Genomic DNA, 72,089 nt, shown 5'->3' with positions numbered 1-72,089 from the left:
TAAAATGAGTTGATGACTCAGTAAGACACTCATCCTAACGTAAACATACTTAACATAAGGTTTTCATAAAATATTTCAAGGTGAGAATTAAAATCATGATTTTTCATTAATATGTTGATGACTTGCATGACGTGAAAATGTTTATGGTATATTGACTAATCTGAATTATTTGACTTATCTGAATTAACTGACTTGTCTGACTGACCAACAAACTTAACCATGTGTGCAAGGTTGTGCACCGGTCTCACATCCTGTGGCCACAAGGGGAACCGTTGATCTGATCTGATAAAATACTATGGTGGACCATGCTTGAGTCTGTGGCTTACACATCCACCCTCTCTGAAATGGTACCATGCATCTGAATGGCCATCTAATTAATCTAATTTTTATCTTACACTTGATCTTATAAAAACTTGCGTGTCTTATAGAACATGAGATGCATAATACCTACATAACTATAATGTGCGGAATAAAACATGATCATGAATTTTGATGAATGACGTGCTTACAAATATCATGACATGCGTGGTACATAAACACTAACTTCTAAAGAACTGGCTTTAGTAATAATATATATATATAAACTAGCTAACGTATGTCAATCCTAATTTATAATCAAACTACTTACCTTGTAGTGTTGCTTTCTAAAATTTTTGACACAAAATCGATCATGGTATGATGGAAAGATGACGGTGGTTGTGATTAGGAGGGAGGAAGAGACAATAGTGGCCTAGCCATGTTTCATTGTGGGGGAGATGAGGCTACGACATGCTGAAGGTAAAAAGAGCTAGAAACAAAAAGTCCAGGCTTGAAGAGGTAGATGCACGTATAGTGCATGGGACTCTATTTATTGGATGGTATGGGTTGGGTTTATGAATTTTAAGGTGAAGAGGATTCTAAAATTGTAATCCTAGTATTTTTTAAATTAAAAACATGAGAACTGCTAGAGACATAAAGGGATCCCACAAAGGGATCCTATACACTGATGTGGCACGCTACCATTGTGCCTCATGTCCTTTTTTCCTAGCCCCTCATTCCCCCACTTTCCCACCCTCTCTCCTCTTTCCCCTTCAGCTGTGCACCTCACCCAACTTTGTCTCCCAACCACAGTAGCACCACCGCAGCTCATCGCCAGCCACCACCAGAGGCCGTTCCCTCTCACCAGTGACCTCCCAACCTGACCCAGCCCCCACAGTGCAGCCCTTCTCTCTCTCCCTTCTCCCCGAGCACCGCCTCCCTCTCTCGAAAACCTCCTTATCGGTGCTCCACGCCGGTGGTGCCGCTTGGACCGCCGGCATCTTCTATCCACCATGAGGTGGTCCCCGACCACCATGGCCGGCGCAGGGAGCAGGCACAAGGAGAGGGCAGGGGGCGGGAACAGGGGGAAGGGGAGAGAAAGGAAAAGAAAAAAAAATAGGGGGAGACGTGGCACACTAGTGTGCCATATCAGTGTGTGGGATTCCTTTATGGAATCCCTTTGTGTCTATAGTGTTTTCCTAAAAACATACTCTAGTAGTTCATTTAATGTAGGATTAGGAATGACTGAGATTGTATAGGGAACTTCAATCAGTGATATTTTAAATTGAAATAAACTTCTACTGACCGATCTTTAAATTCTAAAATGAGTCTAACTCGTTCAATAAATATTAAATAGGATTTAACCTAGTTATTGAGCCTAATTAAAACTCTTAATCAACCTTAATAATTTATAACTCGTGGGCTTATCCAATATGGCTCATTAAATACAATTTAGGCCCAATAAATTTATCAATATTCCGACCTTAGAATTATTGGGCTGGGTCATTGCAATATTTAACATCATTGACAACCTATCCAACACTTAGGGGTGGAAGTTTAAACCGAAAAAAATCGGCCCAGACTGAACTAGTTGGTCCGATTTTGGACCGGTTCGGTCCAGGACTGGTTCCATAATTCCACAAATTCGATAGAACCGGTCCGGTTCCGGTTCTAGGATTTCCAGGACCGGACCGGTTCAATGTTTATATATATATAATTAATTTTTAATATCATATAAAATAGTTTTTATATATATAATATATATAATTTTATATTAAATAATTTTATATTATAATTTATAACATAAAATTATAATACTAAACATGAAAATTTGTTTGATCATATGTTATTAATATAAAATATAAGTTAATTACATTTTTAGGCCTAATAAATTCTCAACATAGTCCTTTGAATCATTTTGATAAATACATAATACATTTGTAATACTAATATACATTAGTATATTAATTACATTTTACTTTAATTAATTGGTATACATTAGTATACTAATGTAAATTAATTAGCCTTAAAGAAATTTGCCCAGAGAGAGTTACCTTGCAAAAGATTCCAAGCTAACCTCATATGCAAAGATGTCTGAGTGTCCCTGAGATGCCTGAACCCGAGCCCTCCTTTAGTCACAGGTCTACAAATATGTTTCCACGCCACCCATTTCTTTTTATCTTTCCCATTTAATTCACCCCAAAAAAAAGAGCTCATCATCTGATGGATCTTATTGATGACTGCTTGAGGCACCTGTAAAACAGCAAAAAGGTGAAAGGCCATACTAGAAATGACGTGACGTAGTAAAACCAGTTTCCCTCTAGAAGATAGGAGCCGCATTTTCCAACCACTAAGTTTTTGTCTCACTTTATTCATCATGCCTTCAAGGTCTAAAATTTTTAGACGTCCCAGAATAATGGGAGCTCCAAGATATTAAAAAGGGAAGTGCCCCTCCACAAAACTTGTACTACAGAGAAGAAGGCGCTTAAGAGAAGAGGAAATTTTATTCGAACAATACAAGGTGGACTTTTGTTTATTAATGGCCTGACCCGACCATCTTTCATATTGATCTAAAATACTTTGGAACACCTAGACCGCTCTTTGACTTCCATTAGAGAAAATAACCACATCATCAGCATACATTAAATGAGAAATGATAGGCGTACCTTGGGCCTGATGAAAATGCCCAAATCTATTCTCAGCCACACTCCAGTGGATCAACATGGAAAGGATCTCCTGCTGAATAATAAACAAGTAGGGAGATAGAGGATCACCTTGTCGAAGGCCATGGCCTCCCGGAAAAAACCTTTCATTGTCCCATTCATCATAACAGAATACCAGGGGCTAGAAATACAGAAAAAAAAAAAAATCAGATTGCAAAATTGGGGCGAGAACCCAAAACTCTGCATGACCCTTATCAGGAAATTTCAATCCACACGATCATATGCTTTTGCCATGTCTACTTTCAACATGATGTTACCTCTGTGGTTTCTTTTGTTGATAGAGTGAACCATTTCCTGCGTTAGACTAATGTTCTCATAGATACTTCGACCCGGGATAAAGGCTCCTTGTTCCAAGGAAACCAATCGTGGCAAGAGACTAGTCAAGCGATTCACAATTATTTTAGAACAAAGTTTATAAAAAAACTGAGCAAAGACTAATGGGGCAGAACTTGTCAAAACCTGTTGGAGAATCCACCTTTGGAATTAGAACCAAATAAGAAGCTGTAAAAGATTTTGGTAGAGACTTTGAAGCAAAGAACTCGGACACTGCATTCCACCCATCAATTTTAACCACCTCCTAGCAACTTTTATAAAAACTAAAGCCAAACCATCAGGACCAGGAGCACTATTAACAAAAATTGAAGACAAAGCATCAAATACCTCTTCTAAGGAGGGTGCGTGAACAAGGGAGGCATTCTCCTCCATAGAAATAACCAGGTCAATAAGCCCCTCAAAATTTGGATTCTCAACCGACAGCTCACCCTGAAGAAAGGATGAGAAATCATCAACTGCACCTTGGTGTATGGACTCTGGGGACGCATAAACCACCTCATTCGAACGCATCTCAAGTACCCTCTTTCACCTTTTAGTTGCTAAGCAAGCATGAAAAAATTTGGAATTTCGATCCCCATCCACCTTCCATTTTAGCTTGGCCATTTGAGCCAATCTGATTTCTTCCCGACACCTCCAAATTGCTAGATCAGAAATGGTCCCCTGAAGCTCTCGATCAATATCTTCTTCCCAATGTAATTCAAGCTTTAATTCAACCTCCTCAACCCTATTCTCAAGGGCCGCAATATGATGCACCGTATGCCCAAAAACCCTTTTATTCCAAACATGCAAAGCAACCAGTCTGTTTTAGCTTCATAATCAGATTTTGGATGGCTGAACCACAGGATCGAGATGCCCAAGCTTGCCGAACACAGTCCAGAAAATTATGATGTTCCACCCACATCTGTTGGAACTGGAAAAGGGATAGACCATAGGAGAAAAGGTCTTGCTTGAACTCAATACACATAGGAGCATGATCCGTTGTAGATCGTGGCAAGTAGGAATAAATAGCATTAGGAAAAACCAAGAGGATGGATACATCAAGCAACACACAGTCCAACTGTGCCCAAGAGTGAGCAAGTCCATGCTGACCATTACACCAAGAGAAGGCACTTCCCTTTGAAGCCATTTCAATCAAACCCCCCTGTTGAATCCAGTTCTTAAAATCCTCTATAGCTCCAAGTGGTCGTGGCCTACCCCTACGTCTCTCTAAATCATTCCGAATTATATTGAAGTCCCCAACAAAAATACACGGGTCTAACCCCACATACTAGGCACTGAGTTCATCCCACAATATGCGCCGATCAGCCCTTATGCATTTAGCGTAAATCACAGTTAATAAAAATTTCTCAACACCTTCACCCACTCTAAGAGAAATGTATTGTTCTCCCATACGAATCAGATTCACTGTCATTGAGCCATCCCAAAAAATCCAAATTTTTCCCCCCTCAACATCATTTGATAAGAAATTATCAAAATGTAGAGACTGTGCCAATCGCCTAGCAACTTCCAAATTTTGGAAAGGCTCCAAAAGGGCAACTATTTTTGGTTTCAACTTTCAAATCAACTTTTTTAATCTATCTTTAAAAGTCCCAACTCCCCTAATGTTCCATACAAAAATAGGTTCAATCATTGAGGAAGGTTAGGGACTCAAGCAAGGACTCGAGAAGAGCTTCTCATTTTAACAAAACTCTTTTCTTGTACTTTCTTTTACCTTCTTTGGCCTCAGATTCAGTCATATACTCTTTGTCCTGCGAAAATACTTCAAGATGTAATTCTATCTTTGGCTCGGAGACAACACCCTCCAAACTCAAGCTTTCCTCAACATGTTCTGCAACCTATTCCTCGGCATCTACATCATCCTCCTGATTCACACTCTGTTTCATCAAGACAGCAAACTTAGGCTCTTTTTCGGAGCCCATTTTCCCTGGTTCACATTCTGTTTCATCATCCACAGGCAATGTCACGGCATATTTTGTAACACATATTTCATCATCATTTTCCTTCTCAACCTCATTTTCTATAATTACCTATTCCATAAGCAACGGATCAGTCACAACTGCGCACGGAACCATCACAACTGCACTCGGCACCAAGATCCCCATTCACAACTGCACCCGAAGTCTCCCCCTTAGGCTCACCACCCCTCTGGTCGCCATTCTCTGTCTCACCACGCTTCTGGTCCCCATACTCTGGTTCAGGCAAAGGATCAATCACATCACTCGAAACTGTGACATGAACCTCAGCAGATTCCCCATTTGCACCCGTGTCCTTCAACTCTTTCCTCCCTACTCGAGACTTACCCAACTTCTCACTTTTCTCAGCACGACATGTGAGTTTGTTCTGTCCTTGCATCCAGCACTGACAACAGTAGGCAGGGAGAGTCTCATAGACTATTTCTTGTTTCCTACTCAAAGGTAGGCCCGGAGCACCAATCCAGAAATGAGATAGAGGATCTTTTGCCACATCAACCTCCACACACAACCTCGCACCATCCGTTCTCGTAGCACAATGAGTTGGATTATCCCGCCGAATAAAAGTACCGATAGGAGACATGAGAATACTCAAGAACGCTTCACTGTAAAAGTTTGGTGGAAGTCCTGGGAGGGAAATCCATACTTGGACACGAGAGGGCACGTCATCCTCAGTAAATTCTGGTGTCCAACGGAAAACTCGATAGAAACTCCCATTGATCTTGCAAACGTCCCTCGACAGAGCTTTTGTGAAATCTGCCTCGTTGGGCATACGTACAAACACATTCCTTGGCCTACACAAGGAAGAGACAACCGGGGTGGATGAGAGGCCCCACCAATTGTGTATGAATGCACGGACTGCATCCAAAGAAGGATGTTGTTTCAGAAACTTGAGGATCACCGAGAAGCATAAGAGCTCTGCATACTTGATGATTTCTTCACGTGAGAATTGAAAATATACTTCACCAACTAGAACCTTCGGAAGACGAGATGGCAGCACCATCTCTGGGATGGGCTGAGGGACAGCAGCCACCAGATCGGCAAAGGAAGTCCGACTAGTGGCTCCATCTACGGTTGCCATGCAGCCAGCCATGGGAGACTACATAGGAAACAACAGAAACCCTAATCCTCAAGTAGAGAGAAAAATGGCAAAAATGGAAAGCGTTTATTTTTTAGAGAGAGTATTCCTTGTTGACTCAAGAGAGAGTATTCCTTGTTGATGCATGGAAGAGACAACCAGGGTGGATGAGAGACCCCACCGATTGTGTATGAATGCACAGACTACATCCAAAGAAGGACGTTGTTTTAGAAACTTGAGGATCACCAAGAAGCAGAAGGGCTCTGCAGACTTGATGATTTCTTCATGTGAGAATTGAAAATATACTTCACCGTCTAGAACCTTCAGAAGACGAGACAGCAGCACCATCTTTGGGGTGGGCAGAGGGACAACAGCCACCAGATCGGCAAAGGAAGTCAAACCGATTGCTCCATCTACAACCGCCATGCAGCCAGCCGTGGGAAACTACGCAGGAAACAACAGAAACCCTAATCCTCACGTAGAGAGAAAAAGGGAAAAAAAGGAAAGCGTTTATCTTTTAGAGAGAGTATTTTGGAGAATGGTTGCTCGTTGTGTTCCTTTGATTTTGAATAATTCTAAATGGAGAATTAGAGATGGTGATATTTTTTTCTGGTATGAAAAATGGAGGGACAATGGTCCTTTGTGCAATGATAGGCCTATTGTGGGTCACCCTTTGCTGAAAATCAAAGAGTGTCGGTTGTCAGACAGTTGGGATGTGACTCTCCTTGAGAATTTGATCGGTTTAGAGAATGTGGGATGATATTCTAGCCTCTTTATCTGGGCTAAACTCGGGGAAGGATGTTCTTGTCTGGACTCCCTCAGAGACAGGTATGTTTTCTACTAAATCTTTATGGCATTGTATTCGAGTTAGAGAATCATCGATGGATTGGCACTCTTGGATTTGGCATAAAAAGCTTCCCCTAAAAATGTCCATTCATTTCTGGAAGGCTTGGCATAGGGCTTTGAGTGTAGATGACAGATTGCACCGTGTTGGCATCCATATTGTTTCCAAATGTGATTGTTGTATTGCATGTCATTATGAAGACATTAACCATGTTCTCATTGAGGGAGATTTTCCAAAACAGATATGGTCCTTTTTCGGTAACCTCTTTGGACTTCCGGCTGGTAGCAATTGGAAGCTGCATGTCTCCTCTTGGTTTGGCGTGCTCAGTCTAGTTCTCAGGTGGGTATTATTATTGGTTTGCTCCCTGTCATTATTACTTGGAGAATTTGGAGAAGGCGATGTCTAGCTCAAATGGAGGGTAAATTGGAAGCTCTTGATGTGGTCATCAAATCCATTTGTATTTGGATTGGTACTCTTTGCCAGTCAGTTGAAAATTCTTATAGTTTGTCCCGATATGATGCCATGGTCCTTGAGGCCTTACAGATACAACCGGTTCCATTAAAGGAAAGGCGATGCAAAATAGTCAAGTGGCATAAACAGCCTTCAGGGTGGTTTAAATTGAATACAGATGGTAGTAGTCTTGGGAACCCGGGGTCTAGTAGTATTGGTGGAGTTATTCACAATGATCAGGGACGGCTTGTGCAGGCTTTCGCCTCTCCTATTGGTTTTGGCTCTAATAATAAAACGGAGTTACTTGCGCTTCTTACTGGTTTGCGGCTTTGCAAATCTCTTCATATTCTGAATGTGATTGTAGAGGTTGACTCTTTGGTGATTATTTCTTGGTGGAATAGGGGGAGGTGTGGGATTTGGTACCTAGAGGATTATTGGGAAGAGATTGTTAGTTTGACTCAAGTCATTTCTTGTCGGTTTCAACATGTGTTACGCAAAGGGAATAAGATGGCGGATTTGTTGGCAAAGGATGGTGCCAATGGCGTCGATTTGGTCTATACAAATAATTCTATTTTGCCTCGGGCCCTTAGAGGTTTGTTACGTTTGGACTTTCTGGTATTCCTTCATTAAGATGTCATTGAGTTTTACTATTGGTAATTTTTTGTGGTCTTTTTATATAGGCTTGTTTAGTTGTGTTTTCTTTATAGGCTTATTTTTGTTTGTTTATTTTACTTTATGTTTTGTTGGTTGGTATTGTACTTGAATGTAACCACGGTATTCCTCCACCACAAGTGAGAGCTTATTAATAAACTTGGGACGGGACCACTATGTGGGTGGCTACCGGCTCTTTCTAAAAAAAAAAATACTAATTTATATTAATACTAATACTATCTTAAATCACTATAGTATTAGTGATACTAATACTATATTATACCACGATAACTTATTAATATTAAATCACTTTTATATAGTAATATTAATACTAGTACTATATTAATATTAATACTATACTAGTACTATACTAGTACTTAGTGATTTAATATTAATACTAGTACTATATTAAATCACTTTTTATACAATAGATTTTTTTATAACAGTTTTTTTTATGAAATTGGCACTTGATTAAAATCGAAAAACTGGAACGAACCGGACCGGAACCGGTAAAACCAGAAGTACCGGTTTAGGAGGGTAACCGGTGCAGAATCTGTTCTTGAAAATGCAAAACTGATGTAACCGGTTTGGTTCTAAAAATTGTACAAAATCGAACCGAACCGGACCAGTTGCACCCTTACCAACACTTGTCCAGATTTCAGAGTAGCTATTTATGTCATTTATTAGAGCTTGAGCATCCCCTTCAAAAATGGAAGAAGAAAACCCCATTTCCTGACATTCTTTCATTGCCCTTCACAATGTCATACTGGATTTGCTATAAACCTCTTTATTTGCACATAAATATAATAACAAATCCCCATTGGAATCTCTTATTACCACTCCAATTTTCATTATCTTTGTCTCCTTATCTATAAAAGCATCCCAATTCACTTTGACAAAGTTTTCATTCGGCTTCCTCCATCTTGTCTCTCTGCCTTCCATTTCCACATTAGTGTTTTGCCCTTTCTTCTTTAATAGTTGAGCTTCATGATATTCTTCTAAATCAAACTTTGATGCTTGAATCACTTCTTGGGGCCTGCAAATTTATTTTCAAAGATTAGTCCATTCCTTCTTAGACACAACTTTCTCATTGTCATTACTGCCCACTCCAAGTCATCTTGACTCGAATTAGTAACAAGCTTTTCCCACAACTGAAAAAAAAAAAAAAAAAAAAAAACTAATCTCCTCTATCATCCACTTTGTAAGAGGACTTATATCAGCTCCTCATACATCACTAGCAGTTGGACAGACCCATATCACATGGGTCGTAGTTTCCTCCTCATGCATACATATAGGACACATAGGATTATCAATAACTTTTTTCGTATGTAAATTTTTCTACTAGCTTTCTAAAGAAAAGTTTTAACCACACTGGGAACATTTAAAGCCCGTAGTGATTTCCAACCTCTTCTCTTCAAATCAACATAGGAGATTTCCCCCTTTTTAATTTTGTTCCTATATTGCTCCACATGGTAGGCATACTACTCACAATAAAGATGCTATTTCTTGAATATTCCCATATCAACTTCATCTTTCGAAAAGTTCTCTACAATTAAATCTTCCTTCCAGCATTTTGAAGTCTTATTAATTAATTCAGCAACTCTAGTTCATAAGATAGATGTTGTGTTGGGAGGTTGAGAAAAAATAATTGATTGGTTTCTCCCCAGGTCTTGATTTTCTTTCCATTTCCCACCCTCCACTTTAGTCCTGCTTTAAACAAATCTAGAGAATTATGTATGCTTTTCCAAAGCAAGGATGGCCCCATACCAATATTTTATTCTAAAAAATCTCCTCTTCTAAAATACTTCTCCTTCATTATTCTTGCAGCTAATGAGTTTTGATTATGAACAAGCCTCCAGCACTGTTTAGCTAGGAATGATTTGTCGAAACGCTCCATATCTCGAAGCCTCATCCCACCTTGCTCTTTTGAAGCCCATTCTATTCCAGCTTCTCTATTGAATCATTCTATCATAGAAGTAATTTCCTTGCATAGTCTTTTGAAACCCATTTTGTTCCAACTTCTCTATTGATTTGTTTATAACCCCACCAAGATCTTTGCATCATAGAAGTAATTTCCTTGTAAAGTCTTTTTGGTATTTGAAAACACTCATTGAGTAAGTTGGAACAAGTTGTAAGATAGTCTAAATTAGAACCTCCTTTCCAACTTGTGACAGAAAAAGATTCTTCTAGTTATGCAAATTCTTCCAAATCCTTTCTTTTATGCATCTGAAAGTCTTATACTTTGATTTACCTACAATAGCAGGCAAACCTAAATACTTCTCATAACACTCTTATGCAATTGAACGAACAGCTTGGAGAATATGAGTCTTGTTTGCTGCACTCGAATTTGTACTAAAAACTAATGACATTTTCTACTTGTTCAATATTTGTCCAGAAGATTTTTCATATAAATCAAGCACATGTTGTGTTCTATTCCATTCAACCACTTTTGATTTGCAGAAAATAATACAGTCATCTGGCAGCTGCTACACCCCTTAAATCCCAAATTTCTCTCTACTGATCTACTGAATTGATTAGTGAGGTCAAACCCTCAGCACATAATATGAATAAATAAGGGGATAGTGGATCCCCTTTTCTCAAGCCTCTTGATGGTATAATCTTTTTTCCTGGCTTCCCATTTACAAGTACTGTATATGATATAGATCTCACAGACTCCATAATTAATTTTATCTGTCTCTCTCTAAACCCAAGCTTCCTCAAGACAACATCAAGATAAGGCCACTCTACTCTATCATAAGATTTTGACATGTTTAACTTCATTGCCATACTTCCCTCTTTTCCTTTGAGTCTTGTCTTCATAGTGTGTAATATCTCATAAGCTATCATTATGTTATCTGTAATCAATCTGACTGGGATAAAAGCTCTTTGGTTGCTTGATATAACTGTTGGTTGCACCTGTTTAAGTCTATTTGCTAGAATCTTTGAAATGATTTTATACATTACATTACATAGGCTTATAGGTCTATAATGAGTAGCAATTTTGGGCATATTAATCTTAGGAATTAATGCACTATAAGTAAAATTTAAAGCCTCACACATTTTCTAATGCTAAAAAAATTCTTCACTACACTACATACCTCATCCCCCACCGTGTCCCAATAAGTTTGATAAAATTCAGCTCCAAAGCCATCAGGTCCAGGAGATTTTAAAGGGGCCATATTCTTTATAGCAGCCTCAAGTTCTACCTTTGTGTCAAGACCCCTTAAACATTATGCGATATCTTCCTGTGAAGTCTGGTCAGTTGTGAACAAATCTTCAAAGTAACTGTTAAATAAACTTTCAATATCATCAGACTCTTCCCAAACTCTTTCTTGTGAATCTGTAATACTTTCGATCTGGTTCTTTCTTTCTTCTGTGTAGCACATGTATGAAAAAACTTAGTATTTTTATCACCCAATTGACACCAAGCTCTCTTGGCTCTTTGTTCCCTCTTGACATTTTCTTGTTCAAGAAGAACACCCAACTCAGTTTTATTTCTCTTTATTTCATCAACATGTTCTGGATCTTCTTATGCTTGAAGCCCTGCCAACCTCTCTGGTTTTTCTCTAATCAACTCTACACTAACTCTGAATTTCTCATTACTCCATTTGCTTAGTCTACCTTAACAGTTCACACTACTTTAACAAATTCAGAACTTTTTCTGAGTTTTGTACCTCAGCACCTTCTCTCCGCAAGGACTCAATAATTCTACCACAGTCTTCCTCTAATTCCCATTTAGCTTCATATCTGAAGATTCTCTGTTGGGCTCTTAAGTCCAATTGAGAATTATTTAAAGATAATAGAATTGGTTTATGGTCTGATGTTCTTGAAACAAGACATTCAACCCATGCTTCTTGATCAACCTTTGACCATGTAAGGTTAGCAATAACACTATGTAATCTTTCCTTAACAAATGTTTCATGCCTATGCAAATTACTCCAAGAAAACTGATCACCCTTCCAACCTAAATCATGTAACTAATTATCTTCCAGCACATCTCTAAATGCCCTCATCTGTGATTCTGGCCTTTGTCTCCCCCTACTTTCTCATCTTGATATAACACCTCGTTAAAATCACCTATTACACACCAAGCACACTGATTTGTAGGTTTAATGGTTGTCAATAGATCCCACGATTCTGCTCTTTTGAAGGATCAAGATTGCCATAAAATCCTGAAAATAGCCATTTGAATTTAAGATCCTCATTATTTATCCAACCACTAATATGGTACTGTGTATAGTTGACTATTTCCACCTCCACTTCATACTTCTATAACATTACTATTCCCCCACTCCTTCCAACAGGTTCTACAACAAAACAACTATCAAACCCCAAACTATTTTTCAAAAATTCAAATCTTCCTTGAGTTTTGTCTCCATTAAAACGAAAATTTTGGACTTTTTACCCTCACCATTAGGTAAAGGTTCTGAACTTTTGAGGGTATACAAGCCATCAGTTCCCACTTAGGAGTGTCATTGTGATTGGCAGGGCTGACTAGCAACCACCGCCAACTCCCTTTGTTCTTTAGAGGAGTTTTTATCATCTTCACATCTAGTCTTCTTTGAATTGTGCTCAAAATTCTCAAATTCATGTCTTTGTTTATTAACAGATGAAAAAAGATCAGAATTCTTACCTTTATCCCTTGCTCTCATTTTCTGGCTTTTGCCAACCACATTTAATTCCCTTGCTGCTTTGTTGGGGATTGAATTCTCCACATTCAAATATTGTTTGTTACAAATGGGCTTGATGGCCAACCCGTTTGCATGCACATGATCATTATGAAAGCCCATATCTACCTGGTTCATCAACCCAACACTTCCCTCAATACTTGGGAAGTTGTTTCTTTTCATAATTTTTGTAGCTTCCTTATTATTATCCACAAAATTCTCTCTGGTAACCCCTGATCCCATTCGATGTTTATTATTAGTACCCTTGTCCATCTCAATCACTTCCTTTTCATTTGGTCGCCCATTATCCTTTTCAGAGTTTAAAATTCCTTTATTTGCACCGAAATTTTTCCTGGTTCCTGAACCCGTATCACTCAATGCATCACCATTCTCCATCATTCCTAAAATGAGGTCTAGGTTTCTCCCCCCATCCTGGGATCGAATGAGGCGAATTATATCACCATCACCTAAATCTCCAAAGAAGACCTTTGGTTTTAAGTTTTGTCTAAACCTCAGGACTCTACTCTTAGCCAGGGACCATATTTGTAATGCCTCAATGGAAGGCCCAAACTACATAGTCTATACTCTAAAAGGACTAGTCAATGATACAATTAAAGCCCCATTGGAACCTTATAAAGAGCAATAACTTCTCTTTCTCAAACATTGTGGGATCTCATACATTACCTACCCTTATCCTTATCATATGGGGAGTATCACAATCTACCTTCCTTAAATTCTCGACGTCCTCGTCGGACCTATCTATTGTAGGTGGCATGACTCAAGTCTCACATTTCTGGTTGAGATAGACTCTGATACCATTTGAGCTACATCCCCAATAGGTCTAAACCACATGACCTATACTCCAAAAAGTCGTCAATGATACAATTGGATCCTCATTAGAACCTTATAAAGAACAAGAACTTCTCTTTCCCAAACAATGTGGGATCTCATACATTACCTACCCGTATCCTTATCATATGAGGAGTATCACAATCTACCTCCCTTAAATTCTCGACGTCCTCGTCGGACCTATCTATTGTAGGTGGCACGACTGAAGTCTCACATTTCTGATTGGGATAGACTCTGATACCATTTGAGCTACATCCCCAATAGGTCTAAACCACATGGCCTATACTCCAAAAAGTCGTCAATGATACAATTGGAGCTCCATTGGAACTTTATAAAGAATAAGAACTTCTCTTTCCCAAATAATGTGGGATCTCATACATTACCTACTCTTATCCTTATCATACGGGGGGAATCACAATATTGTTGTTCTATTTCCTGATTTTTTTAGCTTAAGTTCCCTTTCTTTTCACAATCATGAGATCCATGTAAAATGCATCCACAACTAAAACGCATCCAATGGAGTGTCTCATACCTCAAAGGTGTCTAGATTTTCCTTCCTTGCAGATTGATTGTGTGCCCCTGGCAAATAGTTTTTCCAAGTCAACTTCAAGCGTAACTCTCAATTATTTACCTCGTCCAATCCCTTCATCATTAACATCCACTTCCAGTACCCTTCAGATAGAACACCCAATAATAGTTCCAATTTCCTGATACATACAGGCTAATGGAAGATTGTGAATTTGCACCCACATAGCGTCTGTTGTGATAGATAGCATGTGTGGTTGAGTAAAACCGTCAAACAACTTTAGTGCTAAAAGATGATTATCAAATAACCATGGCCTTGCACCCAGATCCTCAATTTATCAACCTCAGTTGCAAATGAAATAATAAAGAGATTCATTTTTATTTCTAAAAACGTGTAATGGACCCAAACCGACTGCTTTGAAAGAGTCACTCTCCAAGAATATGAGAAGAAGAGAGGAGAATAGAAAAGAGAGAAGAATCGAGTTGCTGAATATATTTTTTCTATTGGAGCTTTTCCCTCCAAGCATCTTTATTTATACTAAGTATTCGTATGAAACGACAGTGTTTAACAATGTCCCTTACACTTTTAGTAAGTAAGAAACGACTACTTACAATCAATAAGAATGAAAAGTGCTAAACGACAACGTTCTATTAATCAAATCCAGTAACTAATGCAATACAATACGACATCGTACCAATTATTATTCTTCAAATACAACTAACAACTAACACATTCCTTTTCCGTCTCCAACACACATAAGCACCCTCATCCATGAACACCTTGCCCACTGCCATAAGCGCTACGCAGGCTGCAACCTTTCCACTCCAGCACCTTGCCCATAACATACCCTCCCCCTTTAAAGCACCTTGCCCACAAGGTGGGGAAATTGTTGCCGAAGCTTCCAATAAGGTTCCCAGGTGGAGTCTTCCACTCCAGCACCTTCCCATTGGATGAGGACTTCTACCACAACTCTGTTATCCCTCTTAACACTCCTGCGCTCCAAAATTTTCTCAGGTTGAGACCTTAACTCACCTTGCAAGTCAACTGGAGGTAGGGAAGAGAAGGGTGTGAGCTGGTCTCCAATTTTTTTCTTCAACACAGAAACATGAAAAACAGGATGCAAGAGGGAATCTGAGGGCAAACATAATTGATATGCCACTTTGCTAATTCTGTGAGTAATCTGAAATGGCCCAAAATAGCGAGATGAAAGCTTAAGATTCCTCCTAACTGCCACAGATTGCTGCCTATAAGGTTGAAGTTTAAGATAAACCCAATCCCCCACTGAGAATTATCTATCAGTCCTGCGCTTGTCATAATAATACTTCATTCGATCTTGAGCAAGAGATAAATTGGACTTAAGTGTTGCCAAAATTTGCTCTCGAGTTTGCAACAATTGGTCCACAAACTGATTTGCAGTTAAACCAGGAATGTAGGCTTGAAGCCTAATTGGAGGAGTCCCATAAACAGCTTCGAAGGGAGTCATCTTTGTGGAAGTATGAAAGGTGGAATTATACCACCACTCAGCTAAAGAAAGCCAATCTGCCCATAACCTTGGTTTATCACCAGAAAAAGACCTCAGAAAGTGTTCAAGGCACTTGTTGACAGCTTCTGTTTGGCTATCACTTTGAGGGTGATAGGCACCCCTTGCAATCTGAAAAGTTCCTTCCAAAATGAACTGGTAAATGTTAAACCACGATTAGAAACAATGGTTTTAGGTAAACCATGCAGCTTAAAGACATTGTTGAAGAATAGTAAAGCCACTTGAGATGCTGTGAATGGATGTTTCAAGGACATAAAATGAGCATATTTTGACAATCTGTCCACCACAACCATTGAGAGGTCAGTCCATATTTGCTCAGGAATAGGTAAGAGCTGTAAGAACCCAGCTGGAAGGAGATTTTGGATCTTATTTCTTTGGCAAGTCTCACATTCACGAATAAATTGTTTGACATCATGCTTGAGACCAGGCCAATAAAAATCCACTCTAACTCTGTGCAAACATTTGTGAAAACCAGAATGACTAGCAACAGGACTAGAGTGCAAGTAATTCAAAATCTGTTGCTTCAATGGAAGAGAGTCAGGCACATAAATTCTGTCTTTTTTAAACAAAATGCCATGTCTTAGCTTGAATGAAGAATTAGAAGTAAGATCAAACTGCAATGCAATAATTAGGTTGTGTACATTCTGATCTGCATCATAAGCTGCTTTCAACTCTGAGAGCCATGTTGGTGTAGGGAATGATAAGGCTGCCAACTCTCCAAGCTCATCAACCTAATCCCTACGAGACAAGGCATCAGCCACCTTGTTCTCCACACCTTGCTTATACTCAATAGTAAACTCATAACCAAGGAGCTTAGAAAGCCATCTTTGCTGAGCAACAGTGCCAATCTTCTGCTCAAGCAAATATTTAAGGCTATGGTGATCAGTTTTGATCACAAAAACACTTCCTAAAAGATATGGCATCCACTTCTTAACAGCTAGCACTAAGGCTAGAAATTCTTTTTCATAAGTGGAAATGATGGGAACCAAGGTGGGCCTATTCTTAAAGATACGTTGCAAGTTCCAGATGGGCCAAATACAAGTTAAAGGGCTTAAATGATAAAGATTCAGCTTTGATTCATTTGATAAGCTATGGAAAGGGCAACAACACGACTTAAAGGCCTTGGGGACTTGAAGACTTTCAACTTATTTAATTCTTGTAAATGACTTATTTTATTAGTTTAGAATAATTGAGTTTATTATGGGAAGCATTTAAGGGGGCTTATGCAAGGGCATGTTGGCAAAATTATTATTTTATTGAACTAGGGTTAGGGTTACTGTAGCCGAGTTATTGTAGCGTCGTACAGTAGCCGCGGCACTATTCACTCAGGGGTATTTTTGGAAGATGGGGCATTATTTTGGCTAGGGTTTTAATTAGGTTTTAGTTTAAATACACTTTCTTGCCTCGTGTTAAGTAGTTTATGAAGTTTATAAAATTTGATGAATTTATTCATTGTGAGTTGAGTTTTACTCCTCTTGTTCTTAATTGAACTTTTAAACTTATCAAAGGTAAATCACAACCTTTGTGGCGTTCCTCCTTTGTAATCTGGGTTCTTGAGACGGGTTCTTCAACGGGTCTAGATTTTAATATAATCTAAGTTCTTGAAACGAGTTCTCATCGGGTCTAGATTCTCCATCCACTGACTTGATTTTGGCTTTCTTTGGGAGTTTTCAAATTGATTGTGGGTTCAAGAGATTCCTTTCCCGCGGGTTCATATCATTTGGTATTCAGAGCAAGGTTTCCAAGCAGGTTTGATTCTATCTTTTAATTTTAGCATTCTTTAATTTAATTCTAGGGCTTCATTGTTCTAGGGTTGCCAAAAAAAAAAATAGAAACAAAAAGTAGGCTGCCGAAACTCTTAGGATTTTGGGTTTGGCTGAAATTTGCATCACTTAGGGTTTCAAAATTCTAGGGTTTCCCTGCATCTCTAAGTTTATCTATTTGCTTAGAGTGCCGTTCCATTGATTATCTTCTACTTCGTTGTCGTGCTTAAATTCAATTGTTTGATTTTCACAATCGAATATTGCTATTTGTGAAAGGAAAAGAAAAGAAAAGAAAAGAAAAGAAAATTCGAAAAAAAAAAAAAAAAAGAAGAAGAAGAAAAGAGAAGGTAGCATATTCAAAGTTGCTACATAGTTACAACAAAGAGAAAGAAAGTATTTATTGATTGAGCTTTTATCATCATAGGAGTTGATTACATCTTTCTAGTTGGTATCTTGTTTTATATTACTCTTTCTCCCGTATAAATTCATTGAGTCTCGTGTCATTTTATTCATTCCTTGTTTCTTTGATCTATATTACTGGTTGGAATAATACAAGGTTGTATTGTCTTGATTTAGTTCAACTAGTTCTTAAAGAACTTGAGCGGGAAAACTATTGAGGTAAAAGGCAAGAGGGTGTGAGACTATTATCGGAAAAAAAGCCATTAAGAGTGAAACACGAGTGGAGTGCCATTATTCGAGTGTAAACACGTAAGGGAGTGTGTGAGGTTTTCCACTAACATTCTTTTTGTGCAGCATATTATGATGTCTCATAGAAGTGACTTATCACCAAAAGGTGTGGCAGATAACTCAACCTTTGTGTTGTAAGCCATGCAACAACAGTTTGAGTGGTTGAACTTGGTGTTGGTGAAGTGAGGGATAGTATGGATAATCAAGAAGCAGTGATTAGAAATCTGCAAGGTGAGAAAGATAGGAGGCGACGTGAGCCTAGAATTGAGAATGGGTATAAGAATGGAGAGTTTGGTGAGGATGATGAAGGCTTAACATCTGAAGTTAGATTGGGTGGACACAGAGGAGTTAGGCATGGAAGAGGCCTTAGGGCAATCTCAGGGGGTCGAGATAGAGTAGATAAGAACCTTGGGAGCATCAAAATGAAAATACTATCATTCCAAGGTAGAAATGACCCTGAAGTTTATTTAGAGTGGGAGAAAAGAATAGAGTTGGTGTTTGATTATCATAATTACTCTGAGGAGAAGAAGGTGAAGTTGGTTGTAATTGAGTTCACTGATTATGTGATTGTTTGGTAGGATCAATTAGTGACCAATAGGAGGAGGAATATTGAGAAGCCTGTAGAAACATGGAGAGAGTTGAAAGCTATCATGAGGTGGAGATTTGTACCTAGCTACTATTATAGAGACCTCTACCAAAAATTACAAAATCTTACACAGGGGTTTAGGAGTGTAGATGATTACCATAAGGAGATGGAGGTGGCTATGATTCGGGCTAATATAGTGGAGGATCGGGAGGCCACAATGACAAGATTTTTGAGGGGGTTGAATAGGGAGATAGCCAATGTAGTTGAGTTGCAACATTATGAGGAGGTAGAGGACATGGTGCACATGGCTATGAAGGTGGAGAGGCGGCTAAAAAGAAAGGGTACATCAAGGAATACTTTAGTTTCTAGTACTTCTTGGAAACCAAAGTGGAACAAAAATGATCAAGTTGTAACAAAGGAGAAGACCAAACCACCTAAGGGAAAAGATGAGGGTGAGGCTGAAACCTCAAGAAAAAGAGGGAATGAGTTGAAAAACAATTGTGAGGTCGAGAGTTCAAAAAAAGAGGAGAGTGAAAGAAAAAAAGAGAGTGACGGAAAAAAAAAAGAGTGAAAAGGAAAAAGAGTGTGAAAGAAAAAAAGAGAGTGAAAAAGAAAAAGAGAGTGGAAAGAAAAGAGAGAGTGAAGAAAGTGAGAGAAAAACGAAGAGAAAAGTGAGTTTTTATACTAAGCCGAGTGTTAATACTAACGAACTTGACGTATGTTTACCTAGTATTGTTGTCTCTTTGTTGCAGGGATATGAGGTCATGATTCCTAGCGTTGTGTTTAGTGGATTGCCACATATTAGAGAGATAGAGCACTACATTGATTTTGTGCCAGGTGCAACAATTCCTACCCGACCTTTCTTTGAAGAACATGAGTCATTGACACACATATGGGGGACAAGGTAAGTTGTTGAGTAGAATGCATGCTAAGTGGGAGGACTGTATTGAGACTTTTCCTCATGTATTCAAAGACACACAAGGTATGGAAAATTTTGTGGTTGACGCTTTAGCAAAAATGTATGTCATTGTCTTCATTTTAGATGCAAAATTGTTGAGACTTGAATATTATAAGGAATTGCATGCTAATGATGATGACTTTGCTAGTGTGTATGGAACATGTGAGGAAGCATCTTTTGGTAAGTTCTATAAACTAGATTAGTACTTGTTTAGAAAGAATAGATTTTGTGTGCCTACTAGTTTTATGCGTAAGTTGCTTGTGTGTGATGGACATGCTGGTTTTTTGGGTAACCTTGGTGTAAGGAAGACTTTTGTTGTGTTGCATGAATGTTTTTGGGAATATCATTTGTCATTCAATGACGTGTTGTATGGACGTTTGTGGAAGTATCATTTTTCATTCATTGATGTGTTGCATAAATGTTTGTGGGAGTATCATTTGCCTTTCATTGAAGTGTTACGTGAATGTTTGTGGAAGTATCATTTGTCATTCATTAACATGTTGCATGAACGTTTGTGGGAGTATTGCATGCCATTCATTGAGTTTTCGTATAATTGGAGTAGTCATTCTGGTGTCAAGAAAACTTTAGACACTTTGCATGAACATTTATGTTGGTCTAAGATGAAGAAATATGTCAATCGCATTTGTGGCAGGTGCATTACATACAGAAAGGCCAAATTTAAGCTTTTGCCACATGGGTTGTATACACCCTTACCTATTCCTAGTGAGTTATGGGTAGACATATCTATGGACTTTGTTTTGGGGCTGCATAGGAAAGAAAGGAGTAGAGATTCTATTTTTGTGGGTATGGATGGATTTATAGAGTTTGCATATAATAGGACCATGCATAATACCACTTTATATTCTTCTTTTGAAATTGTTTATAGACATAATCTATTTACTCTTTTAGACTTAATGTCTTCATCTGTTGACAACAGGAGTTGCTTGGATGGATGTTCTCAAATTCTTGAACAAATTAATGATAATGCATATGAAATCAATGATAATGTTACTAACAATTTTTCCTTTGATCCAGGTGGAGATTCAAGGTCGAATCCTTTTGAGGAGAGGGGGAATGATGAGAACCAAGGTGGGCCTAGTCTTCAAGATACGTTGCAAGTTCCAGATGGGCCAAATACAAGTTAAAGGGCTTAAATGATGAAGATTCAGCTTTGATTCATTTGATAAGCTATGGAAAGGGCAACAACAAGACTTAAAGGCCTTGGGGAGTCGAAGACTTTCAACTTATTTAATTCTTGTAAATGACTAGTTTAGAATAATTGAGTTTATTATGAGAAGCATTTAAGGGGGCCTATGCAAGGGCATGTTGGGAAAGTTATTATTTTATTGAACTAGGGTTAGGGTTACTGTAGCCGAGTTACTGTAGCGCCGTACAGTAGCTGCGGCACTGTTCACTCAGGGGTATTTTTGGAAGATGGGGCATTATTTTAGCTAGGGTTTTAATTAGGTTTTAGTTTAAATACACTTTGTTGCCTCATGTTAAGTAGTTTATGAAGTTTATGAAATTTGATGAATTTATTCATTGTGAGTTGAGTTTTACTCCTCTTGTTCTTAATTGAACTTTTGAACTTATCAAAGGTAAATCACAACGTTTGTGGCGTTCCTCCTTTGTAATATGGGTTCTTGAGACGAGTTCTTCAACGGGTCTAGATTTTAATATAATCTAGGTTCTTGAAACGAGTTCTCATCGGGTCTAGATTCTCCATCCATTGACTTGATTTTGGCTTTCTTTAGGAGTTTTCAAATTGATTGTGGGTTCAAGGGATTCCTTTCCCGCGGGTTCATATCAAAGAGTTAAATTTTTCCCTTTCAAGGCTTGACTGAAAAAGGCTAAGGGCTTTTGGTCTTGCATCAAAACTGCTCCTACACCAGTTGCACAAGCATCACATTCAATGACAAATGCTTTGGTGGAGTCAGGCAAAGTAAGAACAGGAGGGCTAGTGACAGCAAGTTTCAACTCATTAAAAGACTTAGTAGCCAAATCTGACCACACAAAAGCATCATTTTTTAGCAAAGAAGTCAAAGGGGCAGCAATCTAACCATAGCCCCTAATAAATTTCCTATAGTAACCTGTCAAACCTAAAAAACTCCTTAATGACTTTAGGTTTTTAGGTATTGGCCAAGTAACCATAGACTCCAACTTTTTTGGATCTGCCCTCACTCCTTCCTTTGAAATCAAATGGCCCAAATATTCAATTTCCTGAAATGCAAATTTACACTTCGACTGTTTAGCATAAAGTTGATGGTACTGTAAAGTTTGCAAAACAGTAGAGAGATGATCCAAATGAGATGACATGTCCTTCCTATAAACTAGTATGTCATCAAAGAAAACAATGACAAATTGTCTAAGGAATGGTCTGAAAACTTCATTCATGGACCTTGAAATGTTGAAAGGGCATTAGTGAGACCAAAGGGCATTACAAGAAATTCATAATGCCCTTCATGAGTTCTGAATGCAGTCTTATGAATATCCTCATCCCTCATACGTATCTGATCATAACCAGCCCTAAGATCCAATTTAGAAAAAATGGTAGAACTAGAAAGTTCATCCAAGAGCTCATCCACAACAGGAATGGGGTATTTGTCCTTAATAGTTGCTTCATTTAAGGCCCTATAATCGATGCACATTCTCCATGTGCCATCAGACTTCCTGACTAGCAAAACAGGAGAGGAGAAAGGTGACTGACTTGGCCTAATAACCCCAGAATTCAAGAGCTCCTTTACAATTTTTTCAATTTCTGTTTTCTGATAAAATGGATATCTGTAAGGCCTAACACTGATAGCAAAAGTTTCTTTTTTCAAAATAATCTTATGGTCATGAGACCTATTGGGTGGCAATCTCGTAGGTTCATTAAAAACTTCCTTATACTGCTGCAAAAGGTGCTGCACTTGTTCATCCTGCAATGCTGAAAGTTCAATGGAGCTACAAGCAACTATCTGTAAAAAGATCCCCTTATTTCCACAACCAAAAGTCTCAAAGGGCTCATCATCATCAATAAGATTTGACTAAGATACTGTCAAACCTTGTAAGGAAAGCTTCTGGCCATCACACTAAAACTGCATACTCATATTGACAAAGTCCCAGAGAATAGGACTCAATGTAGATAACCATTGAATTCCAAGGACTGCATTGCATCCTCCCAAAGGAAGTGTAAAAAAATCAACTGTGAAAGGTATGCCCTGAATCAACAAAGGCACAACCACACATTTTCCAGTACTATCAATAAGTTGACCATTAGCCACTTTAACACTAATAACCTAGCCAAGTTGCACATGTAATTTACATTGAGCAGCAGCCATAGTGTCCACAAAATTATGTGTACTGCCAGTGTCAAATAAAACTACCAACTTCTTCTTGCCAATAGAAGCAATAAGTCTCATGGTCTTAGGTCCACCTGCACCAACCATAGACTGTAATGAAATGGAAGCCATCTCAGCGTCAACTTCCACATGTTCAACAACCACCTCACCAATAACATCAGTATTTTCTTCACCACTTGACTCACCAAATTCCATACCTTCTAGGAAGAATAACTTTGGCCTTACACATTTATGGCCTAGTTGCCATTTATCATCACAGAAATAACAAAGGCCATACTTACGCCTTTCCACCATTTGAGACTCAGAAACCTTGTGATAAGGAAGCCTAGGCAAAGGTGAAACTCTCGGTGCTCCTAAAATTGAAGGAGTTTGTCCAGACTTTAACAAATTCAGCTCCTAATAGGTAATCTAATCTCATCACGTAGGCCGCTCAAAAAACAGCTTAATTTGTTTTTCTCAGACAAGCCTTTAATACGATTGGAAAGAATCTCAAATTCAGTTTTGTAATCATTAACTGTACTAACTTGCTTGAGTTGAGTAATTGACTCCATAGGATCATCGTAGGGAGTAGATCCAAAACGGATCTGAACCACCTGGATGAAGTCCTCCCAGGTACAGAAGGTTCCTGCCTCACTAGCATCCTGAAACCAGACCAAAGCTTCATCATCCATGTGGAAAGAAGCAATGAAAATACGTTGGCAAGGAGGGACCTGGTGGTACAGAAAATACTAATTTGCACGATAAATCCATGGTGATGGATTACCACCACCAAACCGAGAAAAATCTAGTTTAATTCCTCTTACAAAACCTTTGTCCACTAATTCTCTGTGGTATAGTTCCCCCGTGTCATCCTCCACATTTTCATTTATGTGCAACATTTGTTGATCGTGATTATCTCAATATCTATTACCAGGATCCTCAAAACCTTGACAAGAGATCTTTGAAATTTGCTGTAAAACCTCTTGAAACTTTTTATCTTGTGTTTCCCTTTCCAATCGTGCTGCCTCTTGCTGCTTCAACAATAAATAAATCGCATCTTCGATTTGTTTTTGTTGTTGTTCCTGTTGCTGCCGTAAGTGATTCATTGAATCAACTATTTGAGCATACGAATGCGTTCCTTCTGCCATGGCTGATACCAATTGTAATGGACCCAAACCGACTGCTTTGAGAGAGTCACTCTCCAAGAATATGAGAAGAAGATAGGAGAATAGAAAAGAGAGAAGAATCGAGTTGCTGAATATATTTTTTCTGTTGGAGCTTTTCCCTCCAAGCATCTTTATTTATACTAAGTATTCGTATGAAACGACAGTGTTTAACAACGTCCCTTACACTTTTAGTAAGTAAGAAACGACTGCTTACAATCAATAAGAATGAAAAGTGCTAAACGACAACGTTCTATTAATCAAATCCAGTAACTAATGCAATACAATACGACATCGTACCAATTATTATTCTTCAAATACAACTAACAAATAACACATTCATTTTCCGTCTCCAACACACGTAAGCACCCTCATCCATGAACACCTTGCCCACTGCCATAAGCGCTACGCAGGCTGTAGCATTTCCACTCCAGCACCTTGCCCATAACAAAACGTTGCCAGCTTGCTCAATCTCCAAATTTTGCCCAATCGATCTTTCTGCACAGACCATCCCAACCAGGCTCTGCTCACCCTTTTAGAGGGCAACAAGACCCTGAGCGAATGAATCGCATTAGTGAGATTTGGCTAGCAGAATTGCGCCCGCACCTCGAACATCATTCAACCATAAACACTTTCAAACTAATCATTAATACTTTTTTAAATTAATTATTACAACTTTTTCAAACTTCTAAATCAAAAATAAATAAAAAAATCCTACTTTTTCAAATCTCAAAGCAAAATAATATTAAAAAATTATATTCAAACAATATTTTCACTTTATAATATTTTTATTCTACTTTTTCTCTCTCATTTTATAAAACTCAATAAATACTTAACTCAAATTATATCACTACTATTTACAAACCATCTTACTATTATTCACAAAATTCTCAGTGCATCTCATTCCCCTAGCATCCCCTTAAGGTTTTGAATTGAAACCCCATATTAATTTAGGGTTTCAATCTGAAATGCGTTGAGATGTTCATAATTATATGATTTTATTTGTTGTGTTATTTTTCATCATTTTAGCTTTTTGTGAGCCAACGGAAGTGGATAGTCAGTCAAATTTTAGGGCTAGCTCTCTTACCTCTACCCCAACCCCTACCCCTACCCCTAACCCTAACACTACCCCTACCACTAACCCTACACCTACCATTGCCCCTTACCCCCATGCTCCCACCAAGCAAGAAACATGTTTCAGTTGTTTGGTCTCACTTCACCAAAATATAGGGTGATGATGCCAATAACCCACAAGTTAAGTGTAACCATTGTGATAAAATGTATGGATGTCACTATAAGAGACATGGTACATCCCAATTGAAAGTCCATTTAGAATAACAATTCAAAAAGAGCCAAATATTAAAATCTTTAAAAGAAAAGAGTCAATCTAGATTAGAGATTAGACTTAAAAAAATGGCAGATAGGAGTCATGGAGGGAGGGACGTTGAACGGATTTACAAAATATGATCTGGAAGAGTGTAGGAGACACTTAGCTCGTATGATCATGATGGACGAGCTACCATTTTGGTTTGTTAAGGGCAAATGGTTCCAAGTATATTCCAAGTACTTGGAACTTAGGTTTAACCTTCCTTTTCATCACACAGTGGCGAATGATATTAGGAAACATTACGGTGTAGAAAAATATTTGTTGAAAAATCAATTGGTGGGTCAAAGAGTTTGCATCACTACAGATACATGGACATCTATCTAAAATTTTAATTATATGTCTTTGACAGCACATTTTATAGATTGTGATTGGGAATTAAACAAAAAAATTCTAAAGTTTTGTCAAATTTTCGATCACAAGGGTGAGACTATTGGGAGGGCCTTGGAAGCCGGAATAAATGAGTGGAGGTTGGAGCAGGTTGTGACAATAACAGTTAACAATATCTCTTCTAACGATGTCACTTTATGGCATCTTAAGACCTATCTTAGAGAGATCAATATATCAATCATGATGTGAGTATTTGCATGTGAGATGTGCTATACATATTCTAAATCTTATTGTAACTAATAATTTGAAAGATCTTGATGATTTGGTTGCAAAGGTTAGAAGTGCGGTGAGGTTTGTGAAATCTTCACTTGCTAAAGTGGAGAAATTTAATGTTTTTGTGAGGGCTGGAGGTATTGAATGCAAGAAAGGCCTTTGTCTTGATGTTCTTAGAATATGGAACTCAATCTTCTTGATGTTGGAGACGACCCAAGAGTATAAAAAAGCCTTCGTGTTAATGGGTGACGAAGACCTTCAATATGTCAAACATTTTGAGGATGACAGGGATTAGGCAAGCCTATTAATGATGATTGTGAGGTAGTTGGGAATTTTGTAGACATTTTTAGACTTTTCTACGAGGTTCTTTGTACCCTACATCCAATTGTTTTTACAACCAAGTATATAAAGTGAAAGAAGAATTGAATGACATGTCGAGAGTAAACAAACTAGGCTAAGGGAAATGGCATTAAGCATGAGGATTAAGTATAACAAGTATTGGAGAGATTTGAGTAAGATGAACATTTTCCTATATGTGACTATTGTTCTTGACCCCCAATACAAAATCGATGGCATGGTGTATGGCTTGGGATTGGCGCACAAGAAGGCATGGGCGGATCATATTGCGGCAAGGGTTAGAGAAATCTTTGATAGATTGTTTGATGAGTTTGTCGCGTTTAGGGGTGGTAATATTCCGGCACCTACACCTACCGTACTGCCTCCTACTAAAGTTGAGATGGAGAAATGGTGTAGGTTGGAGTGGGGTAAGAGGTTGGAGCAGGACCCCCTAATCCGTCATCCTACAAAGGCCTAGTCGGAGTTGGATAGATACTTCGTATTGGATTTGCACCAATTTACATGGGGTTTGATACCTTATCTTGGTGGAAAACCAATGTCATCAAGTATCTCGTCCTTAGATATATAACCCACAGTATTTTGGCCATCCCTACTAGTATCGTAGCCTTAGAGTTGGCCTTTAGCACCAGAGGGCTTATTTTTTATCCATTTCAGAGTTCATTATGTCATACCACTATGGAGGCATTGATTTGCACTAAGAATTGGATCAAAGAGACCTCAATTCATATTCCAGATGTGGGGGACTTTGAGGAGACCGACGAGGAGGAGAGTGGTGATAGCCTGGATCTGGTAATCGTTCTTAGTTCATTGATTTGTTTTTGTTATTATTTTAATTTATTTATATTCATTTAACAGGTATTAATTTCAAATATAATTATTGTAGGGTCAACTGTCATACATGAGGCTACATCTACATTAACTGCAATATGACTTCGTGTGCATTGGACCCATCATTGCCATTGGTTTGTATAATTTGTCTCTTACTTATTTTTTGTATTTATATAATATTTGTAATTCTAATTATTTTTCTTGTATTTTTTAGCTTTTATAGTCTCACTGTTATATACCAAATTCTAATCTCAATTATCTCATTTGGATCTCAATCTCATCTTGGTTAGTACTTTTAATATTTATAATTTTTACATATCTATATAATGTTTGTATTTATGATTTTTGTTTTTATTTGTAATTATAATTTTTTTTCCTATTAATATTTCAAGTTTTATAATCATACAGTCTCACAACACAGCTCACTCACTTTCCCACCACTGTGATCATCCCAAATTCCAATATCAAAGTCAATGCAAAATGAAATCATAAGTCAATTGTAATCTTACTACAATTTGTTATTTAATTGTGTTATTATTATTCATTCAAATTATGTAACAATTTGTAATATTTTTAGATTAATTTGTAATCGTTTTAGATTAATTTGTACGATTGTAATAGTTTAGGATTATTAGTTACAACTTAGAAGTTATTAAAGTTTTAATTTTTATTATTGTATTATTGTAATATTTTAGATTAATTTTTTTCAAAAAAAAATGAGACAGCTTAAAATTTATAACTTACAATGGCATCTAGGCCCAAAATGGCCCAAAAATGTGTTCCTAGCTTTTTGGGCCCAGAAACATGTATGTGCCCAATGGACCGTGGGCCCATTTGATACGGACGGGGGCCTTGCCCCCGATGTGTGGGGTTGGATACCAAGGCGCCAAACCCCCTGCCTATGCAGGGGAGGGATGTGGGAAGGGGGTCCCGATGTCGGTAGCACCCCTAGATAGTTTGAGATTATCCCAAACATTCTCAAGCTCTTCTATCTTGCTTCTGCACCCAAAGCCGAGGGTGAAACTTCTCACACTACGTTCTTGGAGAAAGAGAATAAGACTCCACTTCTCCTCTTCCTACTTTCAAAGTTAGAAGAGAAGACTTTTTAGTCTTGTCAACTTTTTCATCTAATAATTACATAATCATTACAACTTTTTTAAATTTCTAAAAATAATATAAAAAATAATATAAATTTTTCAAATTTCAAAACAAAAATAATATTAAAAAATAATATTAATTTTTTTTAATTTTATAATGTTTTTATTATACTTTTTATCTCTCATTTCTCAAAATCCAATAAAACATTTTAATTCAAACTATTTTATTATTATTCATAGATATTTTAAGCATCCAAATGGGCCCTTAGTCACTTCATACTAGGTAGAATTCAATAAAAGATACATTGATATACTACTCCATCTACGAGTTAGATCGTTCAAAACTTTAAGGCCTGATTTGAATAGCAAAGTTCTCCCAACTCATTCGATTTCATCTTATCTCAATATCCAAATATTACAAACACAAACACATATTAATATATTTTATGCGATTTTCTCTCTCATTTCTCAAAACTTCATAAAACATATTAATACAAATCATTTCACTACTAAGCATTTTGATCTCATTTGATTCGTCTAAGAGCATGTGTGAAACGTAGTCCAAGTTTGAGAATTTTGCAGAAAATTACAATTTGACCTTTAATGCTTTTAAATATCATATCTAATTCATATTAACTTCAAATGACCTCAAACCAATTTGTTGTGTCCTTGACTCACATATATATATTTAATTAACTTACATCTCATAAGAACCCATTGGACTTGATCAACCTAAGTTACAATCAAAATCCCACGTTTTCTATGGTAAAATTGGAAATTCCAGATTTTCTATCTACATTTTAAAATTTTATTGAACCCTCTTAATTCCTTGCTTTTTTTTTTTTTTTTTTTTGAAAGAGCAGGAAGTCACATGTCCAATAGTGACCCCTCCCAAATTTTATTAAAAAAGCCCTCACTTATGGCGGAGGAATATCGTGGTTACAAGAAAGGACCATGGAAAACAGGCCCAAAATCAAGAACAAACTAGAACAAAAGTAAAAGACCACTATTAAAACAAAACCCACCACAACCCAAAAACCAAGGCTTACAAAATAACCCCAACTTTTACAAACTAACATCTCAAAGAAGGAAAACCCAAAGAATCCAAACGGATCAAGCCTCTAAGAACCCGAGGCAAATTATAACTACTCGAAAAATCCCACTCAGATCCTAAGGCCCCTGCCTTTGCTAACCAATCTGCCACCCTATTACCTTCACGATAAACATGCTGAAACCGACAATGAACCGTGCAAGCTAACTCAACAATTTCCTCCCAAAAATCCTCAAGATACCAAACTCCACATCTCCCTTTACTCCACCAAGAAATAACTACCATAGAATCCATTTCAACTATCACATTTAAGATATTCAGCGTTTTGCATCTTCTCAACCCATAAAGGAGAGCCATAAGCTCCGCCTTATTATTAGAACCAAACCCAATATAAGAAGCATAAGCCTGAACCATTCCACCAGAAGCATCCCGAATAACCCCACCAATACCACAAGAGCCCAGATTACCCATACTACTACCATCCGTATTCAATTTAAACCACCTCAGCGGCGGTTTATCCCACCTCACTACTTTACAACTTGGAACTTTCGGAACCACCGGAACTATCCGCAAAGCATCCAGAATCATACCATCTCGACGAGACAGATTATTATTTTGCTTAGCCGCCTGTGAGATGGACCCTAACCACACACATATAGAATGAACAACAGAATTATGCGATTCCACAATACCTTCCATTCGAGCAAGACACCTTCTTCTCCATAGGCGCCAAGTAATAATAATGGGAATAATGCCAACAATAAAGCCCACCTGTGAGGAAGAGCTAGCCCTCCTAAACCAAATCTCAACATTCTGTTTCCAAGTTCTACCAAGAGGTATACCAATAAGATTTCCAAAAAAAGACCACACTCTGAATGGAAATTCTCCCTCAAAAAACACATGATTAATATCTTCAATATGACCATGATTACAGCAATTACATTTAGATACCAAAGGAATACCAATACGGCGTAATCTGTCATCCACACTCAAGGCCATAAACCATGTCCTCCAAAAATGGATAGACATTTTTAAAGGAAGATTTTTATGCCAAATCCATGCATGCCAAACCATAGAATTACCTCTAATACGAATACAGTTCCATGCAGATTTTGTAGAGAAAATACCTGTATCCGTAGGAGTCCAAACTAGAACATCCTTTCCATTCTTTAATCTAGCTAAATCCGTTATTATCTCCTCCACCTTATCATGCCCTACTAACTCCTCCAATAACTCCACATCCCAACTATCTGACAACCTACAATCTTTAACTTTCAAAAAAGGAGAACCCATAATATTCATATCATTAATCAATGGACCATTATCCCTCCATTTGTCATACCAGAAAAAAAGATCACCCTCTCTAATTTTCCATTTTGAATTATTTAACAACAACGGAATACAATTCACAACCATTCTCCAAAATCGAGATCCTTTATTATTTTCTATAAGATACCATGGCCGGGTTCCAACATATTTGGTTTTGAAAAAATTTGCCCATAAAGAATTTCCTTGAAGGAGATTCCAAGCGAAGCGCATATGCAAGGCTTTCTGAACATCCTCAAGGCTTCGTAACTCAATTCCTCCTTCTTCCACCGGCTTACACATCTTATTCCAAGCCAACCATTTCTTTTTGTTCCGTCCATCAGCTTCTCCCCAAAAGAAAGAACTCATCAATCTATGGATCTTGGCAATAATAACTTGAGGTACCTGTAAAACAGCAAGTAGATGGATATTCATACTAGATAAGACATGCCTCAAAAGAACAAGTTTTCCTCCCGAAGAAAGAAGCCTCATCTTCCATCCACTAATCTTTTGCCTCACTTTATTCACCATTTCCTCTAAATGAGCCTGTTTCAAACGCCCTCGAATTATTGGCACACCTAGATATTTGAAAGGAAAAGTTCCTTCCATAAAGCCCGTCTGCCTTAAAATCCATTGCTTACGACGGTTTGGGATTTTATTAGAACAATACAAAGCAGATTTCTGAACATTAATATTTTGTCCTGACCACCTCTCATATTGAATCAAAATTTTTTGAAGAACCTGCACCGATCTTTGACTACCATTAGAAAAAACCATAACATCATCAGCATACATCAAATGAGATATAATAGGAGTACCTCGGGCCTGAGAGAATAAACCAAACTGATTCTCTTGCACACTCCTATGAATCAAACGAGAAAGGACCTCTTGTTGGATGATAAACAAATAAGGAGATAGAGGATCACCTTGACGGAGCCCACGACCACCCGGGAAAAAACCCTTAACCGTTCCATTCATCATGACTGAATACCAAGGGCTAGAGATACATGAATAAATCAACTCACAAAATTGAGAAGAGAAACCAAACCTTTGCAAAACCATTATCAAGAATCCCCAATCCACCCGATCATAAGCTTTCGCCATATCAACTTTTAACAAGATATTCCCCCCATGAATTTTTTTATTTATAGACTGCACCAACTCCTGAGTGAGACTAATGTTCTCAAAAATACTCCTTCCAGGAATAAAGGCTCCTTGCTCCAAAGAAATCAAGCGAGGTAAAATACCAGATAGACGAGAAACAATAATCTTAGAGCAAATTTTATAAAAAACAGAACAAAGACTAATAGGACGAAACTTATCAAAACCTGTGGGTGACTCCATCTTTGGTATAAGGACCAAATATGAGGCCGTGAAGAATCTTGGAAGATCCTTGGTCATAAAGAATTCCACTACTGCCTTCCAAACATCAACCTTAACCACTTCCCAACAATTTTTATAAAAACCCGCTCCAAACCCATCAGGACCCGGAGTGCTTTGATTTGGGATGGATGATACTGCCTCAAACACTTCCTCTAAAGTAGGCGGCCTAATCAAAGAATCATTCTCCTCCTCTAGTATGACCGTCTCAATAAGGCCTTCCAGTCTAGCTTGCTCTATGGGCGGTTCTCCACGAAGTGCATCTTGAAAAAATTCCACTGCCCCTTGATGAATACTCTCCGGACTCTCATAAGTCATACCATTCGATCTCATCTCCAGCACTCTCTTCCTTCTTTTATTAATAAGACAAGCATGAAAAAATTTTGAATTGCTATCTCCCTCCAACTTCCATTTAAGCTTAGCCAATTGAGCTAATCTCATCTCTTCCCGATACCTCCATCTAGCTAGATTAGAGACTGCTTCATGTAGCTCTCTCTCCAAATTAACCTCCCAATTTGATTGAAGCTGAAACTCAATCTCCTCAATCTGTTTTTCAAGGGCATCAATACGCCCTATTGTGTGACCAAATACTCTTTTATTCCATTCCCGAAGCACCACCTTGGTATGTTTTAATTTCTTACTTAAACACAAAAGCGGGGAACATACCATCTGTAAATTCCAAGCATTTCTAACACAATCCAGAAAACCAGGATGATCCACCCACATTTGTTGAAACCGAAATGGAGACGGCCCATAGGCGAAAGGATCTTTCTTGAACTCAATGAACATGGGAGCATGGTCTGAAGTAGATCTAGGCAAGTAAGAACAAATAATATTAGGGAACAAATTACTGAAAGAATTATCCATAAGAGCACGATCAAGTCGAGCCCACTAACGGGCCAATCCTGACTGCCCATTACACCATGAGAAACAACTCCCTTTCGAAGCCATTTCCATAAGACCCCTTTGATGAATCCAATCATTAAAATCATCCATAGCCACAATTGGCCGAGGTCTTCCTCTTCTCCTTTCCGAATCATTCCTAATAATATTAAAATCCCCCACAAAAAGACAAGGATCTACACCCACATGATTACTACTAAGCTCTTGCCATAGATAGCGCCTCTCCACCCAGGAACATTTAGCATAAATCACATGAATCAAAATTTTATCCGCACCATTCTCTACAACAACGGAAATAAATTGCATACCCAACTTATCAACTTGCACCTTATAAATACTATCCCACAAAAGCCATATTTTCCCCCCTTCCACCTCATTAGAAATAACCATATCAAAATTTAGACTTCTAGCCAATTTACGAGCACCCTCTAAATTTTGAAACGGTTCTAAAAGTGCAACAATTTTCGGTTTATATCTTCCCACCAATGTCTTTAGTCTGGTTCTAGATGTTCCCACCCCTCTAATATTCCATACCAAAATGGAATCAATCATTAAGCAATGTTATTTCGGGCAAGAACCCGAGAAGAACTACGCATTTTAATAAACTTTTTTTTATTATACCTTTTTTTACCATCATTCAACTCAGATTCAGTAAAGTAGTCTTTAGTTTGTGAAAAAACCTCTGGATGTTGTTCCGGTTCTGGTTCTGAAGAACAGTTCTCTTCCATCATTATTTTTTCATCAACTTCTTCATCAACGTCCTCATCAATTTCCTCATCCACCACTGGTTGCGTCTGCTCCATAATCGGTCCATTAGTTTCCGCACGCAAACTCTGATTTACGTCTATATTAGACACGACATAACCCGCACCCGTGACCATCCCTGCACCATCTGCGACCCCAACGTGTAGCATTAAATCTGTTTCATCCTCTGTTTCAACAAGAGACGTCAACTGCACCACCTTATTTATCACCGGAGGAATTTCTTCTCCCATCTGCTCTGGTTTTTCCTCATCCTCAGAACCCAACTGCACCATTTGGTCTGCCACCTGCACTGGCAATTCTTCCTTCTCGGCATCCAACTGCACATGAACTGCAACTGCTACTTCCGTCTCCTTTTCCACCGCAGCATCCTCTGTTTCTTTATCCACAGGAACCAGCAGAGGAGTTTCAATCTTATCATCATTCTGCGCTACCTCTTGATCATCCAACAGGCCTTTCCTACTCTCTTTTCTCCCCCCTTTCTTACCAACTTTACCAGGATTACAATTTCGAGCATTATGACCCTGCATCTTGCATGACGAACAGTAAGCCGGGAGCGTTTCATACAATATTTCTTGCTTTCGGCTAGAAGAAAGTCCAGGCGCTCCAATCCAGAAATGAGACAAAGGCGGTTTTGTAGCATCCACTTCCACACAGAGCCGTGCACCATCCGTTCTTGTAGCGCACCTTGTCGGATTATCACGTCTAATGAAAGTTCCAATTGGTGCCATCAAAACCTTCAAGAAAGATTCTTGATAAAAGTTTGGAGGAAGACCCAGCAAAGAAACCCATACCGGTACCCTTGATGGCTCGGCATCCTCATTGAATTCTGGTGACCATTTGAATGCACGGTAGAATATCCCATTTATTTCACAAACCTCCCGTGATAATGCTTTGGTGAAATCAACTTCATTAGCCATGCGAACGAAGACATTACGCGGTCTCCTCATGGCAGAAACTACTGGATTGGCCGTAAGTCCCCATCGACTGTGAATGAAAGCCCTCACAGCATCCAACGACGGACGATTCTTCAAGAATTTGAGAACTACAGAGTAGCGGAAAGGTTCTGCTGATCTTGCTATTTCTTCTTTAGTAAACTGAAAATATACCTCACCTTCCAACACCTTTGGAATCCTGGGTGCAAGAAGCATCTCCAGAATAGAACTGTTTATAAAACTCCTAATTCCTTGCTTATAAAACTCTTAAGTTAGTTCTAGTTAACTCTTGTAATGTTGGTATCAATATTCAAAATCTCATATAAACTCCAAGAATTATGAAATTTTACATTAGAATAAAACATCATATGTTAAGTCATATGCTATTTATCACGTCTAAGCATCTCCGGAACTCTTAATTCCTTGCTTATAAAACTCCTAAGTTAGTTCTAGTTAACTCTTGTAATGTTGGTATCAATATTCAAAATCTCATATAAACTCCAAGAATTATGAAATTTTACATTAGAATAAAACATCATATATTAAGTCATAGTCCACAAGATTTTCGTGCTTAAATTCAGTCGAAAACATATGTAAAAGAAAAGAAAAAGATAAACATAAACATCTCAATGCTCACATCCCCTCATTACTATGTTTTGTTTCTGATTTGAGTTTTTACCTCTTCGAATGATTGACATATATGAGTTTCTTGTTGGTTCTTCATGATAAAAATGAGGGAAAAGAGTGAGGATTTGGGTGGTACAAAGCTGGAAAAGGGCAGGGGTGGGCACCAACTTCAACTCCGTCCGAGTTGGAAACTACAGCTCTGAGTTCTGACTCTGACTAGAGTTTGGACTCCTACTTCAAGTTGGGATTACATTTGGTCCCGTTCCGTATGATTGGTATCGAAATGGAGTTGAAATTTCGGTTTGGAGTTCGACTTTTTTTTTTATACTTTTTTGCAATTTCTTAGAACCCAAACAAAGAACAAGAGTGGAATAACAAAATGCCTAAGAAAATACAATAAGAGAGTTGGATTCTCATATTTTTCCGCAAATACATTTACAATAACAAAATATCACCAATCAGACTCCAAACCATCTACAACAAAGATCATTTTAAATCAGCCCCATCGCGTTCTCGTTGTCTCTTTCAATTGCCTTGTCCCTTCATTGCCTCACTTTTCAAAAAAGAGAGGAAAGAGAGACAAACAAGATGAGAGAAGAAAAAAAATAAATGCATGTTTGGACATTATGAGATTTCTTAGGATTATCAAAACTTATCGTAATTTTATTTTCAAATATCATTCAAATATAAAATATTTTTCAATTTTAAATTTTTAACTTTTTTATCTAATCATTACCTAATTATTATTCAAACACAGAAAATGAATACAACTTTTAAAAACTGGAAAAAAAACCTAAAAAACTATATTCAAATAAAAATAAATTAGGGATGAGAGGTGTGCATGTGATGAATTTATAGAAGCTTGAATAGGTATGGTTATTGGTTTGGGGGAAATGACCAAGAAAAGGAAGAAAATGAGCACTCATGAGACTTGAACGGTACTTGCTATATGAACTTACGTTTGGCTACTTAGCCCATACTAAATTACTTTATTTTTTTTATCATAAGAGTCAAAGGTTAGAGTAATGGACTCTAGTTAAGCTTTAGACTTTATGCTTGGATTACAAGATAGTCTCGTCTCATCTCATTTTATCTAATTTCATTATCTAAATACTATATATACAAATACTTCTTAATTTTAAATCTCTAATTTTTTCATCTAATCATTATCTAATATTTACAATTTTTTTAATATTCTAAATAAAATATAAAAAATAATTCAACTTTTTCAAATTCGAAAACAAAAAATTATATTCTGACAATATTTTTAACTTTATAGTATTTTTAGTCAACTTTTTCTCTTTTATTTTCTAAAATCTGAAATAACATTTAACTCAAACTATTTCACTACTATTCATAAACTATATTTACGATTATTCACAAATTTTTCATTTCATCTCATCTCATATTAACATCCAAACAAGGCCTAATGATATTCTAACCGAGGTTTTGAATTCAACAGTGAACTTCGAAATTGTTTGACTTCAATTGGAATGAATTAAAGATCCAAAAGTTTTACAAAACCTCCGAAGAGATATGCATAGAAGATGGGGTTAATTTCTTGAGTAATGTTAGATACAATCTTAGAGTATGCTAATTCTACACACTCATTTTTAAAAAAAAAAGTAAGATCAATTATTAAGAAAATAATTTTTTATGTGAATCTCAAATTTATCCACTTTTTTCATAAGAAGTGTGTGAGATTTGTACATTCTAGAATTACAAATATCATTTCTTTAATTTCTTGACTCTTCTTGATGATGGTTGGCAGACATAAAAAAGAACCATTTACGTAGAAATTTTAATTCTATTCAAGAACAATAGGCAATTTTCCATAATAAATCGCTGAAATATTTGGGGTGGGACTATGAATTATTATTATTATTATTATTATTATTCACTTTTCCGATTCTATAGTAAAGACATATTTGGATATTAAGAATCTTTGGAAATATTTGAGAATTGTGAGACTTTGTTTGATATTAAATTTTAGAATATGAGAGATAAAATCTTGAATAAAAATATTTTTTAAAATAAATATTGTGTTGGAGTTTGTGAAATTGAATATATAAATTTAAAAACTTATTTGAATGTAATTTTTTATTATTATTTTTATTTTAAAATTTGAAAAATTTTTAATAATTTTTATGTTTAAGAACTGTTTGAAAATGAAATTAATAAGATTTTTTTAAGGTTTAATGTTTGAGTAGTAATGGAAGATGGGTTCTTCAATTGTATGGAAAGGGCCTGATCATTTCAAAATTGGACTTTTAAATCTGTTTCCTTTGAAAATGAGAGTTTGATAATGTCGGATTTGGGTTGTTTTGGAAAATAAAGAGAGCTATAATGTCAATTTTTTATTGGACAGTGTAAATGTGAGAACTCAAAATTTAAATTAAGCATATTTGGTCCTTGGATTGAGTATCATTGTCTTTATGAAGAGGGGGGCATTAGGAAATTATTGAGTATGATTGCATTTTGAGTATCACTCATAATACTTTCTTTTAATCGCATCTCATTTTAGAAAAAGTAAACTTAATTTAATCATCCTTTCAAAAATAAAAAAAAAAATTACTTTAAACATAGTATAACTGATTCCATCTTGACCAAGACAAAAATACAACAAACTTATTAAAAGTTACTTGAACATAAATGAAAAAAAAATACCAAGTCATATTTTTAATTTATTAATATTTAATTATTATCAATTTATATCTTAAATTTGCATGCTCTTCAAATTACGATTTTCAATAATTTATGGTAAAAACTATATAACAATACTATTTTAGCCATAAAATATAATTTGATGTTACATAGTTTTTTAAGTAAGGCTAGGGATAAGTTCCAAGGGTGGTGCTAGTATGACGTTCAGCTTTGATCGTTGAGCGTGCCCACTAGTACAAATTTTTCTTTTTATTTTTTTTTCTTTTATTTTTTACATTTTTGTAACATATTTAAATATTTTTAAAAAATAAAAAAAATACATTAATATACTAAAAGTCACTTCCTTAATCATTAAATAAAGAAAAAAAATTAAAAAAATTAAATACATGAGCGGTCACTAAATATTTTTGACCGCTCATATATTTAATTTTTTTTTTTAATATACAAGCCTTGCACAATCCTTTTGTAAAAAAGTGGGTCCTATAAAAAAAAGTAAATATTTCACATTTTTCATGGTGGGACCCACTTTTTTTATAAAAATGTTACACAAGATTTGTACATTTTGAGCGTTTATATATCTATGTTGGATGTGTGTTACCATCAACTGATCTCGACTGCTAACCTACAACAAAGAAAGAGGGTAAACTGATGTGCCTGGTGCAACTCTAATGCCTAAATTAGAAATATGCGTGTATTGCCTTACAATGATGGGTCTAAATCTGTTACCTTGGGGCTGCTAATGTTGGTCCTTTATATAGAGGTGGATTGTTGTTTATAAATATAGTTCAACCCTTCTCCAAATCTTGGGGTCTTGATCGTCAAATTTACGGGATATGACTTCAGAAGGAAAGTAATAACATATCGAGAATAAACATATCAAATATCTTGTTATTTTCTTAGGGATAATTATCTTTAATCTAGGACAAGTATCATATTAATCCTATTGGGCGGAATGGTCTAATGGTAGCGAGTGTATGGTGCACCTCCGGTGTCAAGTCCTTAGACTCGCGGTGAAGAATAGGGCACGCAAGTCTTCAGAGTGTGCTACCCTTACCCAACAATGTCGAGTCCTTAGACTCACGGTGAGGAATAGGAGGCACAAGTCCTCGAACTGTGGGACCCTCACCCGCTAATGTCAGGTCCTTAGACTCGAAGTGAGGAATAGGGTGCCGCAATGGCTAGTATAGCCGAGAGAAAAAAAATGTCTATTTACTCAAAACAAAAGTGATTACTAGTACATCCAAGAGAGAGGCGCCTTGTTCAAGCAAGAGGAGCTGAAGGAGCTAGAGGAGCTGGAGGAGTCGAGGCTGGGAACGCATCAGGCATCGTATCCCTCCCAAAGGAATCAACATATAGGTGAGAGGCAGAGTCAGGCTTGAAAGACTCAAGGTTATGTGTCCTCAAGTCGGTTTGAGGGTTCGCAGCAAGAAGGCCCTCAACCTCTCCAAGTCGACACCTTAGCAGTAGCTAAAGGCCCGGTTGCAAACAAACTTGGCCGCCAGGAGTTAAGGGGAAATAAGAATAACCTCCTCGTCGGAAGCCACCAACTCAGACTCCAACTCCTTGATACACTTATCAGGAGCTTTAACCCTCCTGTCAAGGCGAAGCATGGAATCTGTCAAGTCGCTCTGCCTTTTTTCCATCCCGTTGTGGTCTTTCTTCATCGCCGCATGCCGACTAGGAAACTCTTCCAATTCCCCCCTTTTCTCCTCTAGGTCAAGCACCAGGCGACAGCGCGCCTTAACAACGTTCATCGCAACCTCAACTAGTTCACAACAGCACTTCCTCGCCTCCTCCAACTTCCCCCACAAGGCAGGACAATTGTTTCTACTTAGAATCCCTTTCCTCCTAGAGCACCCTTAGCTCAAAGTGTTTGCGAGCAGCTTCCTTCCTCACCTGGTCTAGCTCCTCGCCAAGGACGATCGCGTATCTGCATAGACCAACCAGGTCAACCTCCAGCGACTGGATGTACCCTTCAGCTTGGTCAAGGATCACCTCTAGTTCAGCCTTCTCAGTCTCTAGACACCCGACCTCCTTCCGTTCCCAGAAGGTGAACATGCGCCTAGCCCTGACTTCATCCTCCACGTCGGCTCATTCATCAACGATCCAGACAACCAGCTGGTCCACACCCTGCCAAAACCACACATGTGTAAGGATCCGAGCCTAAAAGAAAACCAAAGGTCAAACCAGACAAATGACTTACCGAGTAAAAGAAGTCTCTCTTCTAGTCCGCCATGGTGTGAACAGAGTCGCCTCTCACCTTGGACCTCGCCACGTTCGAGGGTCGAGATGGACCAATGGGCTCCTGCCTCAAGGGAGAGGCTTTGGGCCGCAGAAAGACCCCAATAGACAAGGGCTGGGAGCACCCTCATGGGTTCCCACCCTTATCTCAACAGTAGGCGAAATTGAAACTACTATCACGGGGTCGACAAGCGGCGATTGATCCTCACCTTGCCACTCGGTACAAGGGGAGTCCGCCACGAGCTCATCATCCCTTACAAGGAAGGAAGATATCCCTTCCTCGGTAACAGTGGGTGAAAAAGGTCCCTCCTCGCCCCCCAAAGAGGCACTAAAGAGTGAGGAGGGGATTGAAACCCTGCCCCCACTCAACTACAAGTCATAAAGGAGCACTGGGGTTTCACCACAAAAAATAGTCGAGGGAAAGGAGCCCGAAGTAGGCTCCCCCTTCCCTTGTCGCCCTCTAAGAGCACTCTCATTGGATTAGCTAAAAGCTAAATCCAATGAGTATTTAGCTATTAAAGAGTAAAATATGCTCACATTGAATTAGTCAAATTCCAAATATTTAGAATTTAGCTACAGTAACTTTCAAAAGTTTTTCCAAATTTGAAGGTTACTATACATACATCAAATACATATTTTATTAATTATTTATCTCTCCCTTTGTTTCTATCACATATTTTATCACAATTAATATATTAATTTGACTTAGTGATATATTAATTTAATAAGAACATGATTATTAATTAACATATAATAAGTAGAATAATAAAATTAAAAAAATTAATAATTAAAAAAATTAAATATTTTTGAAATTATTAGTTATTCATTATCATATAATGAATAAATGTATAATATAATGTGGAGATTTAATATGAATAACCAAAATAAAATTCATTTTATATTATTTTATTATTATATAATGAAAAAATAAATATTCCAATGTGGAGATTTATGTGAATGGAATAGTCAAAAGTCAAATTTATCTTATATTCATCAAAATTGTCCTTTAATTTTGACTAATCCAATGAGAGTGCTCTAAGAGCTAAGCTCGACCTGAAGCTCATCGGTCAAGACTTTGATCTCGACTCTCCCAGTCTACATCCTCCCCGTCAACCAACTCTAGGTCTATTGGCGAGATTGACGAGAGAGCAAAGTTGGGCGATTGGGCATATTCAAGTTCCTGGGAAGGAACTCGAAGTCGAGGGTTGTGGCCAAATTCGAGAGGGCTTGCCCCATCAAATTTCCTAGACCATATGAGTCTAGGGAACCTTCTCAAAAGGAGACTGCCCACCTACGAGAAGCTGAGCCAATTCGTTACGATTTGCTCCTAAAGACATCGGCGCCTCATGAGGCCGAGGCCGAGACGCCCCCTCGGCATCATGGCGAGACTGTTTTCCTTCCTTCTCTAGTGAGGCCGCGGTGAGCCTTTTCTTGTCATGGGAAGCCTCGAGCTCCTTCGGCAGGCGACTACCGCTCACACGAGAACGATCGGGCATTACCAATAACCTGTTAATGTGGGCCCTCATCAACAAGGCCTTCATCCAAACAGACTCCTAGTTGTGCTCAACCCAGGAGTAAACTCTCTAAACACGGGCTTGCTCTCGATTAGAGAGAGTAACAATTATTGCTTTATCGTCAGGGACTTTTCCCCAAATGGAGTAAACTGGGAACTCAACTTTATCGGCCTCCCTACTAAGGAACTCCCATCCTTGGCCAAGAACAAGGAATTTTCTGCCGTTGTTTGGCATTCGAATGGTTACCCTCGAATCAAGCGAGGAGATATCAAGGGCAGGAGCGAAAGTTACAAATGTTGCCTTCCAACGCCTTGACCACATGGGTAATGAGGAACTCATGGGTGGTCAAGTCAGGATACCCGTCTCTAGAGAGTTCCAAAAACATTATCCACGCAAAGCAGCAACATTATGGATTCTCCAGGCGTTAGAGTGAAGTTAAGCCGGTGCCAGCTTCAAGTAGTCAAGAACGTCGCGCACTGATCGATAGAAAGGAAGCTGTAACCCATGAGAAAGGGAACATGTCGTGAGGGCCACCTTCTTAGCAAGGACCTTAGTGTCGACAACCCCTTGGGGAGGAACCTCAAGAATCACTAAATCAGAGATTCCATATGAATCTGTTAACTTCCTAAGATCGACCTTGGTAAGAACAGACGACCAATCATAACTGTGAGGGAGGGGCCCATCCTAGAAGGGCCCAGGCCTGTAGAGGCCAAGCCCAGGAACTCAAGGTCCAAGGGCAAAACCCTTTCGTAAGTTAAGGGTCCGGGTTGGAGAATCATGTGCGGAGCCTGTGGTTGTAAACCTATCCGGAAAGGCCTTTTAGCGCCAAGTTCGGATGTGCCAATGAGATCTTCTTGGGGCTCAACAGCCTACCGAGACCTACCGAAGGAAGTCGGGCAAGACGCCCAGTTGCAGACGGCTGAATGAGCTCGGTCAGAAACCCGTCAAACTCAAGGGATGCCTCACTCAAATGCATGTGTCAGGAAACCTGACATCAACGACCCGAGCGCACCCCACGTATGAAGGACGGCTCGCCCACGAGCTGACACCCAACTCTGGCAGGAAGCAGTAGGACATGCCTAGCTCGGTAGACACCTGCCACTCCATGACCTCTCAACAATAGGACAGGCCTAGCACAGCTGACATGCCACGATCTCCTCCAGTCGCCAGAGTCGCGATCTGACACACTGTGGTAGCAGGAAATGAGTGGTAGCAGGTCTGACACCTGACATGCCACAACCTCCATTGGTAGCAGGACCCATATCAGGTATAAATAACGGGCATCCCTTCTATAGGAGCTCTCTCTTAACTTTTGATTGTCCTAGCTATTCATCAGAGTATTTCCTAGAGAATCGTTCACTAACTTTGGCATCGGAGTGACCCTGGACATCACCGGAGCCCTTTCTCCTTGTTTTCAGGTAGCGTGAGCTTGGTTATTGCAAAAGTGCTCAAGTTGCGAAACACGACATCAACAATAACATTCGTAATAGGGTACATCGTGGGAAGAGGAGGACGACAAAGACCCCATCGGAGGGAGGAGATCCATGAGAAGAAAGGCGAGAAGCATTCTGACAAGCCATTGAGATAAATAAAGGATTCTAGAGAAAAGAAGTTGGATTTCAATGAAAAGTACGAACAGTGAAGAAGATGAGTAAGTAGGAGTGAAAAAGGTAACAGGAAATAGGAGAGGGCTACTTAAAACAAGAAACTTGACGGTTGAAATACCCCAGGGAGAATGCAACGGTCTGACAGCATAATCACTGTGTGCAGATGCCATGATCTGGTGATGTGACTAGGTGCAGATGTAGAGTTGTTACAACCCCCCTCAGCATGAAAGCACGAGCAACCAACCAAAATTATTGACGTGACGAGCAAGAACCTTTCATAATCTTTAAATTTCCGCCATGCTAGCATAGCAGAAATTTGCAGGATAACTGAAGAGACTCTTTATCTCCTCTAGATGGGCCCAACGGTACCAAGTAAGAGGCCCATATAATGGGCCCAATGAGCTAGAAAACTAAAGGTGTACCATACACTTGCTATCATGAGTTCATACTGCCCAATGAGATTAATATGATAATTGTCACCGATCAAAAATATTTACCCCTAAGGAAATAGTGAGATGTTCGAGTTGTTTATCCTCGATATGTTAATCCATTCATTCTAAAATCATATCCTGGGAATTTGACGATCAAGATATCGAGATTTGGGGAAGGGTTGAACTATCCTTATCAGTAATAATTCATCTCTCTATAAAGGATCAACGTTAGCAACCCAATGTAACAGACAAATCTCTCATTGTAAGACAATACATGCATATTTCTAACTTAAAGATCGGGGGTGCCCCAGCCACACCAGACTACCATCTTGCTTTGTTGCAGGTTAGCAATTGGACTCAATTAGCAGTGAAACGCGTCCAAAACAGTATCATTGTTCTCTGGAAATATTAGTCAAGTATATATTTATAATATTTATTATTTTCCATGTGAATATTTGAGATAATGTTAAATACTTAATAAATAAATTATAATTTTACTTTTTGTGTTTATATTTCTTCTTTTTAGCAACTCTCCTTTTATATCTGTCATTTTTAATTAGGTTATTTGACATCATATCTTTTTAATTAATTTTATTTTAAATAATAATTTATCTAAAAGACAACACATTAATTTAAAATAATAAATTCCAAAATAAAAGAATGTAAATTCCAAAAGTAAGTCCAGATCTGCCAAAGGACTAGTTGTGAACTGCCACCGCCGGTGCAATTGTAGCTTGAAAAAAGAAAAAAAAAGTGTCGAGAAAAAAGGAAAAGAGGAAAACAATTTTTTTTTCTAGTTTGTTTTTAATGGACGAGGAAAGCAAAAGTAAAATGCGACTGCAAGTCAGAACTATAGAAAGAAAGCGATTTGACCGCTCAGTTCGCTGTTCACAACTTCACGTACACTCAAAGACTCTCTCTCTCTCTCTCTGGACTGTTAGTGGCATGGGACCGCTTCCCAGCATCAACAAAACTAAACAAGAAAACGCAGCTTTACAATGAGTTTAGCTTTCTGAGCAGGGCACAACCATGGAGTACGAAAGGATCCAACAGCCTCAGGTTCTTCTTTTCTTTGTTTTTCTTTTTTTCTTTTTTTTTTAAAATGTACTCCATTTCCATGGAATCTGGCTGGGAGTGTACTATTTACATCTTATTTGCAGATGATCTTTATGTTTTCCCGTTTACCAATGTATTTATCATCCCGGAAATAGCATCTGATCTGCTGGGATTTTGTTAATTAATTGATAAAAAATGCATATTTTTTATATGTAAATGTGGATTCTGGGGGTGGCCAGGGTGGGGGATTGTCGCCTGGGAAGTTGAGGACCATGCTACTTGGAGCGAAAAGGAAATCAATCCAAGAGGAAGGGCTTCGCTCTAATTTCACCTCCAGATCTCATTCGTCTTCTTCTTCTTCTCCTCAGATTCATGACGCTGGTATTTACTTTTCTACGCGTTTACCTTGTTTGTCTGATTATTAAAATTGAGTTATTTCTTTTCTACTCCACCGGAAATACTTTCTTAAAATTTTGAATTTTTTGAACGTAGTAGGAGTCACATTTTTTATTACTCCACTCTGTTCTTTTATTGCACTACTATTTCACTTACTAAAAAAAGAAAACATATTTCTAGTGTACTTTATGCGTCGATTTATATTTTTGTTGGAAATTCCATATGACTTGACTACTAAGGCCTCGTATATATTGAATAAAATATTATTAAAATTTAAAATATTAAAATATTATACACAAAGAGATTACATAAAAATAAATCCACAAATTAACATGGTTTAATATGATATGTTAGATCTACTTTATAATAAAATTAACTTTACAATCTAACGTATTATATCAAATTATGTCAGTTTACGGATTTACTTTTATAAGATTTTTTGTGGCTAATATTTCATTTTTTTAATATTATTTTTGTGTTTAAATTTTAAAAAATTGAATTATTGTTTGTCTTTTATTTGGGAGTTTAGAAAATTGTAATGATTAAATGAAATGAGATAGTTTGTGAAAACAAATCATGCCTAAGAGTCAAAGTTATCATTTCTTCCTTTTCATTTTCTGGGACGTCTCGAGAGCCTAAGGAGGAATAGGTACTGTTTGGTTTGCGGACATCTTGTTTGCGCCTGCTATTATATGCCGTTATATACGTATTTTTCCAGGGAAATATTTCCAATGTAAACCATTGCGCCACGTTTGGTCTAAATTTTGTGCACGAGTTTTGAGTTTCTATGTTTGGATGCTTTATTTATATGACAGAACAGGAAACATTACCAAGTAAAAGAGCAAAGAGATGATTTTGAAATCCATTAATTGCTTGTGGGAAACTTTTTTCAGGTGATAGCGGTTCTGATAATTGCAAAGTTGTAGATGTTGTGACTGTTCTTCCTGAGTGCTCCACTTCAACTGCAGTCTACTCATTAGGCTCGGACATAGTAACTGACCGCAGATTGAACACATTAATCAATTCAAGGCATAAAACTCAAGAAGATTCTACATTGGATTGTGATGGTGGGCACGACGGCATGACTGTGTCCTCAGCCCTCTTTGAGTTTCAGAAGGCTGAGCGGGCCCACCAGAGAGTGCCTCTTGGGCCATTCTCAAAACCTGCACCATCCAAATGGGATGATGCCCAAAAGTGGATTGCAAGCCCTACTTCAAACCGGCCAAAGATGGGGCAGGCTCAAGTGCATGGTGGGCAAGGAGTTGGATCACGAAAGGCGGCTAATGTTGGTTATCAGCTGTCTGCTAAGGTTGTTGTTGAAGTTCCAGAACAAAGAGTTGCTTCTTTCGAAGAACCAGATACGAAGCGGATTGATACAAATCAAGCTAAGATGGAATGTGCGGGGATGAAGTTTGTCAGTTGGGAAGTAGACGACCCCTATCCAATTGCAGATTCATATGGCAAGCCTGTCCTCATGATTGAGAACTCTGTTGGAGAGTCAGTGAGTAAGGATTACATTTAGTGTAAAGATTGGTTCATATTCTCACTTATCTTTTGTGGAAAGTTCATTCTTTGCAGGACAATTCCAACAATGTAATCACATTGGATTAATATTTAGTCTGTTCTGAGGTCAAGAACGGTATCTATTGTGTTTTCTAGGATTGATCACCTAATGTTGTGGCACTTGTGTTCATGTAGTACATTGTAACTATGCTATGCTATTATTTTTTTATGTTTTCTTAAACATTAAGAGTCATTACATTACATTTGCTTAAAAGAAAATGACCTGAAATCTGTGTTGTCTTTGTCAGAAAAGAGAGTGACAACTTTATCATTTTCTTTGTGTCACTTGTAAAAAAGATGATTTTCTTTTTGGCATTCCCAATCTCTTTTGACTTGGTTATGTTACTAATTAAATCCTGCAAATCCCTACCTTTCTAGTTATTTTACTTGAGAGTTTAAGCTGTTGAAGTACCCTGCATCACTACCAGCTGAGTGAGATTCTGGCTGTACAGAACTGCTCTCCAACCAGTTTTTTTTATTCTTTTTTTGTTTTGAGACTGGCAACATTGTGTTGCATTGTAGATCGAATTGTCTGCTTTTGTCTTCTCTCTGCTACTTGTTTGGAAACTTTTGTCTTTTTTTTTTTTTTTTTTTTGTTGTTTCTAGTTTCCTATTTTTCTGTGAGAAATCTAATGGAATGAACTGGCAAGAGAGTAGCACTGAAGGCTATGGTTCTTTTTCTTGTACTTTTAAGATTTTTTTAATAAAAGGATTGAAAATAATTCTCTTTCACATTGAGCTTACCCTTCTAACATATTGCATAAAGGGTTGGAGAGATCTTTGTTGTAGAGGAGCACATGATTTGAATTTTTTCCAATCTCATATGTACATGCTTGTGTGTGTGTGTGTGTGTGTTTTAGACGATGCATGTAAACTTCAAAGTTTTTGAAAAGAAAAGAAAATTTTAGGTAGATTTAGTATGGATGTGATAGTTGATTTTTGTTCATTAAAAGAATGTCAAGTTCAATTAGCTTAATTGATGTCGTTTTCTCTCATTGATTGTGCATTGTTTGGACACTTAGATATTCTTAAAACTTCTCATAATTTCCTTCCCAAACATCACTCAAACACAGAACAGTTTTCAATTTCAAATCTTCAACTTTTTCATCTAATTATCACCTAATCATTATCCAAACACAAAACCCAACACAGCTTTCCCAAACTTCCAAATAAAACACAAAAAACAATACAAAATTTTCAAATTTCAAAACAAAAATAATATTAAAAATTTATATTCAAACAAATTTTTAACTTAATATTCTTATTCAACTTTTTCTCTCTCATTTTCCAAAATCCATTAAAACATCTTACTCAAACCGTTTCACTACTATTCACATTGCAAAGAATTATGAGATATTCGAAGTGTTCAAATGAGCCATAAAATCTTGGCTTCGTCCCTGGTTATGGTGGAGAGCATGGACCCCATTTTGGTGGAATTTTTAAAATTTAATGTGATCTTACATTACTCGTGGACTTTTTAATATTTTCATAAGAGTAATATTATACACCACATTTTCATCCTATTTTGATCATACTAAGTAGTATGTGGCACATTTATCACCATTAGATGATAAAGAAGCATGCAATAAATTATCATTTAATGGTGATAAATGTGTCACATCTTACTTAGTGGGATGAAAGTGAGATGGCAGTATGGTGTATAAAAGTTTCCTTTTCATAATCATCCGCCAAATTTAGTTACAGGTTCTCTTATTCAAGTGTGACATAAGGTTGTAAAAAGTGGCTGCACTGGCGATGAAAAATTCTAACAATGTACTCTTTCTGGAGGAAAATGAATTACAGTTTGCTGAATTTTTTTTTTTTTATTAGGACAGTTTGCTGAAATATGATAAGAAGATGAACTGATAAATGAGATTTTCATTTTATTGCATTTCCAAAATATGAAGAAAACAAGGAAATGTTGTCCCATTATTAAGAAACTTATAGTAAAGTGTCGCAATTCCTTTCAGAGAAAGTATTGTAACAACAAGATTCCAGATTTAAGTAGAGTGGATTATTGTCTCTGAAGATAAAGTAACTTCCATGCATAATATATTTAGAAAAAGCTATGCCTATTTACTTGCTTTAATAAAACTTCTTATTACTTATATAAAAAAAATGGAAAATGATAGTATGACTACCAAATATGCCCACTCATATTTTTATTTTTTTATTTATTTTTATTTTTTCTTAATGGTTAACAAAGTGAATATTAGTGAATTTATATATACTTTTTATTTTTTTCTTAATGGTTAATGATGTTTAAAAAATGCTAAAAGAAAAATGAAAAAACTCATTTGTATTAGTGTGCATATTTGGTGGGTACATTTGGTAGTCACCCTAGCATTGTCCTAAAAAAATATATATTTAGAAAAAGCACTAAAAATAATTGCTTGGATAGTATTGGTTAATTGCTTTATGTTTTTGTTTCTTTGGCAGTTAATCTCAGCCAACATGATTCATCTGTAGCCATCCAGAGTGCAACTACATTTATACCGCCTCCCTCAACAGCTCGGTCTGTATCAATGAGAGATATGGGCACTGAAATGACTCCTATTGCTAGCCAAGAACCTTCCAGGACTGGAACTCCTGTGAGGGCAACAACACCAATGCGCAGCCCAATTTCTTCTAGGCCAACTACTCCAGGCAGAGCTGCCTCTGCTTCATCACCATCTGATCCACATAATGATCATCTGGAACTTAACAAGAATGAGTTATCTGAAAAGGAGCTACAGATGAAAACTAGGAGAGAGATTATGGTTCTTGGGACACAGCTGGGGAAAATGAATATTGCTGCTTGGGCTAGCAAAGAGGAGGATAAGGATGCGTCCACTTCACTGAAAGCTTTAGCTTCAGAGAAGGCAGCTAAGAGTGTCACTGAGACACGTGCAGCAGCTTGGGAGGAGGCGGAGAAAGCCAAATATTTGGCCAGGTGAAATCACAAAGCCATAGATTTTCCCCTTTTTTTAGTGTTAACGTTATGGAATCTCCATATGGATGGCTAATGTATTGTCCCGCACCTTCACCCTCTATATTTCAAATGTCAACGAGTGACTAGTTATGGCATGTCATTTGTCAGAAAAAACTTTTTTTAATCAAATAATATAACATCTGGTCCGACAAATTCCAGAATGGAGGATAAGTGTGGTAGATATGAATGTTACAATAATTTTTTTTTTTTTATTGGCAAACAAAATTTTATTGATCATAAGAATGGGCAAAAGCTCAGGCATACGGGACATATACAAGAGCGTCGCCTGAGCGTGCTAGTTCAGTTACAATAATTGTTGAGCTTATTGTCTGTACATAGTCACCTTATTGAGCAGAATATTGTAGGGATCATTTTGAAAACTTAGGGACAGCGGACCAAATGTGTATTACTTTTGAAGCTCACATATTGCGCATCGTCTTTTGCTTGGTAAGTATGGAGACATTACCACATCTGTTAAGGGAGGAAATAAGAGATGAGACTATGCCTAAAATTCTTCTACTATAATCTACCAGGTTGGTGGAACAGGATACTTATTAGCAGGAGCATCTGAACCATATAAAGAAATACCTGCATTATTTATGCTTGAGTTGTACTTTGTCCCGGACACCCTGGGCAAATCTAAAAGACATTTATGCTTGAGTTGTTATTTATAATTACTTCACTGTATGTGGTATGAAATGGCACGTCTTGACTTAAATTGTCCAGGTTCAAACGTGAAGAGATGAAAATTCAGGCATGGGAGAATCATCAAAAAGCCAAAACAGAAGCTGAGATGAGGAAAGTTGAGGTACTCTATACTTTTCTTGCCAATTCCTTTATTGTTGTAGCTATTATCATCTCATTTATTTTTACATGTAGCCTTTCTCTTGTCGAAAATATATATTTTAGACAATCAGCCATGTAATTAAGCTTTTCTGCTTCACTATGACCTCTTGCTTGGCCTTTTCAATAAGATATCTCATTTCATGCCAAGAACAAGGCAGAATCTTGTACTTCAGCACCTAATGTCTAGGGACCTGAGGATCTGGTGGTTGCGATAGCAAAGCAGATATTACATCTTAATATTTCCTCCCATTTGGTTTTGATGTTCTCTGTAAACATAAAGATTGAATCTAGTCTGATTATATAGATATAAGAAACCCCTAACGGTTGGCTCAAGTGGTAAAGGCCTTGGGCTTGGGGGTATGCTCCCCCTAGGTCTAAGATTCAAATCCCCTTGGGTGCAAACAATCTCTAGGGGCCATCGGACTGGGGGATTTTTCCCTTGAATTACCTGATGTGCACTTGCATGGAACTCCTTGTTGAGGGCCTGTGCACCCCCGGGATTAGTCGGGATGTTGTTCCGGACACCCGGTGCCAATAAAAAAAAAATTATATAGATATAAGAAAGAATATTGTCTGATATGCTGAATCATCTCCGAAGGAAGGTGATGAGATGACATTTCTTGTAAAAGAAACTCAAGTGTAACTGGGATGTTGCGGTAGAAGCCTGTCTATGAGTATAGAGGTTTTGATGCGCAAGTATCGTGTTTCTGGACGTTATTACAGTAAAGAAGGGAATGATGGGATTGATCGGTTGTACAATATACTGTGAAGCTGCTGTAAAAGCATGCCCGCCTCAAATTCATTATGAAAGTTTTTCATATATCCAGAGCTGATTCTTAAATCTAAGGCAAAATCGGTGGTTTCTTAAAGACCAAGGAAACCTATAAAGTTAGGGATAAGTTTGAGGTGACGTGTTGTCCACAGTTGGATTTGGTTAATATTCTTCTTTTGCATATTTGAGTGAGATGCTGTTGTACCTAATTATACAACCAACCCCAACAAGTAAAAACAGCCCTTATATTCTTTTGAACTGAAAAACATTACTTTGCATAATGGGATAACCCATCTTCTTTCTACATTGATCCTTCATCCTAACATCCAAGACCCTAGAGATTGTTTCTGCCTTGAAAAATCTGCAAAAGATTTCTCAAAACCAAACATTTAGCTGCAATCAAATATGAGCCTTTTCTAGTTCCTTTTGGATGGTAGACCCTACATCAACTTGTCCATCATTTCCATAATCTTTCTAAACCGAACTTGAGCAAGATGTAAACACCTTCTGTTATTTCTAAATGTTTTATTAAAAATAACATGGATATAACCCCTAGGGGTTGGCTCAAGTGGTAAAGGCCTTGGTCTTGGTAGTATGCTCCCTCCAAGTCTAAGGTTTGAATCCTCTTGGGTGCAAACAATTTCTAGAGGCCATCAGACTAGAGGAACTTCCCTTTGAATTACCGGAGGTGCACTTGTGTATTACAAATATTTTTATGACAATGATGATCATTCGATGGTTTAAGATGATGATAATTATATACTCTAGGATTCTTTGTATTTCTTATTTTAGTATAGAAGTCAATATCTACAATTGTTGTCTTTTTTGGTCATTGCCTTCTGGGTATATTATGATTCAACTATGTAATTTTTTTGATTATGAGTTACTCGGGGGTTTTGGGGAAGACCCATGAGGGTTGGCAATGATTAAAGGCTTGTTGGTCACTAATGAAGCTCTGGATGTGGGCGAGCTGTAGGAGGTTGTTGGTCACTAATGAAGCCTTGGATGTGGGTGAGCAGTAGGAGGCTGTGGTAATTGACACTTAAATAAAAGTTAGTGGCTGACGTGGATTTGTCTCAGGGCTCAGAATGGAAATTTGTGATTAGGAAAGGGAAAGAATTCAAATAGGAGTGGGGGGATGGTTCGGGCAGTGGTGTAGATTGTGTTTTCAGGTTGGGAGATGGATCCACGAGGAATCTATTAATTGCAAACCATTTACTTATCAAAAAATTGCAAACCATTGAAAATATGCTTGCTGCTCAAGCATGGGAAGCCAAGTGCTACTGGAAATGTGGTCTCAGTGGTGGATCCTAAATTCTTGTGCTCTTTCCTCTGAATGATAGCATGACGTGTTCTGGTATGAAGTCTTCCAGTAGGAAAAAAAAAATGAAAGAAATTCAACATTTTGTGCAGTTATTATGAGAGGGCTTTGATGAGCACTATATGACTCTTCTCATTGCAATCAAAGTGGGGGCATTATCATCATGGGTCAGCCTCCATACATCAGGCCCAATAGAGAATAGAGAACTAAAATGATTTTCTGTCTATCAATTATGATTCAAGAGGAGTGATCTCTAGTTGTGGCAGAGCCAATAAAGGGTTAGTTTGATTCTCACGAAGCTTAAATTACCATTTTGGAATGTTAACTATACCTATTGCAGATTGCTTGTTAAATGAGTATTCACTTTCTTCTGAAATCTCAATTGTCAAGAACTTGTTAAGTTCAAGTATTATAGTAAACTCTAACTTCACACAGATGATATCACAAAAATCCATCAGTTTACACTGTATTTTTGACAGTGTGTGGTTTTCAGGTAGAGGTTGAAAGAATGAGGGGGCAAGCACATGATAAGCTTATGAATAAATTAGCAGCTGCAAGGCACAAGGCTGAAGAAAAGCGAGCAGCAGCCGAAACCAAGAGAAACCGGCAAGCTTCAAAAACTGAGCAACAAACAGAGTATATACGCCGAACTGGTCGCATCCCTTACTCGTTTTCATGTTGTGGTTGGTGCTCCTAAAATTTGAAATACTTTAAGCTATGGAGGTCTTCTGTTGCTTGCCTATGTATTTGGTTGCCTATGTATTTGGTGCAATTTTTTAATTTGTTCATGTCTCTTGTTTTGTGTAAAAAAGCCTGTGCTTCCTATACAACAGCTTTTTTTTAATATCATGCAATCCTGGTGTAAAAACGACGTGGTTTTGCTAAGCTTGTGAAGAAATTTATGCAAGGACTTTTCCATCAAGTATAATGTTGAACATTCTGTAGGAAAATTGAACCTAGATAAGTGCTCCTTATGACCATGGCTAAGGTTCAAACTTGTTTAATTGGTTGAGGGGACAGGAATTGGAATTTTGGGGAAAAAGTGTTGGGAAAAATAGATTCGAATACGTGCTATGAAAATTGATAAATAACAAAGTGAGCAATAACGAATATGGCAAATCAGACAAGAAAATCAATGAAGACGAGAACTTGTCCTTGCCAAGCACTGTTATTCAAGTTTTGAGGTTACTCATGTACCTTGAGCTGAAGAGAGTGAGCTCTCTCGGCACAATAGAAAATAAAATATTATCTCTTTCATTTTCAGCTGTCTATTACCTATATCATTTCTCAATTTTCAAAGCGCCTTCTTTGATTTCACAATAAAATAACTTTGTCTTGAAAGCATTATTTCTTTTAATTGCAAGCATTTGATTACTTCTTCCTCTCATTGCCAAAAGACCCTTCATTGTCTATCTATTATCTTTCATTTTATTTCTTACCCTTTTAAACATTTAAATTTGGAGAAAACCCATCAATTCTCCCATTTAGTGGGTGCATTTCGGTTTCAAAATACTATGGTCTTACTTGACCATTCATTTCTCCCATTATGATAGATATAATGTTTTTTACTACATTCTTAAAGAATTTCAATTAGAGAAAAGATATTTACAATCGTGAATTGTGCAATCACGAAAAACTGAATAAAACGTAGGACTCACATGAAAAAAATTAATTTTTTAATAGTGAACAAAATTCTCTTTTAAAGCGATTACGTAGCGTTTACGCACTTTACGATTATATATAGAATTACTTATTCAATTACCTGAACAAAAAATTATTCCAACAACACATCAAGGGCGGCTAATTATGGATTTGGACTAATTATTTCATGCACTTCATGTATTGTTTTGGTGGTATTTCATTGTAAGCCACAACTTGATACTCTGTATAGTGAAATGTATATATAACATCACTCGTGCAATAATACTCAAAACTTATTGAAAATAATTGACAGATTTGTGTAGAAGGGTGTTTCATTATTGGTGTATTTCTTAGGGGCATTGAACATAATTAGCTATTTAATAAAGGAAAATGATACTCATTCGACCCTTTTTCACAACCATTTACAAAACCATATTTTAAATTAGGAAAATGCTAGGAGACTGATGAATTAGACACCCCAATTTGACCAATACTTGTTTTTTTCAACAAAAAAAAAACACTTACCGGTTAAGGAAGTGTTTATTAATAAATTGGTATTTTTTTTAAAAAAAAATATCTTTAAAAATATTTAAAAAATATGTAAAGAAAAACAAAAAAGAAAAAAGAATTTTTTTTTTTTTTTTAACTTTATCAGTCCAGCTATCGGTAACAGTAGCAGGACCCTTTAAATTAAGGGCAATTTTATAAAATAATTTAGAAAAGTATTATCGTTTTACAATTAATAAAAGACATGCGACCACCCTTTCCAAACTAATATCGATTAGCATCAATCGACACTGCCACTACGCTTAACTCGTAAGAACATCACATTCAACTAATAATATAGATGAGCCTCAACAAATGCTTTTAACAAGAATTTATATATTGAGACTACCAAAGTTTATCTCGGAGCATTATTGACCTCCACTACTATCCTAACAAGTAAAAAAATCATTACTCAACAAGCAACCAGAAAACTGATCTCCCTGGGGGCAGCCTTTACTTTAAAGGCAAATGACTGATGCCTTCTCTTCTACAAAAAACAGAGATCGTCCATTGTTTTACATCTCTTATGTTTTGCTCAACAGCCTTGCCGACTTCCACTTCAAACAACAAGATACGGTAGTTCATCCATAGCTGAGCGGAAAGCAGTGGCTTTCTCCTATGATTTACCTATCTTGATTGTAAACAATTAGAGGAGAAAAAATAATTAATCTTAAAGACTCCCAAGTTCACTACAAAACTTTATTCACCGTACCAGCAACCCAATAAGAACAATTACTAACATCACCCAGCAACATCATTGCTTCACTGAAAAACAACTACTAACAACCATAATACTAATAATACTCCACTGACAATCAACTACTAACAACCATAACATTAATCTGCCCGTTAATCTTGAATTGGCCAAAAATCAACATTTGAACCTATATTTACCAAAAGAAGTATTCAAAGATTTGAGTTTTAGCAAACTGTGATTGCACATTGAAATCAAGACCTTTGTCTTGGCCTATTCCTCCAACGTCACCTTCAGACATAATTGACATACTCTTGCACTTCCAAGTGCTCAGGCATCATGTTTCTTCATTGCAGTAGCCTTAGATCATCCATTCCACCTATTCTAAACATAACAGGAATCTACTCTATAAACTAGGAAAATTGCCTAAAACCACATAGCACAGCAATGACAAAGCACCAGAAAACCAGGGAAGAACCAAGTTCGGGTGAAACAGATTATTTAGTATCAGTATTGAGAGAAACCTTCACAGGATCCACAAGAAAAGTAATAACCATGATGATCCACATCACTTGCAACAAAACAAGTCAAAGAGTGAAGTAGCTATCCCAACGATGATTCCCATCACCAGCAACGGACCAAGTCAAAAAGTGCAATCAAAATTGAACATAGGCATAGGATTGCCCGAATGCCATATTATTGCTGCATATTCCCAGTGCTAAACAACCCAAAATTAATTCTCATTCGAACCAAATAGCTTCATCCTCGACAATGGGGTTCTCAAGTACCCCTCTACCTCATACTTCTTTGGAGAAAGCTCCCGGTACTTGGCAAACTGATCTCTTGCCTCAGCATTCCTGTCCTGCAAGCTATAAATCATCCCCATACAAAAATAGGGCCTAAAATCTTTGGGATCCTCCTTCGCCAAATCCTGGTAACTCCTCAAAGCCTCATCCACATTCTTCTGCAAAAACTGTATCTGTGCCATTATGAACCGCACGTCCCGTGCCTCCTTCGCCTTGTTCTCCTCCAACGCAATATTCAACGCGTCTTCCAACCGCTTAATCACGGCCTCGCCTTCCCCACACCGGTCCATAATCAAAGCGTTCTCAAACAATGCTTCAAACGACAACGGGTCAAGAGCTAGAATTTCTTCAAACACTCTGCGCGCGTTCTCGGCCTCGCCCATTTCGTTTAACAACCTCCCCATCAGGAACTTCCACTCGGTTGAAGAGGGCTGTGCAGCAACCAGGCGTCTGAGGACCTTGAGAGCCTGCTCGTCCTCTCCATTCTCGAGATTTTCTTGCAATAGCGACTTCAAGGTCTCGACGGCTTCGGAATTCGATTCGAGTAACTCGGACAATGGGGAGGACAGGTCTCGGTCTTGGGCTGCAGCTTCGGCTTCGGCTTCGGCTTGAGCTTGGTCCTGCACTTCTTCAAGAATCGGGGTTTGCTGGGAAAGTGCGGTAGGAGATTCCGCTCTGGCTGGCAACACCGAGAGCTTTGCTATCATTGCGGCCGTGGCACAGACGAAAAGTGCGGCTTTTGTGTAGCGATCAAGTGTTCGAACAATGGGATGGGGGTTCCTTTCGGTGGTGACATTTGGGGTGCGAGTCGCGCAAGCAAAGACTTTGAGGCGAGAGTGGGTGTACTGGAGATTTGGAGTGCTAAAACGGAGATACGAAGAAGAAGATGATGGTTTTGTAGTGGAGATGGAGGATGAGAGGGAATTGATTGACGACGACGACGACGATAATGTGGCTAAAGTGAAGCTCATGGCTATGGAGTTTTGCAGGATTGAGAGATTGTGGTCTCGTTTAGTAGGTGAAAGGGAGGGGCTTTAGGTTTATGGCTTCTATAGTACTATTGGTGGTGGTTGTTGGGAAATGCAAATTTATGAGTTGAGAGAGTTGAGAGCCTACCGGTCTGGTGGCCTGGCATTGTGTTAGTATTTACTATTTTGAATTTTATAAAAAAAAAATATATATATATATATATTAGACACAAGTCTCCCTCTTATATATCATTTAAAAATATATATATTTATTATTTTATTTTATATATTTTTAAGTGATATACAGAAATGTGAGACTTCTAATTTCTGTCTAGAATTTTATTAAATGATATAGCTTCAAAGGAATGTATTTGTAAATCAGTAAAAAAAAAAATTAATAATAAATATTATTTTTTTTAAAGAAAAAAATATACATTTTCTTTTCTTTTTTGTCATCTTTTAAAAGATTTTTTTTTTTTTGAAATTTTCCCTTTCATTTTAGCAGCAAACGCATTCAAACCAGAACCCACCCATTACTCATTTTGGTTTGTTTGGTGGAAAGAGGGAATACAAACTCCAACTTGACCTTCTCTCAGTTGGATTGCTTCCTTGACAATGCAAGAGTAACATAATGGTAAACAGGAGAGCTTGCCAACAGGGGATGGTGGGAAAAGGCTCCAACGTTCATGTCCTTTTCAAGCCTCTTTTTGCCACTTAAAAGGCGTTTGCTGTAATGGCTAGGTTGTATTGGTAGTGCCGAATTTTTTTTTTTTTTTTTTTTAAAATTATATTGATAGTGCATCTAATGCTGCCAATTCCTGGTCATAGATAGAATATACCATTAATCCCAACACACATAAGGTAATGGTATGTACCCATCGATAAAAAATAATGAAAATTAATTGAATGTTATGTAATTGTATAAAGGTTGCCTAGAATCGTTAGGCGTGCCGCTTAGCACACCATAAATCTGAATTTTTATTTTTATTTTTTATATATTTTTTAATATATTTAAATATTTTTTAAAAAATAAACAAAATATATCAATATATTAAAAATTACTTCTTTAATCATTAAGTAAAAAAAATTTAAATATATAAACTATCAAAGTGAAGAGGCAAAGTGAAAATGCAAACTAGCATTTTCCTTATATAAAAGAAATGTACAACATGAAAGAGATTTTTTATTTTAAAAGAGAAAGAAATGTCATCTTGCGAGAGAAAATATTTTATCTAAAGTATGAAAAGAATGAAGAATGTATTATACGTTTACATTACGAAATAATGATTATTGAGTATTCAATTCATTATTTTATGTGTGCCCACTCAAGAATGAAATAAAGCGAACACGAATAAATGAAAATCTAAGCATGGTTCTTTGTAATGTATGAACTCATGTTTAGTAAATAGATTTTGTAATTTAATTTTTAATAATTTTCACTGCAAACACTTTTTTTAAAATTTTCAAAGCATGTTTCATTTTTACTATTATTATAAAATCAAAATATTGTTAGAATAAGATTTCTTAATATTATTTTTGTTTTGAAATTTGAAAAAATTGAATTATTTTTTGTGTTTGTTTTGAAATTTTAAAAAAATTATAATAATTAAGTAATAATTAGATAAAAAAATAAATAAAAAATATTTATATTTTAATAATGTTTAATATTAAGATAAAATACGATAAAATGATAAGTTAAAACCATCTCAACGTCGGGCTAACATTCTAGTTCTTCACGGTGAAAAGGTAAAAAATTTATGTAGGCTTATAATAATGGCACTTAGATTAGGTGATTCTCTACCAAAAGAAAAGTTGTTGAGCCATGGACTATGTTATTGGAGATGGGCTTGACTTATAACTTACTGGGCCTTGCCGTATGGTATTCGGCTATTTGGGCAATTACTGTCTTGGATGTGTTTTTCAAGAAATTTGAGGTCGCCCTTTAAGGTAGGCATTGAATGAGATTACCATTCAAAAGGTTTAAATAGTTTCAAGTTATTAAGTATATTATTAAGTTTAACTAATTAATGTAGGTCTAGAGGATATTGAAGTGTAGATATTTGGAGGCTTGAATGGTGTGTTTGGTTTGAGGGAAAGTGTGAGAAAGTGAATAAAGAATTAAACCAAGGAGGTTTCAACCCAGGCTTGAGAGTAGGGGTGGCAATATGTGACACGACCCGTTAATCCAACATGAACACGACATAATAAAAGCGAGTTAGAATTTAGTTTTAACGGGTTCGGGTCAAAACCGTTTGACCCATTAAGACACGATTGCTTAACGGATCACAAATGGGTCAACCCGTTATGATCCGTTAAGAAAATAAAAATTACCTTTATATCGTTAACCCTAAAACTCAAAAAACCTCCACTCTAAACCCTTGTACCCTTAAACCCTCACGCCCCTCTTGGCCTCTTCAACCCTCACGCCGCTCGTCGCCCACGCAAAGTCACGGACTCTTCAACTCGCCCATCACCCACGCAGACTCAAAATTCGTCGCCCATCCAATTCTCTTCACGCCGTCCGTCGCCCATGCAAAATTAGGGTCACCGACTCACGCCACCCATTGCCCATGCCGCGTCGCCTACTGTAAGTCAATCCAGCCGAGATTTCTACTCTACCTTTACCTATTGTTTGGATGCCAAGAAAAAAAAAAAGATGGGAAAACGATGATCAGATGGAAAAAAATAAATAAAAAATAAAAATTTATCTACATATTCGGCTTGGAAATAGATATCGCAAAGGATTTAAAATATTTGGCTCTTTTCAATTTTGCCTATGTTAGAGTACTGTGATGGATTATGGATATATGTGTATCTAGAAATAGATGAGTAATAGAATGTATGATGAAATGGTGAGCACAGGAAGAACATGGAATCTACTGAAATTCATACGCATGGGTGGGTTCAGCTTCCTCTCTTCCTCATGCGATTTCTTCTCTGGTCTTGTAATAGCCTGTAATCTATTTATCCTGTTCTTTTAATATATGAGGTTGTAGAATTCCAAGAACTCAGTTCCTTTTAGCAAGACCAATCCATTAGAATCATTAGATGATGTTGAGTAGATTCAAAAGTAAATTTTTTCTAATGTCCAAATGAGTTTTTCAACTAAGAATGGACAAATAAATTTTTGTGCCCAATTTGCAAAATTGAGAATTTGAGAGTAGCAGATCAATTTTTGTGCCCAATTATTCACACACACACATACAGATATATAGACAATTTGTTGAGGTCAATAATAAACTTGCAGTAAATTTTTGTCAATGTGAAAGCCAAAACTAGTCTATACTTTTTGGAGAAATTGTGATGAACTCTCTGGTCTATGTCTGGTAGTGGCTGAGCATGCATGCAAAAAATCAAACCTTGAGACAGCTGCACTGCATATACCTTAAGTTAAGTCTGAGCTAATATATTTAAGAAAACCCAGGAAAGAAATTAAAAATCCAAGAATATTAAAAAACAGTGTAGATATGCATGGATTAATTGGCTAAACCGCGTGTCCCTGAAGATCCAAATAGTGCTAAATTTTGATCTAGAATTAATGGAATTAAATTGTCAAAGCTTCATAATTTTTTTCGATTATAATTGAAGCTAGAAGTAGGAATTTTAGGTCTTTCCATCGCCACAAATTGATTACATAAAAATAATCTCACAAACTGATATATCTTGATGTGGTCTGTCAGATTGTAAAATTATTTTTATTATGATACAGATCTGACGGCTCACATGAAGTCACGTTAATTTGTGTGATTATTTTTGTGTAATTCATTTATAACTGTAGCACTCTTCTATATATATATATATATTATTAATGTATATGATATACCATGATGCATGCGTGAAAATGAAATAAAAAATACAACTGGCGTATTCATATCTATAATGGGCGGACTCACACTACGCTTTTGATGGAGTCTGCCAGCTACTGATATGGCAGTTACTTCATTTTTAAAAAAAAAAAATCATTAATTCTATTGATCTTAATTATACTATTTTCATCATTACTTTTATTTTAAGAAAGTTTTAAGTGAATTTCAAAAATTTTCTAAAGCATCGTTTGGATAATAATGAGATGTTTTATGAATATTAGTAAATAATTTGAGTTAAGACTTTTATTAGGTTTTGTGAGATGAGAGGAAAAAATTAAATTAAAATATTATAAAATTAAAATATAATATTTTAAATATTATTTTTATTTTGAGATTTTAAAAAGTTGAATTGTTTTTTATGTTTTATATGAAAGTTTAGAAAATTTGTAATGATTAGATGAAAAAATATATAAAAATAAAAAATAAAAAGTATTTGTGTTTGAGTAGGATTTAGATATTGAGATAAAGTAAGATGAAATTAGACCAACAACTTATTGAAAGGGGGCCTAAATCTTCTCCCTCGGCTTTGTCCTATGTTTTCGTTTGTACAAGCCCGATTTCGAGTTGGGTTTATTCACAATTATCCTAATTATTTAAAAGCGTAATATCGTTTTGTAAAAGATGGCATTGAAATTCCTAAGATCCCCATTTTAATGCTACCGTGATCAACAAGAAGTGTTAATAGAATTTCGTTACAAGACTGGATATATTTAATGTTACTATGGACTCTCATTTGCAAGAGTTAAATAATAAATTTAGTTAGGGGTGAGCACCGACATAGTTGGAGTCGGATTCTATCGGAGTTCAGATTTAAACTTCGACTTGTGTAGCTGCGAATCAACTTCAACTCCGACTTTTCGGAGCTAAGTCGGATTTGGGCTTTGTTTTGGATTTTTTTTTTAGTTTCATATTTGGCCCACATTTAAAAAAGAATTCTTTGTGTACTTTCAAATTTTAGTTTTTTCAAAAATTAAAAACTAAAACTAAATCATTCATTGTTAATTTACTTCTATACTAATATTATCTAACTTATTTTTATATTAGACTAAGTGTCTAATTACATTTTATCATACTATAGTATTACATATTATTTCTGGTGTCTAATTACAAGTTATTATACTATAGTATTATGTGCTATTAACTTATTATATTTAGACTTATTTCTATACTAGTGTCTAATTTATTTATAACTTATTTCTATACTAGACTTACTTTTAGTGTGTAATTACATGTTATTATACTTTAGTAAATTAGTATTATGTGTTATTAACTTATTATACTAGACTTATTAGTTATTTCTATACTAGTGTCTAATTTATTTCTATACATGACTTATACTATAATGTCTAATTACATGTTATTATACTTTAGTAAATTAGTATTTTGTATTATTAACTTATTATACTAGGCTTATTTTAATATTAGTGCCTAACTTATTTCTATACTTGTTTATATATGATAGTAATACTATGATATTTATATACACTAAACTATTATGAGCTGGAAGTTAAGGAGGTAATATTTTCAATGAATTCTCTTGGATCTCTTGGACCAGTTGGATTTCAAGTTGGATTTTACCAACAACATTGTGACATTGTGGGGCCTGGTGTCTGTGAAGCAGTCTTGGAAGTTCTTAATTATGGAAGCTGGACACATGGTTTCAATGAGACTTTTATTGCTCTAATACCTAAAAAGAAGAGGCCTTCCTTTGTTTATGACTTCAGACCGATAAGTCTCTGCAATGTTCTTTATAAAATTATAGCAAAGGTGCTGGCAAATAGATTGAAAAAAGTACTTCCAAATCTGATCTCACCAACTCAGAGTGCATTTGTTTCAAGTAGGCTCATTTCAGACAATGTTATTATTGCTTCTAAAGCCTTGCATACTATAAAGTGCAGAATGAAGGGAAGAGAAGGTTATATGGCACTCAAACTAGATATGAGCAAGGCCTATGATATGATTGAGTGAAATTTTTGGAGGCAGTCATGAAGAAAATAGGATTTGCAATAAGATGGATTGACCTGATTATGCAATGTGTCTCAATAGTTTCTTATTCTATCATTTTAAATGGCACACCTCAGCAAAGTTTCAAACCTACAAGAGGCATTAGGTAGGGTGATCCCCTATCACCCTACCTCTTTATCATATGTTCTGAGGCATTCAGTTGCTTATTAAACAAAGCTTAAAGGGATGGTATTCTCGCTGGGCTTAAACTAGGTAGACACCAAGTTTCAACCAATCATCTATTTTTTGTAGATGTCAGTCTCTTATTCTGTAAAGCTAACTGCATTGAGTGGAGCAGGTTGGCCAAGATATTAGATCTATATGAAAAAGTTTCAGGTCAGAAGTTCAACAAGGATAAGACTTCACTATTTTTCAGCAGTAACACAAGACAAAAGTCAAAGGATTTGATCATTCGAGCTGCAAGAGTTCAAGCTACTACTTCTTACAAAAAGTACCTAGGATTGCCTGTCACCATGTGCAGATCTAGAGCCAACTCATTCAAGAATATTATTGACAAAGTTAAGGCTAGGTTGAGCAATTGGAAAACTCAGTTTCTATCTAAAGCTGGTAAAGAGGTGTTGATTAAATCCATTATTCAGGCTATACCTGCTTATTGTATGGGGCTTTTTAAATTACCAAAACAGCTTATCAATCAACTGAACAAAACTGTTAGGAGCTTTTGGTGGGGTCAACAGGCTAATGAAAGCAAGATTCATTGGATCAAGTGGGATCATATGAGGAAGTCTAAGAAGAATGGCAAATAATATTTGAGGGTTCTTAAAATCCACATTCATTAGCAGCTTAGGTTCTTAAAGCAAAATATTTTCCACATGCCAACTTTCTTCAAGCAAAGTTGGGAAGCAGACATTTTTATGTTTGGCAGAGTTTTCTAGCTGCTAAACCTTTGTTAAATGAGGGACTCTTTTGGAGAATAGGAAATGGAGAACAAGTTTGTATTTGGGATGACAAATGGATTCCTTGGCCTGACACTTTCAAGATTCAGAGTTCAATAAGATTTCTTCAGGTAGATACTAAGGCTTCAGTTCTCATATAGCCATCCATAAAACATTGGAATATTCCTCTAGTGCAGGCCATATTTTTAGAAGAGGAAGTAGACATTATCAAGACTATTCCACTCAATTCTTGCCAAAGCCCTAATAAACTTATATGGAGATGCACCTCAAATGGTTTGTTCACAGTAAAAAGTGCATATCATTTAAGAATTGCAAGCAAAGCTTAGCAGCAAGGTCAATCTTCTAATTTCCAATCTCCTTCAGAACCTTGGACTAAATTATGGAATCTCAATGCTCCTCAAGCTTGCAAGACTTTTCTATGGAGGGCATGTCAAGAGGCTCTACCAACTAAACTAAATCTGTTTAGAAGGAAAGTGGTGGAAGAGTCAAATTATTCAATTTGTGAGCAGCACTCTAAAATAGCCATGGATGCTTTATGGGATTGAATTTCAGCTAGAAATGTTTGGGGGCAGTGTTCTCTTCGTTTTCAAAAACTTAATTCTCAAAGTTCTACTTTCAAAGCATTTATGGAGGAGCATTTTGGAATGTTTGATCAGAATTTAATTGAAGAGTTTGCTATAACTGCTTGGAAAATCTAGGCAAGAAGGAATGAGTTTGTTTTCACTGGCTTGTTCTCTCATCTCAATCAGTTAGTGCAACACTCTATGACACTGATGAATGCGTTTAAATAGGCAAGCTACAAAACTGAAGCTTCTCTAAGAAATACAAATCAAGCTCAATAAACTTGGCATGCTCCACCTACAAATGCTCACAAGATCAACTAGGATGCAACAGTAGATAAAGTCAATTGCAAGGCTGGTTTTGGAGTCATTATTCGTGATTGTGATGGATTTGTGAAAGGCACAATGAGAAAGAATTATGACTTATACCCTGATCCTATACTAGCCGAGACCATTGCTGCATTTTATGCAATAAAATTTCGTGAAGAGCAAGGCTTCAAGAATGTCATATTGGAAGAAGATTCTCTACTAGTTGTTGATAAGATTCAAAAGCAACAAGTTGATGATACTTGTTATGGAATGTTTATAGCAGAAATTCTAGATATTTTGGCAGGTTTTGAACATTGGTCAGTGAACCATGTTGGGAGGGATTATAATAAGGTAGCTCATGCTCTAAGCAAAGATGTTTTGGGGGTTCTAGGAGTCAAAATTAATCTCCATGATATTCTTATTTGTATTTTCCCTTGTTGTTGATGAATAAAGATATATTTTCTTTATAAAAAAAAAAAGAATTTAACTATATAAGTTATAGTTATATAACTAAATAAATATATTAATATATATGATAAATGTATAAATAAATACATATTTTTATAACATATGCATAATATCGGAGTCGGATTCAAAGTCGGAGTCGGATTCGGAAGGCAAAGTTAGAGTCGGATCGAATCAAAGCCGGAGTCGGCCAGTGACACCTCTAACTCTGATTCCGACTAAAAAATTAAAAAAAACTCCGATTTCGACTCCGACAAGTCGGATTCAAAGTCGGAATTTTTCCCTCTAGGAAGTCGGAGTCGGAGTCGAAGGCTGAGGTGCAAGTGAATTGACTCCAACTTTTCCATCCGACTCCGACTCCGCTCCGATATTATACATATTTTATAAAAATATGTGTTTTTTTATATATTAATCATATAAATATAAATATAATAACATTTAATACTAATGTATAAACACTAAAATGCATAGTAACATGTAACATTAATGGATAAACACTAATATATAAATTTATAATAACTAAAGTACTAAGATATAAATTTTATATATTTAGTTAGTTAAACTCAAGTATAATAACATCTAAGACTAATATATAATAACTTTTCATATTTATATAACTTATAATTTAAATACTATAGTATAAGTTTATAATACTAATCGCCTATTGAATACTATAGGAATAACTTAAAAGTTAGAAATGAGTATAAAATATTATATTGAGTTAATAACATGTAATAATATAGTATAATAACATTGTAATTTGACATTAATTAAATAATAATTGTTAATAATAAATACTAATAATTAAAATTAAGTGATAAAATAATTCTAAAAGCTATAACTAAAAAACTTAGGGTTAAAGCATAGAGTAAAATTGATTTAGATTTAGGGTTTAGAGAGAGAGAGAGAGAGAGAGAGAGAGAGAAACCCAACAACATAGCCCAAAAGGGCAAAAATGTCAGCCCAGCCCGCACTCAATGTAAAATGGGATCGTTTTTATATTGCAAAACGGCACCGTGTGACGTTTTTACTAATACATTAGTAAATTAGTAATATTAATATAAATTAGTATATAATGTATATTAATTATAATTTACATTTTATGGCCTAATACTAATAGTCTAATACTATATTACTATTAGTAATAAACTTTAAGTTTATATATAAATTAGTATATAAATCACTATACTAATGTATAGTGTGTGATAGTAAATATAATGTATTTCAAAGAAGACAAGCGGTAATAGAGGAATGACTCTGATACCAAAGACGTATTCTTTGTATAAGATATCATCTAAGTATAAGATATCATCTCAGTATTCTTAAGAAAAGAAAATAAAGTATAAGGTACTATCTGAGTATTCTTGCTTTATAAAAAAATAAAAAATAAATAAATTATTTATGCATATTTTTAACGAAGATAACCTATAGAAAAAGAAAATAAAGATATTAATCTACTTAATTTTCTTTGAATATAGGAAATATTTACCTTTAAAACCTGTCTCAATGAATTCTTTATTTAAATCTAATGAATCCACAACTAGTATTCCCATAGAACCTGATAATATCAACCAAGAAGATTATAGTATAATAGATATAAAAAAAAATTTACAAGATTGGACAATTCCTAATGTTCCAAAAAATCAAATATACAAACAATCCACTTTTTCTTCTAAATTATCATTTCTTATTAATTATACTATTAAAACAGTAGAAAAAACCATTAGTTTAAATAATGATTGTGATCATTAAAATTATTAACAAAATATGTTATTAAATATTATAAAGAACATAAATATTTTTTCATACATATTGGATTAGTACAAGCAGCTATAAAACCACACACTAGAAGCGGATTAAATACCTCAGTATTACTCTGTCTAAGAGATGAGAGACACTATAATATTCATGATTCATTACTAGACATGGTAGAATCAAAACTGTTCCAAGGCCCAATTTATTTTAATTATTATCCTAATTATTCTCTTTCATTATTTGATACTAATATTCTACATAATTTAATATTAAATATTAAAATAAACGGTTATCATATGATGAAAGGATCACATCCTTTAATAGTAGTATATAAGATCCATTATAACCTGATGAAAACAACATTAGAGCCACAATCTCTTATTACCAGTCCAAAAGGATATATGTTATTATTACAATCTGGTACACAAAATTCTAGTGTACAAATTCCTAAATAAATTAATTGGAACCAAATTACACTCCCTAATGAATAGCAATTAGAAAATATCACTCAATTACCTAAAATAGAAAATAATATTAATGATAATCTAGAATACATAGATAAAAAAAAAATGGATGGAACCGTTCAAACTGCTTTTCAACCTTTTAGAAGAACTTTATTACACTTACGTTATTCTTCTCCAGCCATATGCATGAGAGCAAGTAGTAGAAGCGGTATAATCGACCATATGCATGAATAAATATTAAAGATATAAAAGATATATGATAATATTGATTTTATTAAAAACATAATACTTACAAGGAGATTAATTTTCAGTAGGATTGGAATCAAAAGACATGAAGGAAGGATTACAAAAGATAGGTTTTAGGAAGTGAGAATGACATGAGAAGAGAAGTATTGGCTTCAAATGAAAGTTTCCGAATGCCTCCCTTTTCTTTACAGACTCTTTTTATAGACACTAAAATAGTAACTCTTAATAATATATGCCTGACATTTTATCTTCCTACGTCAACTAACAATAAGTATAATTCAATAGATATACAAAGTAGTTTGGGAATCACCCCCTCGTGATATACTTAAGCTGATCCAACAAACTGCCAATAAGCCTCCAAAGATCCAGAATGCACCTTCTCATTGGGAAGCACCCCCTCGTGGAATACTTAAACTCAATTGGGATGCTGCTTTAGACAAAATAAACTGTAAGGTAAGTGTTGGGGTGGTGATCCGAGATTGGGAAGGCCAGGTTAAAGCAACCATGAGAATGAAACGTGATTTGTTCCCCGACCCCTACTAGCTGAAGCTTATGCAACTCTTCAAGCTCAATTTTCTATAAATCCCTAGGAGAACAAGATATAGTCATAAAAGATGATTCTCTACAAGTAGTTCACTGCCTACAAGCTCACACTGATTCTAACTCCTATGTGGGAACACTACTAAGAGACACCAAGGAAACACTGAATTCCTCTGCTTCATGGATTGTTAAGCATACTTTAAGAATATGTAATACTGTAGCCCATGTTTTGAGCCGAAATGCTCTTAGTATTTGTGATAGCATTATCTCTACAGATGTTATCCCTCAATGTATCCAAACCTTGATATAATTTTCATTAATAGAGGTTCTAAAAAAAATAGATATACAAAGTAGTTTGTCTTTTAGTATACAATAATCTTGACCTTGAATAGTAACTTTTGTCTTGGTTTTGAATAGTACACAATAATCTAATATTGAACGAAGTTGTTTGTCTTTATTTTTCTGAAGAGATAATACTTCTGACAGTTTTCATCTGTCATGTTGAATAATTGAGAAAGCAATAATCTTCTGAAATCACATGTTCTGAGGGTCATATTCTACGAATTCCAGATCAAATGGATCTTGAGAATCCATCAGATGTACTGGATGGTAGGATGAGTTACCCTAAGAAGTAGATGCCTGTTGAGAATGAGAGTCATGTTGGGAATGAGAGGCTTGTTGAGTTGTTGATAATATGGGTTGTTGTAATGGAGATAATTTGACTTGATGTTGTGCATCTTCTTCATCATCGTTGTCTGAAACTTTTGACATTGCCTCAGCTAATTTTTTCAATTCCTTTTTACTGGTAATGGATGCTAATTAAGCCTGAAATATACTTCACTGAACTAGAACTTCAGGGGCTTTGATAATTTTTGAAAAAGAAATTAAAATATGATCGTAATTGTATTTTTTCACCAATTGATAGAGACTTGGTTGGCTAAAAATATAATGTTTTAGAGAGAGGGATGAGATTTGATGACGTATTCTTACTTCATAATCCAATATAATTTTGTTTTAAGAAAGAAAAGAAGAAGTGGTGAACAGTGCTTTAATGAGAGTGGATAATCATTTTGTGAAAAAAAAATCTAAAAACTTTCTTGGAGAGGGAGAAGAAGGAGAAGAGGTTCAGGTTTATAATAATCTCATCATAGTAAAAAACATCGCGAGAATATCCTGATCTCTTGTAATTTGTCGAAGTGGAGGAACTAGGAATTGCGCAAATTTTTGTTTTGTTTTAAAAACACTTTTGTCCATACCTACTGATAATCGTAATAATCATAATATAGCAGATCATAAGGATGAGAAAACTTCCTTGTTAAATAAGAAATTTTTTTCCCATTGTTCCAAGGTGGGGGGACTTGTTTAATAGTGACTTTATGAAAGGCAATAATTGGAGATGCAGGTAGAGAATGATGAGTTTGAAGAGAACAATAGATCTCAAAAAGAATAATTGAATTTGTGTCTACTAATATGAATTGATGACTTGCATAATTTAATATATTTTATCACTTCTTAACTTTAAATTTTATTCAAATTTTATTTATTTTTGTTGATTTTAGGTTTCATTGTTGTCATTTAAATTTATTTTAGATTTGAAGAAAAGGAAGACCCAATTTTACATGCCTATCGTCTAGAAACTCTCTCATTTAAATGAAGACGTTATTTGAATATAGGAGCTGCTGAATAAAAGAGAAAAATGCATGCAATAGGGGCAATTTTTTTGTGGCTTGTGTGAGATAGCTGGGCTCTTGAGCGGATATACACAAGGAATCATTTTTGACTTGGCTTGAGAGGCTGGAAGGCAGGTGATACGAACTTTCTCTTAGATGCATGCGAGATTTGCTGTGCGGACGTGAGGACGAAAAGGCACACACGAAAGAGGGAAAAGGAGTTTTGAATTCTGGTTGTTTCCGAAAGAATAAAAGAAAAGTAACAGAGCGAAAAGAAAAAAAAAAGGAAAAGAAAGAGAGTTACGGAAGTAACAGAACACGACATATTTTTTTTCTTTTTGGCTTTGACACAAATGGACAAAAGGCGGCAGTTTTTTTTTTCTTTGGTTTGAAGATGCTGCTGCGACTTGGAGAAGAAGATTGCGGACTGAGAGGAGTATTTTTAGTATTCAATTTCTTCAATTTCTCTTAGAAAAATTATAGTGAATTCGCTTATGTTGAATTTAATTTTTAGCATAAACTAAATTTTCTTTATTCTAAGAAAACGATGTAATCTAGTTTCGAACTATGCTTGCTTTTCTATGTTAATTTGAAGTAATTCTCTTCTATATTTGTCTGATTTATTCTGACCTTATTGCTTCTAATTAACTGGTCATTAATTAGATGATTTTAATCTTGTGATTTACTGTCGAAAGAGAGAATTATAAGATAGATTTTAGATATTTCGACATAGGTAAATATAGAGATCGTAAGACTAGTATGAACCTATGTAGTATTAAAATCATTGATTTTATTACTTTCTTACTTTATTAATTTGCATACTCTTGTATAAAATGATGAATAAGAATAATTTCTAATTGACTATCGAAAGAGGCTTTTGGATGAATTAAAGATTTGCTAACAAACAGAGAGAATTAAATTTAATTAGTTAGATAAGTAAAATATAGTGAGGAATTAGGTGAAATCGATTTCCTAGAAGTTTTCTTTCTCATTGACTTGATCTTTGAACAACATCTTTCTTTTCCTTTGAGTATTTTCTTTGAATTAATTTTATTTTAATTTGCAATTACAAAAATCTTAGTGACTTTTCTAAATAAATTTGAGATTAGTATAATTTTAGTATTTGTCAAAAGTAAGTTACCAATCCCTAAGGACGATACTCTTTTCATCACTTTACTATAAAACTACGATATTGTGCATTTGCAGTTTTGCACCGATCAAGTTTTTGGCGCCGTTGCTGGGGGATTGATTTCTTCTTATTTTTGCCAATATCAATACAAAGTAATCTTGATTTTAATTTAGAATTTTATTTTACTTTATTTTATTATTTTTTCTTACCAGGTGTGTTTTTTACATTAGATGCGCCGTGCTCGAACTCGTGACATTATCCCTTTTGATCCGAAAACTGAAAGAACTCTTAGATCACAAAGAAAGAAGAAATTACTAGCCATGGCTTACGGACAACATGATGCTCGGCCACGCACCTTGAATAATTATGTATGGCCAGTTGTGAATGACAGCTACTTGGATATAAGGCGTCAGACCATTAATACCAACAATTTTGAGCTCAAACCAACCTTGATCAATGGTGCAACAAGCCCAATTTAGCAGGTCGCCACTGG

General features: G+C 36.4%; 3 protein-coding genes across 4 annotated transcripts; 1 reads left to right on the top strand and 2 right to left on the bottom strand.

Moving 5' to 3' along the window:
- Nucleotides 1–15,244: 15,244 nt before the first annotated feature.
- Nucleotides 15,245–15,871, bottom strand: LOC109006518. The gene is made up of 2 exons (XM_018985814.1): nt 15,711–15,871; nt 15,245–15,632 (listed from the first exon to the last, which is right to left on the bottom strand). The coding sequence occupies exons 1-2, from the start codon at nt 15,869–15,871 to the stop codon at nt 15,245–15,247; spliced, it is 549 nt and encodes a 182-aa protein (XP_018841359.1).
- Nucleotides 15,872–44,948: 29,077 nt separating this feature from the next.
- On the top strand, nt 44,949–53,941 carry LOC109006861. 2 transcript variants are annotated; one of them, XM_018986281.2, is made up of 6 exons: nt 44,949–45,153; nt 45,390–45,531; nt 46,440–47,051; nt 49,549–50,041; nt 50,807–50,888; nt 53,499–53,578. In XM_018986281.2, the coding sequence occupies exons 1-6, from the start codon at nt 45,124–45,126 to the stop codon at nt 53,514–53,516; spliced, it is 1,377 nt and encodes a 458-aa protein (XP_018841826.1). In that variant the 5' UTR covers nt 44,949–45,123; the 3' UTR covers nt 53,517–53,578. The 2 variants fall into 2 exon arrangements, with proteins under 2 accessions (XP_018841826.1, XP_018841818.1); XM_018986273.2 differs by having other exon boundaries at nt 44,978–45,153; nt 53,513–53,941.
- Nucleotides 53,942–55,891: 1,950 nt separating this feature from the next.
- On the bottom strand, nt 55,892–57,844 carry LOC109006874 (protein SLOW GREEN 1, chloroplastic). The gene has a single exon (XM_018986291.2). It carries the CDS (start codon nt 57,675–57,677, stop codon nt 56,634–56,636), a length of 1,044 nt encoding a protein of 347 aa, XP_018841836.1. The 5' UTR covers nt 57,678–57,844; the 3' UTR covers nt 55,892–56,633.
- Between the last annotated feature and the right edge of the window lie 14,245 nt (nt 57,845–72,089).

This window comes from Juglans regia, chromosome 13 (assembly GCF_001411555.2).
Source record: "Juglans regia cultivar Chandler chromosome 13, Walnut 2.0, whole genome shotgun sequence".
NCBI classification, from domain to species: Eukaryota; Viridiplantae; Streptophyta; class Magnoliopsida; order Fagales; family Juglandaceae; genus Juglans; species Juglans regia.
The sequence above is the reverse complement of the archived record's forward strand: the minus strand, read 5'-3'. Positions and strand labels throughout refer to the sequence as shown.

What these genes read in the sequence shown, in the direction of transcription:
- LOC109006518 (XM_018985814.1), bottom strand. Translation starts at nt 15,871, where the DNA reads ATGACTCCCTTCGAAGCTGTTTATGGGACTCCTCCAATTAGGCTTCAA. An exon ending in CTTGCTCAAGATCGAATGAA is followed by an intron (nt 15,633 to 15,710) that starts GTATTATTATGA and finishes TCAACCTTATAG; the next exon opens with GCAGCAATCTGTGGCAGTTA.
- LOC109006861 (XM_018986273.2), top strand. Translation starts at nt 45,124, where the DNA reads ATGGAGTACGAAAGGATCCAACAGCCTCAG. An exon ending in AAAGGATCCAACAGCCTCAG is followed by an intron (nt 45,154 to 45,389) that starts GTTCTTCTTTTC and finishes GGGGGTGGCCAG; the next exon opens with GGTGGGGGATTGTCGCCTGG. An exon ending in CTCTGTTGGAGAGTCAGTGA is followed by an intron (nt 47,052 to 49,548) that starts GTAAGGATTACA and finishes TTTCTTTGGCAG; the next exon opens with TTAATCTCAGCCAACATGAT.
- LOC109006874 (XM_018986291.2), bottom strand. Translation starts at nt 57,677, where the DNA reads ATGAGCTTCACTTTAGCCACATTATCGTCGTCGTCGTCGTCAATCAAT.